The sequence below is a fragment of the Asparagus officinalis genome, chromosome 8 (assembly GCF_001876935.1).
Source record: "Asparagus officinalis chromosome 8, Aspof.V1, whole genome shotgun sequence".
Taxonomy (NCBI): Eukaryota; Viridiplantae; Streptophyta; class Magnoliopsida; order Asparagales; family Asparagaceae; genus Asparagus; species Asparagus officinalis.
In genome coordinates this window covers 37,903,323-37,958,686 of record NC_033801.1, presented here as the reverse complement: position 1 = coordinate 37,958,686, position 55,364 = coordinate 37,903,323, and the positions used below count along the sequence as shown (strand labels likewise).

General features: G+C 37.1%; 2 protein-coding genes across 2 annotated transcripts; both read right to left on the bottom strand.

The window, feature by feature from the left end:
• On the bottom strand, nucleotides 1,093-5,017 carry LOC109822940 (60S ribosomal protein L18-3). The gene is made up of 5 exons (XM_020389218.1): nucleotides 4,909-5,017; nucleotides 4,715-4,804; nucleotides 4,489-4,617; nucleotides 3,734-3,916; nucleotides 1,093-1,474 (listed from the first exon to the last, which is right to left on the bottom strand). The coding sequence occupies exons 1-5, from the start codon at nucleotides 4,909-4,911 to the stop codon at nucleotides 1,316-1,318; spliced, it is 564 nt and encodes a 187-aa protein (XP_020244807.1). The 5' UTR covers nucleotides 4,912-5,017; the 3' UTR covers nucleotides 1,093-1,315.
• On the bottom strand, nucleotides 7,813-20,140 carry LOC109822941 (malignant T-cell-amplified sequence 1 homolog). Its single transcript, XM_020389219.1, has 8 exons — nucleotides 20,009-20,140; nucleotides 19,052-19,133; nucleotides 18,907-18,974; nucleotides 18,136-18,233; nucleotides 17,871-18,007; nucleotides 9,308-9,375; nucleotides 8,974-9,037; nucleotides 7,813-8,074 (listed from the first exon to the last, which is right to left on the bottom strand). The coding sequence occupies exons 1-8, from the start codon at nucleotides 20,017-20,019 to the stop codon at nucleotides 8,057-8,059; spliced, it is 546 nt and encodes a 181-aa protein (XP_020244808.1). The 5' UTR covers nucleotides 20,020-20,140; the 3' UTR covers nucleotides 7,813-8,056.

Sequence of the window (55,364 nt, the reverse complement as noted above, 5' to 3'; positions counted from 1 at the left end):
TATAAAAAGGCTGTTTTCTTTGAATTTATTGTAATCAACCGAAGATATAATGAATTCGACAATAAATTCAACTTTTGCTGAAAACAATAATGTTAGTTCTATTCTGTCTACAGTTCTATTCTATCTACAATGTTAGTTCTATTCTGTCTACAATGTTAGTTCTATTCTGTCTACAGTGTTAGTTCTAATCTGCACAATGTTAGTTCTATTCTGTCCCCTTCATTTTTACTTTTCTTGAGCATCATGCACTCTTTTCTCTTGGTCATCCTCCTCCGGCCTACCATACTATGGGTTCAAAAGTGGCAGGCACAGCGACGAACTCCGGCGTAGTCGAGGGCGAGATGGGGAGCGACGGCGAGCTACCGCGACGAGGTCGGGCGGAGGAGAGGAGGGGAGGCGGCGAAGAACTCGGGGGAGGCTTGGGAGCCTGGGCGGAGGTGGCGACGGCGAGGAGGGCGAGGGCCAGAGCAACGAGCTTGATAAAACCCTTGTTTTTAAAGAGAGAGAGGGGAGAGAGAGGGGGGAGAGAGAGAGAAAGAGAACTGGGTTTGAAGGATTGAGGAAAGGGGGTAAGGTTATTTTGAGGATTTTAGCTTAGTTAGCATGTAATAATTGTTAAAAAGGAGCTGCAGCACAAAACGTCACACTTCAAGGGGCTGAACCACATGGGGGCATGTAATAATTGTTAAAAAGGAGCTGCAGCACAAAACGTCACACTTCAAGGGGCTGAACCACATGGGGGAAACTAGAAGGGGCTGCAGCACCAAGGGGCTGAACCACATGGGGGAAACTAGAAGGGGCTGCAGCACATGAAGTTTATGTTTTTGGGGCCTGAACACATTTTTCCCAAAAAAAAAACAACAGTTTACTATATATGCATTATACAGGCATTTTTGAGGGACCCTCCGTTGGCTTATCAACTAAGATTGTGGAATGTAAAGGTGCTTTTAGCAGTTTCACAGAACTTATTTTAGGTGGTAATTTTAGGCGGTGCGAATGGTTCTTTTATAGGCCAACATTTATGCGGTTTAACTTCGAAAAAAGAAGAAAACATGCATAGATTTCAATAATCCTATGAGAAAAAGCTGCAACAAACAAAAGAGAACTCTGATAGTCTTTTACTGAATCAACTGAAAAAACAAGCGGCCTAGCCACAGTGTCCCACGCAAAAGATTTCAAAATCCTATAAGCGAGCTGCAACAAACAAAAGAGAGCTCTGATATTCTCTCCTGAATTAACTGAAATAACGAAGATAAGCCTCGAATATTTCATAGTTCTCCACAAAACAAGCAATCGGCATAATAACAAACATAACTCAGTTCCTAAAGCCCCTGCTGTTCCTCCTACCCCTAGCCTTTTCAAACTTCCTCCCCTTTGAACGGACATAAGGCTTAGTATGGCTGTGTGGCACACCAGGAGCTGGACCAAAGTGCTTCACTGCCTCCCTAGAGTTCTTCGGTCCCCTGAGAAGAACCTGCAAAATTTCAAAAAAAAATACTGTCAATAAAAAAATGCATTTAGATGCTAAAGCTAGTACAAGAAGTTATACATATTAGAAAGTGATTTTTAATCAAAGATTAGGGCTAAAATGCTCTAAGATTCTGAGAAGGCTTTGGATGTAGAAGTAAAACAGATGAAAAACACGAATACCATCCTGCATTTATTTGAAAGGCAAAACCAAAAATTACTAGCATAAAAAACTTGTAAAGGATGGTGTTTATGAAGTTTGTGAGTAAGAATCTTAGTGTTATGCGCTCAGTGAATTGATGCCAGTTGGACAATAACAATCCAAAAAACAAAAACACTAGATAGATGAACATCCAACAATGGGAAAGTATTAGCAACCAAAGGAACCCTGAAGATAATTCAGCTCAGACATTGTTCGTGTATCTACTCCTTGATATTCCAAAATAATGGAAGATCTCATAGAGCTGGGATTATACAATATCATCATCACCCTTAATAAAGATTAAATAACTAATTTAATACAAATTAATCAATCAAAAACAAGCAGAACCATGAGGAAGAAGGTTTAAAATACAATGTGAAACTTTCTAGAATGCCATCAAGAAGTTTTGTCGAAACTAATATTCAGCTCAGACATTGTTCTTGTGTCTACTCCTTGATATTCCAAAGTAATGGGTAATCTCATAGAGCTGGGATTATACAATATCATCATCACCTTAGCAAGAATAAATCAAAAATATACAAATTAAGACAAGCAGAACCACATGAAAGAAACAAGGTATTAAAATAAAATGTGAAATTCTCAAGAATACCATCAAGTCATCAACTTAAAAATACAATATAAAAATTATTATATTTGGCTCAGACATTGTTATTGTATCTACTCCTTGATATTCCAAAATAATGGAAAATCTCATAGAGCTGGGATTATACAAGGTCATCATGGACTCAACAATGATAAACAGGAAAACCAATACAAATTAAGCACTCAAAAGTCAAGGAGAACCACATTAAAATACAATATTTGACATTCTTAAAAATGCCATAAACAACTCAAACTACAATATCAAAACCTATCACGATAGCCACTATACTCCATCCTCAATCAATCACAACTGTCCTAAGACCCTTCTGTAAAAGAGAAGGCCACAGACCTTTGTTCATACAGTATAATTAAAAAGAGTTTCTTAACAACAACGAATGTCCTTAATAAGATTCTGACCAAATACATCTACAAGTGTCATCAGATACCATGAAACAACTTGTATAGCTTACAAAATATTCAAATTGTTCCTCAATACTAAACTTACCAATATATATTAAAAGCCGTAATAATTAGTTCAAACATATAAATGATTCCCTCAGAAAGAGCATAACGATTAATCAGATTATCAGCATTAGCATGGTCTATAAGATCCTCATAGGGAATCAAGCCAACAGACATGTAACCATGAAAGGAAAAAAAGGAAAATAAAGTTCAATTAAAACCATGTTTGAAAAACTATCTTTGCAATCCTAACAAAACTAACCAAACTGCTAAAATGAAAAACAAAAAGCAGATGAAAAGAAATTTTCTATTAACCAAGATACAGTTACGAAACTAAATAAAGCAACTAGAAATGATAAGGTTCACTAAAATGTAATTATAAACCAAGAAATAAAAGAGGCTAAACGAGCAAACAAAAAGCTCAGACATTAAATAGTTCCATTCTCTGACCTTCCATTTGATGGAAGGTCTCATAATGAGCTGGGAAAATTTATCATCATTGCTGTACCAAAAAAACTCAAATGTCCAAAAACAAAGGAGCACAACAAAATAAATAGACCAAAAGTTAATAAACCCGTCACCTACAGGGTAGGTAACATCAAAGCTAATATTAACAATAACTCCTAACTACCTGACAATTTGAAATATTTCCAATGTAATTTTTACCTTTACAACTACTTTTTTCAACTTCTCAACAAAAAAACATATAAAACCTTCCAAATTACCTGTTCAATTTCATCATCAATAAAACAATCAACCATAAATGGTGAAGTCAGTAAAACATACCCATTAGTGCACACAAACAGCTACATTAAATAATTAATCAGCAGACAAGATTGTTGTATAGGAAAAAAGTTCAGAACTCTTTATCGCAGAACAGTGGCCCTTAAGAAACAGGTATTGTTACTAACAAATAACTTATATATATTACGAAGATGGATTCATGTGCTACATAAATGCTAAAAAAATATAGTAAGACCAAAAGGGTCAAATTCATACCGTGTTTTGACCAAGAGGAGCCCTAAGAGCAAGCTGATCAAAGGTTAAGCACTCCCCACCAGCCTTAAGAATCCTGGCCCTTGCAGTCTCCGTAAACCTCAAAGCCGCTACCTTTATTGCAGGAACCTCATAAAGCCTCTTATCATCAGTCACAGTACCCACAATTACTGCAATCTTGTCGTCCTGTCAAGATTAAAGATTAATTACATCATACTAGCAAACAGAAAATTAAATGACAATGACCTGAAATCTCAGTCAAGAACACCAAACTAGATTGTTATGAGATGAAAATTGATTACAATTAAACTTATTGTCAACAGATGAAAAAAATGTATTGAAAAAAATCAATTAATAGGAACCTCCAAGTGATCTAACTATTTTATATTAGGGAAGAAGGAACTAATCAGTAATAGGTAATATTTTGAAGGGTGATACAACATTTTCGATGTTAAATCAAAACTAAGTATAAAATGCTAAAATCCATATATTAATTATCAAATGAAAATCATAAAGATAAACTTAACAAAAGTTGACTTTTAAGGAATCTTATTTTCACCCTTTTTAAGCGTTTCAGTAATTCCATTTCATAAAGGAAAGCTGTCTTTGGATAAAAAGTAACTAAATGCAGCTACTATACTCTATCTAGAGCCGACATTCATCGCCCATTAATACTATTGACTTACACTTCTACAGAAGCAATACAAAAAGATTAGATCTTTACAAGAAAAATCACTAATTTTGTGCGTGATTTATACCTTTCCTTTCATGAAGCTAACGAGTCTCTTGAGCGAGATCGGGGGCTTGTTGGTCTTGCTCATGAACAACCTCTTCAAGATCACAGCATTGAAGCTGCTCTCAGTCCTTCTCACCAAAAACTTATACAGCTACGAAATGGCACAAAAATAAAGATCAAAACACAAACTAATCAGAAAAAAAATTCACGAAAACAGAGTAAAAACGACAAAACTGAGCAATTCGAACCTTGACGAGGAGCTTGAGGTACGGATCATCAGATTTGGGAGCGGTGCGCTTCGTCTTCTTGCTCCTGCCGCCGGCGACGAGATCGATACCCTGCAAATGAAAACAAATGGGAGTTAGGGTTTGGATGGAGAAATTTAGGGTTTCGTTTGGTTTTTTTTTTTTTTTCCCCTCAAGAAGGATGAGGAGATATTTACCATTGTGAGTTGATGCGGCTACCGCTCGCAAGGGCTTCGACGAAGATTATTTATAGAGGGAGTGAGGGAATAAGATGGGGGCTAGGGTTTGTTAGCCTGCTTCCGCTAATCGGGTCGGGTTTCATTTGGGTCCATATTTGACCCGGCGTGAGATTGATGCTGGCGTGTTCCTTTTTGGACCGACTCTTTGCCATTTTAGCCCATTAGACCAGCCACCCTTCTGATTAAGGATTATCGGAAGGAGGAACACCATGTAGGATGGGTGATGTGTTGCGTTCACGGATCCTTACGCCTCGTTTGGTACGCGAGAATGGACATAAGTGAGAATGGAATGGAAGAAGGAATGGAATGGATTGTATGTGAGAATGGAATGGTCATTCCCATTCTCATGTTTGGGTACTTTTGTAGAATGAGGCTAGAATGAAAATCTCGCTCTCATTCCCATGTTTGGTATCATTTGTCCACAAGTGAGAATGGAATCGCATTTTCTAATAATGTCCTTACAACAACATATATTTTTAATAAGCTAATAATGTCCTTACAACAACATATATTTTTAATAAGATAAAAATAAACATTAATGATAATAACTAAATAATTTTATTTATGTTATACTAATTTCTGTGCATGTTATACTATTGCGCATGTTATCTCTCAAGTGTATGTTCTATTTATATTTTTTAAACAATACTCACTATTTCTTAGTCTTAAAAAATTAAAGAAAAATAAATAAAAGATTATCGCATCTTTCATAGGTCCAAAAAAAATATAAAGAATGATATCCACAGTTGATGCATATTGCATATGAAAAGGATGTCAGAATTACTAATGTGGAAATCAGTTGATTAATAGGGGTATAATTAAAAAATAAATAACTGATTTGATTCTCTCTTGAATGGGAATGACCATTCCCTATCTTCTCACTTGGAATGCTCATTCCCACAAAAAGTGAGAATGGTCATTCCCTAGGAATGGTCATTCCAACATCTAAAAAGTGGTTTGTTTGGTATGAAGGAATGGGAAGTGAGAATGCCATTCCATTCCACCCCATTCCCGCCTACCAAACGAGGCCTTAGAGGATTAGTTTGGTAATTATGGCTATTAAATCAATAGTGTGAATTATATCACTCATATGGGAGCAGTTCTGATTAGGGGAGGAATGAACCAAATAATTGACAAATAGTTCGATAATTGTTTGAGTAATTATTCGGTCATATTCGATTCGGCGGTTCATTTACTGCTAAATAAATATTTTTTAGTATTCGAGTTTATTAACGCATAGAAATTAACCACGTGTATATTCGATTCGTTTGCCTATCAAATATTCATTTAAAATTTAATCACTCGTTATATGTATTATTGCACATTAGATATTATGTTTTTAATCCACTTACCATTTCTACTTTAGTTTTATATACTGGTTTTAAGGCTTAAATAATCTTAAATTTATTGTCTAATAAAAAAATTGATTTAAAAAATATATACATCATATAGTATAAACGAATAATTCTCATTTATGAATTTAAATACTATTTAAAAATCAAATTCTTTAGCGGAATAAATGTACTTGGATATTCGATAAGTATTCGTGAATATTCATGAATATTTATCAAATACCAAATATTCAAATTCAAATTCGTAAACCTCCAGATATGAATATTAGAGTTCGCATTCGAATTCAATAATTTTAAACAAATATAAATATGAACACCTTAGTATTTAATTTGATTCAACCATTTACCATCCCTAGTTCTGATGAGACCTCTATCGCCTTTTGTTACTGATTAATGTTGTTGTATAGTAACAATGAAAAAATGGACACGTAACTAGAAATGGTATTTCTTAGAAATTGTATAGAGTAAGGAGAAAATGATAAATTTTTTCATTATCAATCTTAAAGGTGGTCATGGTTCTAATTTCTGCAATGTTTTTCCTGAAAGGGATGTTCCTATAGGATTTTATTTTCCAAAGAGTCCAAAGTGAGTGTAATTCCTATCAGAACACCTCACCATGTGGAGTGTTCTGATAGGACAGGGGGCAGTGAAATATCACCTACGTGTGGCTTAAAACACCTCGCATGGTGCGGGGCATTCTGAGAAAACCCGTACTCGTCCACAGTAGAATACAACTATATGTCTCATGTGCCTGTCTTTATTTCTATAAAAAAAATGACATGCGCTAGTCCATAGTAGGATGCAACTATATGTATATAACGTCTGTATTTATTTACCATACTTTAATCCATCCATATAAACATGGAGAATACAAAACATGCTACCAATTTGATACATATTATGGTACGTAAAATACATAATGATTTGATATATTTAACATACATTCATCTATGATATCAACCCCCACAGTGTACTATTTCGATTATATAGACCATTGAAGTACAAGCCCTCTTAGGCATTCAGATGCCCTTGTATTAGGAGAACTTATTTTTGAAAAGGGTGATGTTACAGTGACCCAAAAACATGAGATCCTACATGGTACGAACAGTGCATCATGGGACAGGAAACCGACACACGTCATCTGTCCCATGTAGGGTCTCATGTTTTTAGGTCCCTAAATCATTTTTCTTTTGAAAATGATCTATTGAGCTATGATTTGTTAGAATTCTCCTCTTTATACACTGATTTTTTAATAATAAAAAAATTCAAATCCAACATTCATCGCTGCAACTCTATTTTCTGTCAACTAAACAGCCCTTCGATCGTCACGTAACAGATCTTTCGTTTACCAGTCGTTTTTGGGTAAAGAGCATGATCTGAGGAGTCATAACTGTACACCGCGACCAGTCTGAGCCTCTGGTTTCAGCGACTTCTCTTTTTCTTGAACTGACAGGCGAGACCAACAAGAAACTGGAAGAAATTGAAGCAGTGCGAAATCTAACACAGACGATCAATCCATAAACCAACTGCAGGTATATATTATGAAGCAACCAAATAGCAATATATCTTATCAATGACACCCTTTTCTCGCAAAGATACTACAAAATTTCACAAATGGTTTCTCAAGAGGTACGACAAAATCTATGCGAACTGCACTGAAGATTTCCCACCACCAGATGAGGTGCATTAGACAGTTGAAATGTTCACCGAAAAAGTCTTCTTGAAACATGGAGGTGCTCAACACTGTATCCTACTTATTCGAGTCGTTCCATCTGCATAAACAGAAGAAAATCTACTCATTTTCCTTGTACAAATAGATCAGGTGTGGATTTCACGAGATCTGTACAGTTAGGAAGAAATTCAAACATTTGCTATTGACGACAATCAATGAATTTAATATGTACAACTTAATATCCAGGAGAACGATGCAACAAAATTGACATCAAATATCCAGGAAACTAGACATATAAAGAGCCAACAAACATAGAAGAAATAAGGGGGTAAATGGTAATATACTTTTTTCACACAGAAACTCATCGTTATATCAACTTTTCTCAAAGTAGCCATAAAATTTTAATCCAACAAACTTAAAACACCCAAAAACACAAATTTCAACTAAATTAAGAAAACCAGTTATGTGTTTCTCCCTATATACCATGATTGGTTCTGATGAACTTGCTAAATAAACATAAGAACTCTAAAATAACAGCATAAGGTGTCATGGCCAGACTCTCAAACAACTTCACCTCAATAAACTTTGGCCTACCTAACAAAAAGGGTAGTTTACAACTTCCCTTCTTCGTTTTATGTCTGACATAATCCCTAATGCTCATCCAAGCAAAGTATTATGGAAAACGATGATGGTACACCCTAATAGATTTCATGTTCTTGCAATACTAGGCTGTAACATAACAAACGTCTAGTTGAAAGTAAACAATCAAAGACATCAAGGCATCTAGATATGAAAACAAGTGGAAAAATTATCAAACCAGAAAATATTGGCCTTGAAGTATGAAAAATTAACATAAATTAACATCTCAACCCACTGGACAATACAGAGTTTCTTAATTTCATTGAGATAAAAAAAGAAACTCCACTTGTCTAACAAAAAATTCAATGCACAAAACAAATTAATTTATGGTTGTACAAAAATAAACTCAAGACTATCTACCTTCCAAAGGCCATCATTTAGATAGTGCATGTTATCAACACCAATCCCCTTGTTGATAGCCCTTCTGTATAAATAAACCAAAAAGTACACACATATTTAGTGAAGTTAATTGTGTAACACATAAAATTCAAATTATGCAAAACAATTTGATGATGAAGGGCAGGGCCTGTAATCAAAGTCACACTATTCCATGGGAAAGCACTAACAATGTTTATTTTATTTTGAAGTGCGGGGTATAAGCCAAGTGGCAGTACAGCCAGTACTAGTCTCATGCAACAAGGAAATAATACTGCCAATATATCTTTGATAATTACAGGTAACAAGTAAAACCTACATGTCTTTTGCTGACATTTTCGTAAACCCGATTGCCAGAGCATGTTGCTTTCCTTCAGCCATTATTGCCTGAAATTCATTGGTTGCATAATCAGCCATTTGTCAAGCTTAAACTCAGAAAACAGACAACCATATGAAGCCCAAATTTCGTCAAAAAAATAAAAATAAATATGAAGCTCATAAAGCGCATATTTAGATTTGTTTTGGTATATTAGATTTTTCAAATAGAATTTTAATCAACCAGGTCCAATTTTAAAAGAAGCATAAAGTTTTTAACATATTAAATTTGTCGGCGCATGCGATGCACATGTCACGAACCGCTCCATTTTGGCTCAATTGGGTGCATTTGGACTCACTCATTAAAGGTTGGGTCCATGAAGTTTCTTGGGTTTTCTAGAATTTTCTTACATATGACAAATATCTTGTATCTAGAAGATTCAAGGAAAGTCTCATGTAAATATCTAGGGAGATATTTTAGGAGAAGAGTCTAGAGACTCAATCTTAACCGTTGGATGTAGGAACAATCTAGAAGGCTAATCATAGCCATTCATTGTAAACTAGCCTCACCTATAAATAGGGGCTAAGGCATTTCATTTGTACCAAGCAAGAGTTGCTAAGCAATAAAGCAATAAGAGCTTCCACTTCCACTCTTGAGTGTTCTCTTCCCTTCTCTTGAGTGAGTGTTTGAGGGATTAGGCTGACTTAGCCATTCTAGTGAGAGAAAGAGTGACTAAGTGCCGCACGGGTTCGAGTGAGGTTTGTGGTGAAAGAATCAGCCCGTGACATTTGGTATCAGAGCCAAGGTTCGGAAGTGATAATGTCGAGCTCCGACCTTCGTTCCGAAGTACTTGGTGTGGTGGATCCGAAGGATGTTCCAAGGCAACGTAGGGATAAATCTCGTGACATCATGACGACGTTGGAAGCACGGTTGGCTAAGGTAGAGCTTACCGTGGCGGATAAGATGGAGGCTTTCGACGAGCGCATCGAGAAGCTGGAGTCTGCGGGAGACGAGCTTCGGGAGGAGATGCAGTCGGCCTTGAATTCCGCCGTCGACATGCTACAACAAGGGATCGCCTCCGTACGTGAAGAGTGTGCATTCTTACGGAGCCAAGGAGAAATGTTTCTGAAGGAGATGGTTGAATTTAGAGAAAAGTTAGGCCAATATGATGCTATCTTGGCAACTCGAGGTATGACTCCACAACCCTTCATGGCTAAGGATACTCCTAAACCGAAGCCGTATAAAGGAGCTAGGGGTGCCCGAGAGATTGATAACTTCCTATGGAACATGGAAGTATACTTCAATGCTGTCGGATATAGGGATGATGCATCCAAGCTCCAAGCCATACCTCTGTATCTCGAAGACATCGCTACGTTGTGGTGGCGTAGACGATGTGAGGATATGAAAAAGGGTACGTGCTCCATCACTACTTGGGAAGAATTCAAGGCGGATCTGCAGCGGCAATTCTACCCGGAGAATGCTGAGGATGAGGCACGAGGTAAACTCCGTCGCCTTATTCAAAAAGGTTCAATTCGTGATTACGTGAAAGAATTTTCAGAGTTGCTGCTAGAGATCGCGGACATGGGCGAGAAGGACTCTATATTCTCGTTCATGGATGGCCTCGCGGGATGGGCCAAGATGGAGTTACAAAGGCGTGACGTCCAGAATCTTGCCCAAGCAATGCAAGTAGCCGAGTCGCTGATTGAGTTCAAGAAGGTGAACAACTCGTCCAAGCCAAAGGATAAAAAGGGTACGCTTATTAAAGGTGGGGGAGAGAAGGATAAGCCATCCAAAGAATTCCCACCTAAGTCAACGTCCGAGAAGGGTAAATCCTATGACCACTCTAAAGGAGGTGACCGTCCAAAAAAGTTAGCATGCTACTTCTGCAGCGGTCCACATAAGGCTATGGACTGTCCCAAGAGGGCCAATCTTGCGGCCCTATAAGGCTATGGACTGTCCCAAGAGGGCCAATCTTGCGGCCCTAGTTCAGAAGGAAGAGGAGAAGCAAAATGAGGAGACCCGAATCAACTCACTTCGTCTCCTCAATGCAATCAAGGCAAAAGTGGATGCAAGACCTCGAGGGGCGATGTTCATCGAGACAACCATTTCCGGCAAAACCTTTAAGGCCCTTCTGGATACAGGTGCTTCTCATCTCTTGGTTTCTCGCGATGTTGCTAGTAGGTTGAATCTTAAGATCACCAAGGGAGGGGATATCATCAAAGCTGTCAATTCAAATCCCACTCCTATCGCTGGCGTGGCTCAGAAGATGGATGTGAGCATCGGAGAATGGTGCGGCCAAGAAGACTTGACGGTCGTGACCATGGATGACTTTGACGTAGTGCTTGGCTTGGAATTTTTGGACAAGGTAAAGGCCGTGTTGGTTCCATACACCAACACAATGTGCATCCTAGAAGGCAAGGCGTGCACAGTTCCGATCAAGCGTGAGAGTGTGACTTCTAAAATGCTCTCGGCCTTACAAGTGTCCAAGGGCGTCCGTCGACATGAGCCAACTTTCATTACTACAGTCAAGGTGGAGGAAGACTTACGCCAGGGAGAAGACGTGCCCAAGGAAATCCAATGTGTCTTGGAGGAGTACCAAGACATCATGCCCGCTAAGCTGCCTAGTAAGCTTCCACCTAGAAGAGAGGTAGATCACAAGATCGAGCTTGAGTCTGGAGCTCATCCCCCAGCCATGGGTCCTTATCACATGGCGCCACCGGAGTTGGAGGAACTTCGGAAACAACTGAAGGAGTTACTGGATGCCGGATACATTCGCCCGTCCAAAGCTCCATATGGTGCCCCGGTATTGTTCCAGAAGAAGCATGATGGGTCATTACGGCTATGCATCGACTATCGGGCATTAAACAAGATCACGGTGAAGAACAAGTATCCTATTCCTCTGATTGAGGACTTATTCGAGGCAAGATACTTCACTAAGCTTGATTTGCGCTCAGGATACTACCAAGTGCGGATTGCTGAAGGAGATGAACCAAAGACGATATGTGTAACCAGGTACGACTCTTATGAATTCCTGGTTATGTCGTTTGGTCTCACCAATGCTCCAGCAACATTCTGCACCATGATGAACAAAGTGTTGGAGCCTTTCCTAGACCATTTCGTGGTGGTCTACTTGGACGACATTATGATTTATAACCAAACCATGGACGAGCATGTGGAACACTTGAGGCAGGTGTTCCAGACGCTTAGAAGTAATGAGCTCTATGTGAAGAGAGAAAAGTGCTCGTTCGCACAGGAGGAGGTGGTCTTCTTAGGCCACATCATTGGAGGAGGCAAAATCCGCATGGACCAAGCTAAGGTACGAGCCATACTAGAGTGGGAGCCTCCTACCAAGGTGACAGAGCTGCGATCATTTCTGGGCTTGGTGAACTACTACCGAAGATTCATCAAGAGCTACTCAGCATTGGCGGCTCCACTAACAGACTTGCTGAAGAAGAATCAGGCATGGGATTGGAGTTCAAAATGCCAGAGTGCATTCGAAGGTTTGAAGAGAGCTGTGACGGAGGAACCAGTTCTCGCCCTTCCTAATTTCAGCAAGCCCTATGAAGTGCACACTGATGCGAGTGACTTCGCAATTGGAGGGGTGTTGATGCAAGAGGGACACCCCGTGGCCTATGAGAGTCGAAAGTTAAATGACGCCGAGAGGCGGTACACCGTTCAAGAAAAGGAGATGACGGCCGTAATCCACTGCCTTAGAGTTTGGAGGCATTACCTACTGGGATCCAAATTTATAGTGAAGACGGACAATGTGACCACCAGCTATTTCCAGACTCAAAAGAAGTTATCTCCTAAGCAGGCACGATGGCAGGACTTCTTGGCAGAGTTTGACTATGTGCTCGAGTACAAACCGGGAAAAAATCAACTTAGTGGCAGATGCGTTAAGCCGGAAGGCGGAACTTGCTGCTATGGTGAGTCATCCTCAGAGCACCTTACTTGACCGAATTAAGGAGGGTTTGTCTCATGATCCTACAGCCAAGAACATGGTGGAGTACTCAAAAGAAGGCAAAACTCGAAGGTTCTGGCTAGATGGAGACATACTTTATACAAAAGGGAGACGGGTGTACGTGCCATTGTTCGCTCGAAGGTTCTGGCTAGATGGAGACATACTTTATACAAAAGGGAGACGGGTGTACGTGCCATTGTTCGAAAATTTAAGGCGGAAGATCCTTAAAGAATGCCATGACTCTCAATGGGCGGGACATCCAGGTGTGCACAGAACTCTAGCTCTTGCAGAAGAGACATATTATTGGCCTCGCATGAGGGATGATGTTGAGGCCTATGTGAAGACTTGTCTTGTGTGCCAACAAGACAAGACGGAGCAGAGAGCGCCAGCCGGACTGTTAGAGCCATTACCTATTCCGGAGCGACCTTGGGAGAGCATTTCTATGGACTTCATCATGGGTCTGCCAAAGTCAGATGGATGCAACATTATTATGGTGGTGGTTGACCGGTTCTCCAAATACGGTATTTTTATTCCAGCCCCAGCTAAATGTCCAGCCGAGGTAGCAGCACCACTATTTCTGAAGCACGTAGTGAAGTATTAGGGGCTACCAAAATCCATCGTAAGCGATCGGGATGGCCGCTTCACAGGGAGATTCTCGACAGAGCTCTTCAAGCTCATGGGGTCAGATCTAAACTTCTCCACTAGCTTTCACCCTCAGACAGATGGGCAGACGGAGCGGGTGAACGGCTTGTTGGAGGTATACTTGAGGCACTATGTGAGTGCCAACCAGCAAGATTGGGCGAAGCTACTAGACATAGCTCAGTTCTCCTACAATTTGCTAGGGCTGGGCATATTCGGTTCGGATCGGTTTTAAGCTCAATCCGCATCCAATCCGAATTTTTTGAATTCTCAAAACTCTCATCCAGATCCAGATTTTTTTCCCTTCATCCGAATATTCGGCCCAACCGAAATTCGGATCGGTTCGGATCGGTTTCGGTTTTGGACCGAATTAATACTATTTCATAAAAATCTGCCCACACCTGAGATCATTGCTTATTAATTTCTGATGAAGTATCATTATTTATCCATTTTGTCTACTTAACTTTTTCCCCCAAACAATGAAATGTGGAGCTTGTTTGAAGTAACATCATTGCCACAGCTAACAAAAAACCGAAATCAGTGAAATGAGCGCAAACCATATCAACAAGTACATATGGTTACGTAACATTCAAATATTAATTAACTATAATCAAAAGGTTATCTTTCATTTCTTGGAAAACAACTTAACATGCCTCTAGTAGAATTTGAAAGCTTATATGAGGTTTCACCGATTTTAATGCGGGCATATACGCTAGCAGGCCCAATGAAAAAGGAACTATACAATATAAACATGTATGTAAACATAACAATCAAATTACCGAGCAATTATATAGCTTAATGTTCAAGTGATGACTCACTAATAAGAAAGCTATTCCATCCGACTTCGTCCGAACCAAAAGTCCTTTCCATTTTGACCGAATTCCGAACGACGAAGTCCTTCCCATTTTGAGCAATATGAATATCCGACAAAGAACGAATTAGAAAATTCAGTTCGGTTTTTTTTTTGGGCGGTTCAGGGGTTCAAACCGGATCCAAACCGGTTTAATTCGGTTCGGGCGGTTTAGAGTCTTCTTCTCATCCATTTAATCCGGTTCGGTTAACCGACCCGCTTTTTCGGGCGGTTTTTTCGGTTGAACCGGTTTTTTTCGGTTTTTGCCCACCCCTACAATTTGCAAAGGAGTGAGTCTACCGGGAGGAGCCCATTTGAGATCGTCACAGGTCAACAACCACTCACTCCAAACTCTATTGCTACAGGCTATAAGGGAAATAGCCCAGCCGCGTACAAATTTGCCAAGGGGTGGCAAGATCAGAATGAATTGGCACGCTCGTGCTTGAACAAGGCGGCAAAGAAGATGAAGAAATGGGCCGACAAGAAGCGAAGGCATATGGAGTATCAAGTTGGAGACTTGGTCCTTGTCAGGCTTTCCACGTTAGATCGACATAAAGGGTTGCACAAGAGCTTGATACGCAAGTATGAAGACCCATTTCCGATCGAGAAGAAGGTGGGGAACGTAGCTTACAAGGTAAAGCTTCCCCCAACCGTGAAGTATCATCCGGTCTTTCATGTGAGCATGTTGAAGCCATATCATCAGGACACGGAAGATCCAGATAGAGGAAAGTCTAGTCGAGCGCCAGCCGGGATTCGCATGGAGTTCAACAAGGAGGCCGAAGAAATTCTTGCGGATAGGATGGTTCGTGAAGCCAACAACCACCCGAGGTTAGAGTATTTTGTGAAGTGGAAAGGCTTGCCCGACAATGAGAACAGCTGGGAACCGACGCGATCCTTGTGGCAGTTTGAAGACTTGATCGAGAAGTTCTGCCGGGAGAAGGCTAAGCGATGAGGGCATTGCTCGGATAGGTGGGGGAGAATGTCACGAACCGCCCCATTTTGGCTCAATTGGGTGCATTTGGACTCACTCATTAAAGGTTGGGTCCATGAAGTTTCTTGGGTTTTCTAGAGTTTTCTTACATATGACAAATATCTTGTATCTAGAAGATTCAAGGAAAGTCTCATGTAAATATCTAGGGAGATATTTTAGGAGAAGAGTCTAGAGACTCAATCCTAACCGTTGGATGTAGGAACAATCTAGAAGGCTAATCATAGTCATTCATTGTAAGCTAGCCTCACCTATAAATAGGGGCTAAGGCATTTCATTTGTACCAAGCAAGAGTTGCTAAGCAATAAAGCAATAAGAGCTTTCACTTCCACTCTTGAGTGTTCTCTTCCCTTCTCTTGAGTGAGTGTTTGAGGGATTAGGCTGACTTAGCCGTGACTAAGTACCGCACGGGTTCGAGTGAGGTTTGTGGTGGAAGAATCAGCCCGTGACACACACGATCATAAAATCTTAACATGGATCTTACTTGCCTAATCAAGTGGGTCAGTTATGAATATCTGCTTCTTATAGAAAACTTATAGGCTTTATGTTTATGATTATAAGACAAAGGCTAAGAGGCTATTGCTAATTTGATTCCTGATCTGGGGCTTCGTTCTCAAATTGACCCCCTACTTTCTTCTCAACTTAGTCTCCATACCCTTTGTTAGATGTAAACTTGTCCTATTTTAACTCTATGTCAAAAGTTTTGTTAAACATAAATTGAAAGGATGATACGACCCTAACTGTTATTGTGCATAAATCATATCATAAAAGGTTAATCAACTGGATCCCTTCCCTCTATAATTAATGCAACCTTCCCCCTTAATGTAGATTAAATCAATGGCTCAAAGAAACTTATAAACATTTTAAATCAATTGTTCAAAGAATACAAGCCATAAATCAATGGGCAGAGGCTATATGGCATTACCCGAACAACTGGATATTAAATGTTTTAATTGAAGACCAAATATGTGATGGTCAGCATTGGCTATGCAACAAGTTCAAACATCAATTAGGTGTCTTCTGCTACAATTTCCATTGAAGATTTATTTGATTGATATGCTAAATCTACAGATTTGACATAATTTATCATAATCATCATTCTGCTAGAACATCCTAGAGAACTATCATTGCAGACAAAATGCGGAGTTCTAAACCTTCACCTAACTGGTTATTAAACCTCTAAATTAAAGTAATATTTAAGCAAACAGTTTCTGTCAAACGCCGAAGAACAGAACACAAGATGCAAGAGAAGAAAGGAGATAAAAAACCAATACTCGTTGCTTTAAAAAAATTTAATAAGGAACATAACCATATGACAACACCCAGTATGCAAACTGAAATAACCATTTGCTTCTGTAATTGACAATAACTGAAACTTCAATCCTACATCATAGGTTTGTCATTCTTGACATAATTTAAAAAATACAAAACAGCTCAATCTTTATCAAAGAAGGCGGAAATGACCGCTGTTAGTCTGTACATTATGTTATCATATAAGTTGAATAGATATTACACATCAATGAGGATAATATAGTCCTAAACGAAAAATTAACAAGGATGTTAAAAAAGGACTTAATTTGTAACTATGGTGTGTTACAGGGACTGAGTAGAAAGAAAAAAAAGGAGGGGGAGCAATTTGAGAAGGAAGCTCTGTAGAGGGACCAAATTGGCCTTTTAGCCTAAGACAAATAATGAACTAGTCAATCGTATTCAATTAAGAAGTTTAAATATATTAAACATCATAATTAAAGAACCTTACTGGATTTGAAAACCTTAAAACTAAACAAAGTTGACCAATATATGTGATTCCAAAGATATTAAAACAGATTGACCGAAAAGGAAGTGCAAGGAAGCTGGAAAATTAAAGCCGGAAGCCAAACTCGCTCTTCTGTATTGTATAGCATAGATTTAGGAATAGCAAAATGTCATCTAGTCAAAAGTTTACAATGTAACAATTTGACAAAGAAACATAATGGATAGCATAATTAGGTTGTAGAATATAACACAAACAGATAAAAAAAATATTGAAAAGCATCAAGTCCGTAATGCATAATAGGATAATTCTACATATATTATAGGTTCTGTCAAATAGCAAGATGCTAATGTACTATCAAAAGTAACTTCGTACCACTGGGGATTCTGCAGGTACATCATCATCCAAAGAACCACCAGGGGATGTAAGGCCAGGGCACATTATGTTTGCACCAGAAAGGACAAATTTGATTGCACCCCTATCAACTTGTAACTTCTTCATTATATCTGGATCTGAAAAGAGAAGAGGCAAAAAGTCAGAATCAGATGTAAAAAGGAGAACTAAAACCTTGTGATGAAGATCAAATAAGAACCTAGAAAATTATACAAACAGAGAGGAGTTGGTTAAGAGTAAATTTTACATTGATGAAGAAGCCTTAGTGTTGGCATGTAGGGGCCATCACGAATATTGAAAAACAGTGGCACATTGTTCACCACAACAAGATTCAAGTGGTTTTGACTAGAAGAAAAAAACAGTTATTGCAAGGTTAGATTCTTGACCATTAGTTAGCTCTCAACAACAAAAACAGACAAATCAGAGAAATGTGCATACAAAATTCCTTTCTAAAGTTAATTTTTTTTGTGACACATCACATGTTGTTTAAGACTCAGATTCAGTATGTAAAGTTATAAATAGTAAAAAACAGAATAACTAAGACTGGCACATCAGCTGCTTAATATAAGAACATTCATAATAAGTAATAGGAAATACTTGGTAAGAGAAAACATAAGAGATAGTTGCAGTAAATACTGACATCATGAAGTGTAAAAGTTCTTATGAACAATAAGAAGGATAACTTCCCTAAAATAGGGGAAAATCCTCTGGACAAGCTTTAACGATCAGTCATATTGCATTATAACAGTTCATGAGAAATATGACACTACCCTTATCAAAGTAATTTAAGGGATTAAGAAACTCATCCATACACCAATAATCTCTATATTCATCAACAAAGTTTATAACAACAAATGACCGTGGGCAGCAAGAAACTTCATACCTACCTTTATTAAAATCTATGTCACAGTTCCTAGTTCCTACACGTACATGTTCATGCTTAATTATTGAATGAGAAAACGAGATAGGACTTAAACATTGGTATTGAGAGGTAAACAGTACATGATAAGGATCTGACCATTTTACGACAATGAGAGGTGATTTCTTGGGGAGTAGGTCATCCATCAGAGGCTCAAGGCCAGGATACTAACATGAAAGTGAAAAGCTCATTAGAAGCATATAATCTCAAATTCAAAACTATACATTTTAGACGTACTGAATACCTCATCTGTGATGCTTTGACGAATCTTTCTCTGTACAGATGCTTTCACTTGATTTTGCGCAGATATGTCTTCGAAGGTAAATCTTTAGAGCAAAGAGAAGTTTAGATAAGGAAAATTACAGAGCAAAACAATTAAATTCCACGGTCAATGTTTTTATTTGACCGCTTTTCCAGACACATGATTCTTGCAAAACTCCAAGAGAAAAATTGCAGCAAAGGATTTACATTCACTCCTAGCCTTGCTTTATTGTCTAAATTGGGTGATCAAGCCTAATTATACGTACATTCACAATGGATACGCACTGACACTGTAAAGACTAAGAAGATAATAAAATAAAATAAAAATCATATGATTGGGTAATTTCATTCTATGGTGCACGCAGCTGAAAGTAAACGGGTTTTTTAAGATCACCACATTCTATCTACTTTTAGCTCACGAGATGTGTAAACTAGAAATTTTCAATCCATGTAACTTTTGATTCTCATGAACTTTGGAATGTGTCGGTCATAATGAATGAATGGTCAATGTGCACCTAGTTTGCATCGCATACACATTTGTGAGTGTGAGATATTGCTTACACTTACTTATATCATGAAGAAGAAGAAACCACAAAATTTCTTACGCGTGTTCTTAAAAAAAATTTAGCAAACATTATCATTAAGCACGAGGTAGATATACGCCCACCAAAAAAAATTCAGGGGGGCAAAAAAACATTGCTTAAAGTTTTCAATCTTTTGATCAAAATGAAACCTTTTCTACATTCTACGGCTAATTGTATAGTGCCTCCGCTTCGGTAAAGATAAAAACAATCAAAACAAAGCACGGAACCAAGGATTTACACATTTGGGGTCAAAAAAAAAAGGGAAGCTCGGTGTTTGCTACTTCATAGAATCTGGAAAAAAAATGAAGTTCACAAATTTTGAGGGGGGAAAACGAAAATTTGAGAAAAAAGCTCACTTCTTGAACATCTTGATCGATATGGGATCGCCCAAAACCCCGATCTTCTTCCGCTTGTACGAAGGAGAGGGGATGAAAGATGAAGTCACCCGACCTTTTATTAATGGGCCAAGTTGGATCCGAAAATTTCACTTCCAGCCTGCAACTAAGCCCATAAAGGTTGACAATTTAGCCCAACGTCAAACAGCCTTATAATGGGCTTGCCCTACCTACTTGTGATGGCATGAATGGAGCGACGACAATGAAACGGATATGAGGATACCGCACTTAACCCAACTTATACAATATTTTATGTTAGGTTCTACATTTTAATGTGAAAAACAAATGGGTTTAGAGATTAATGGGTATACTTGTCATAGGAGGAGATTTCCCTCATTGTCGCCTATGTGACACAATCCCCATAATCCTCATGAAGTAAGCACAAATCTCCACCAACTCACACACATTATTTCTTACTTTATGAGGATTGTGCCACATGTGCGTCAAGAAGGGAATCCCCTACTATGACAAGGATACTCATTAATCTCATGGGTTTATTATAGATTTGGTTTTAGACCTGCATTGATTAATGGAATGCCAATATTTTTCTTTAGTTTTTTCTCCTTTTTTTTTTCTTTTTTTCATTGTTGGCGGGGGTACTTCCTCATGATCCGAACTAGGAAATTAATTTACTATTGGTGCTTCCCAATGGAGTGGAACCTGAGGCTTTGGAGTACTATGCATTGATTAATGGGATATCCATAATTTTCTTTAGTTTTTTCCTTTTTTAAATTGTTGGCGGGGGAACTTCCTCACGATCCGAACTAGGAAATTAATTTACTATTGGTGCTCCCGAAAGGAGTGGATGTTGGATTTAATCTAATAAATCTATTTGTGGGCACATATGATTAATCAATGTGTATTGCTATCTTTCAGGATAACCCACTAAAGTGATCAATTAAGTTGGGTTAATGGGTATTTAAATATAATCATGGGGTTATATGTGCAGATACCAGGTTGTAATTGTGATTTATTGAGGGGCTAAATTACAAAAGTACAACATCTATAAATAAGGGGTTATGGTCCCTAACCTAGGGTTACATTCTCTAATTCTCTTCACCCCCATCTAAGAGAGAAATTCGGCTAAAGGAGAAAACCCTAAGGTTAGAAGATCCAAAACACAAAATCAAGATCAATCTATGGATTCAGGTATAAGCTTCCGCTTTTTTTAGATTCTTGTTAATCTCTTTGAATTAATCATGGCTATATGGTTTTTTAGATCTCAAGTTTTGATTGAATTAATCATGGCTATATGGTTTTTTAGATCTCAAGTTTTGATTTAGATCTAACAAGTGGTATCAGAGCCACCTTGATTAATTCTTAGGGATTTAAGTTTTATTGGGTTTTTGATCTTAAATCTCTGGTTAAATATTCAATTTTGTTCTCGGATGAACAGTAATGTTCGGTGAACAGTAGCAAAAAAATTTTGTTTGGATGAACAGTAAATTATTTTCGGATGAACAGTGACTGAAAAATCGTCAGTGAACAGTACCTTTTTAGAATTTTTTGGATTTTTCTTTGATTTTTTCTTCAATTTTTCTTGGATCTGGATCAAGAAATTTTTTCCGGTTCTAGATCTAGTTTTGAAAATAAAAATCGAGGAATTTTTTTGGGTTTGGCGGCGGTGGTTTCAGTTTGAAACCCTAAGGGTTCATGGCGAAAATTAAGGAGGTGGTTACCTCAAACGAACTTCGCAAGGGTTCATGGCGAAAATTAAGGAGGTGGTTACCTCAAACGAACTTCGCGTTCGTTCAATTTTAACCGAGCTTCGCGCTCAACGAACCTCGCGTTCGTTCTAAGGTGAACCTCGCGTTCAACTCAGGTGAGCGTCAAGCTCAATTTTAACGAACCTCGCGTTCGTTCCAAGCTGAACCTCGCGTTCAACTCAGGTGAGCGTCAAGCTCAATTTTAACGAACCTCGCGTTCGTTCTTAAGGTGAGCCTCGTGCTCAGAATTAAGGTGAGCCTCGCGCTCAAGTTTAATGAACATCGCGTTCGTTCTTAAGGTGAGCCTCGCGCTCAAGTTTAACGAACCTCGCGTTCGTACTTCAGACGAACCTCGCGTTCGTACTTCAGACGAACCTCGCGTTCGAACTTCAGACGAACCTCGCGTTCGTACTTCAGACGAACCTCGCGTTCGAACTTCAAACGAACCTCGCGTTCGTACTTCAGCCGAACCTCGCGTTCGTACTTCAGACGAACCTCGTGTTCGTACTTCAGACGAACCTCGCGTTCGTACTTCAGTCGAACCTCGCATTCATTTTTTAAACGAACCTCGCGTTCGTTCCCAAGTTGAACCTCGCGTTCTTTTATCAAACGAACCTCGCGTTCGTTCATTTTCAGACGAACCTCGCGTTCGTGCTTAAGTGAGTCTCGTACTCAATACAGTCGAACCTCGCGTTCGAAGTCAAGCGAACTTCGTGTTCACTATAGTTAAGCCTCGGCTTTTCATGGGTCCACTTTGGTATACTTAATTTATTCAATTAAGTTATGGGCCCTAATTAAGCTGTGAGACCCCAATTAAATTTTTGGAAATTCAGTTGATTTAAATTAAAATTTTTTAATTTAAATCTAATTCGGTTTTTAATCAATTATTTAATTCAAATATTATGACACTAAGGTATTAAGGTTGTCTCTCACTCCAATTGATTAATTGAAACAAGAAGTTGCCAAAGTAACCTCTCTTGTGTAGATTGTTCATGAGGAATGTGAGATGTTTGTGTGTATGCTTTCGTGTAAATATTTAATCGGCCCAAAGGAAGGTTAATATTTATTTAGACTGTATACACATCTGCGATGATAAGCGTGTGACAATTATAAGGTTTACATGTGAATAATGAATCGATCCAAAGATAGTTTCATTATTTGACATGAGTTATTGTCAATGTTTGATCATTGCAACAAGGTATCACTTACAAGTTAATATTACTGTCCAAAGACTTGATATTAATGTTGTGCCGGTATCTTGGATGGGGATTGTCATTATTTGAATTTTATTGATTATGGTTATTGATGTGAGCATTTTTGTTTTATTTCAGCTAATGCATCTGCTGCAACAATTTCTGCTAACATCAACTCAATTCCCATGCTAAATGGGACAAACTTCAAGGTTTGGAAAGAGAACATATTAATTGTTCTTGGCTGCATGGATCTTGACTATGTATTAAGAACTGAATAACCCCAACCTCTCAATACGGATAGCACTCCTGATGCAAAGAAGGAGCATGAGAAGTGGGAGCGTTCAAATCGCATGAGTCTTATGATTATTAAGCGCGGCGTTCCGGAAGCCTTCAGGGGCATAGAATCCGAAGGGATTATTAAGACTAAAGATTTTCTTGCCGAAATTGAGAAGCGTTTTGTGAAAAACGATAAAGTAGAAACAAGCACGCTTTTAGCTCGCTTGATTTCAAAGAAGTATAAGAGCAAAGGAAATATCAGGGAGTACATTATGGAAATGTCTCATATTGCTTCAAAACTTAAGGTACTTAAACTCGATCTTTGTGATGAGTTATTAGTGCATCTGGTTCTGTTGTCTCTTCCTGCACAGTTTAATCAATTTAAGGTCAATTATAACTGTCAAAAGGAGAAATGGACTCTAAATGAGCTCATTTCATACTGTGTGCAAGAAGAAGACAGGTTGAAGCAAGATAAGACAGAAAGTGCTCATTTGGCCTATGCCTCTAAGGATAAGGGCAAGAAAAGGAAGAATGATAAGGAAGCTGCTAAGGGTCCAGTTGAGAAGAAACAACATAAGGATAATCAGGGTTGTTTCTTCTGTAAGAAGCCTGGACATGTAAAGAAGGACTGTACAAAATATCACGCCTGGCGTGATAATAAGGGTACGTTCCTTGCTTTGGTCTGTTCTGAGGTTAATTTAGCTTCAGTACCTAGAAACACTTGGTGGTTAGACTCTGGTGCTACTACTCACATAAGTGTTTCTATGCAGGGTTGCCTGAGCTACCGAAAGCCAAGTGATGTTGAAAGACACATCTTTGTGGGCGACGGACAATCGGTAGATGTGGAAGCAATTGGGCACTTTAGGTTGTTGTTAGGAACTGGTTATTATTTGGATTTAAAAGATACTTTTGTAGTACCGTCTTTTAGACGGAATTTGGTTTCTGTTTCTGTATTGGACAAATCAGGTTATTCTTGTTCATTTGGAAACAGTCAATTCAGTTTATCTTTTAATTCAAATGTTGTGGGAACCGGTTACTTGAGTATTTATGACAACCTATATTTGCTTGATACAATTGCTTCTTACAATGAATCCTTGCATGTGGAATCACGTGGTACTAAGCGTAAATTAAATAAGGAAAATTCGGCGACATTATGGCATAAGCGCTTAGGTCATATCTCAAAAGGTAGAGTTGAGCGTCTTGTGTCTGATGGCATTTTGGATTCCCTTGATTTTTCGGACTTCAACGTATGTGTTGAATGTATCAAGGGAAAACAGACCAAAGTGAAGAGATTAGGTGCCAACAGATCTTCGGATGTCTTAGAATTGATACATACGGATATTTGTGGGCCATTCCCTACGGAATCCTGGAATGGTCAACAATATTTTATATCATTCATAGACGATTACTCACGTTATGGGCACCTATATCTTATTCATGAAAAATCTGAGTCTCTAGACATGTTCAAAGCCTATAAAGCTGAAGTTGAGAATCAACTCAACAGAAGAATTAAAACCATCAGATCTGATCGTGGTGGTGAGTACTACGGTAGATATGATGGTTCAGGTGAACAACGTCCAGGACCATTTGCTAGATACCTAGAGGAATGCGGTATCGTTCTACAGTACACCATGCCGGGTTCACCTAGCATGAATGGTATAGATGAAAGACGAAACATGACTCTTAAGGATATGGTAAGAAGTATGATTGATCATTCTTCTTTACCAGAGTCTCTCTGGGGAGAAGCACTTAAGACAGCAGCTTACATTCTGAATAGAGTACCAAGTAAAGCAGTTGCTAAAACACCTTATGAGCTTTGGACTGGTCGAAAGCCCAGTTTAAAGCATTTACATATTTGGGGATGTCCAGCTGAGGCAAGGCCTTATAGGCCAAATGAAAAGAAATTGGACTCCAAAACAGTTAGCAGCTACTTTATTGGATACTCTGAACGCTCTAGGGGCTATAAGTTTTATGATCCCACTATAAGGAATATTTTTGAGACGGGAACAGCAACATTCTTTGAGGATGTTGAGTTTGGGGGGAGAAATAAGGTTAGAGACATTAGTTTTGAGGAGGAATTGGCTTCAGATCCAATCCATACAGTTACTTTTGACAATATTCAGGTTCCTATACCTGTTGTTGCTCAAGAAGTAAATCCGGAACCTCAAGATGATAATGTTGAACAACTCCCTGTTCCAGAAGAACAAACTCAACAACCTCAAGAACCAGTGCCATTAAGGAGATCCACGAGAGAAAGGAGAAATGCTATTTCGGATGATTATATTGTATTTCTCCAAGAACATGAGGAAAGTAATGGAATGTTGGAAGATGATCCAATCAACTTCTCTCAGGCCATGAAAAGTTCTAACTCTCAACAGTGGATTGATGCCATGAATGAAGAGTTGCCTTGAGAGCGTGATAGAGAGCTTGGCGATCAAAATGGTTCACCGGATCTATGTTGTAGATGGCAACATGAGCGTTATCGGTGTCGTAACTCTCAGAGATGTGATATCCTGCTTCATTTATGAACCCCCTGACCATTTCGATAACTATCTTGGGTTCGCGATTGAGGAGATGCTGAACTCAAGTTGACATTCTTTCAGTGTTCTAGAACTTTTGTTTTTGATCATAAACGTTGCTTATTTATGTTTGCATGTTTCAAGCTAAGGTATTTCTGATGTTTATTGAACCTGTCTATGAGGTTTTTGTAGATCTTAGTTGTCAAAATCAGTTGCTTTGCTTAGTTATTTTGAGTTGTGGATGAATGTAAGAAAGGGCATGAATGTCTGTACATCTTTCAGCATGCTGTTGATGCTTAATGATTTTGTTTTGTGTTCGCTTTCATCACACACAGTTATGCATCAACCAGTGGCTAACCAATGTAGGGGCCAGGGGGCCTTGGCCCCACCTTGAAAATAAATAAAAAAATCAAGGGCCTATTGGATAATAGTTCCATAAGTCTAAAATGTAAGCTCACTTTTCTGAAAATTCCTCTCTAATGAAGGAGAATCACCAACAGTGGACATTGAATCAAATGGATGAGGATTGAGAGTTGATTTGGGTTCTCTGGACTTGGGTTCAGTCTCAGAGAAACTAATAAAGAAAGGAAACACTGTTATTTTTGGGATTTTGATCCATTTTTCATCTTGTGAATAGTACGGCTGTTTGGTGCTTCGGCATAATAATGTTTGGTGTTTTGCGGATAGAAATGAGCACCAACCGCTCATGGGACATTTGAAAATCTTCGGTTTCTATATGGTTATTTAGATACTAGTCCCTCAGATATTCAATAGTTTCACATCAGCCCCTCATATTTTAGGAATTGCTCATTAGTCCCTCAAATAATAAGGGTGTTTGCAATTCGATCCCTCAATCTTTTATTACAATGAAAATCATAGTTATGTATAATAATAATGTACTCTTATCTATACTAAAACTTTAAAAATCCAAAACTAGGATTTAAAACCAAACCATTATCTAAACTTACTACAGTTCAAACTTCAAAATAACTCTATTTTAAATGATGCTGATAGCTCAATCTACTCAAATATCCTAACTAAAATCATAAAACTGTTTCAAGAAATGAAGTCAAGAAGAATATCATTGTAAGCACTATATTCGAATTTTTTTATTTTGAAAGTCTTGCTATGTAATAATGTTTAGAAACTCAAAAATATATATATGCTATAGCATTTAGATGTTAAGATTTTCGAATCCGCCGCTGGAATCAACTGAAGATTTTCTACCTCGTCATACTTATGCTTTTTAATGATTAATATGTTCTCTATTTCTGTTAGGGGGTGTTAGTCAATTGGGACATTTTCATGCAAAATGGGATAATTGTTAAAGTGGAATAATATTTCGCTAGTGGGATATTTTAGTGGGATAACTAGGAACAATTTTGTGAAGCAGGATATTTTGATAAAATAACGTGGGATAAATTTTTATAATCATGAAGTATATATTTATGCATTTTGAAGATATAAATACTATTTATGTATTTTAAACTTACTATTATTAATTGATAATTGCTTACAAGAATGTTCGTTACTATTAAATAACTTTTGGTTAGACTATAAGATATTGACAATTATTATGATGATGATGGTTTAATGATGGTGATAACCATAATAGGAAATAAGTAAAGAAAAAAATAAAAAATAACAAAATAAATACGAGTTCTAGTTTTTTACCACATAGTTCCAAGCTAAAACTTGGAATAATTTGAGAGACTAGAACTCTCATTTTTGTATAGAAAAATAAAAAAAGTGGGATAATTTTGTACAATTATCCCAATTCTAGTTTTGTTAAAGTTCAGCTTGACTAACACTGTAAAATTTTATTCTAGTTTTAGTTCTATGTGACTAACACCTTAAAATTTTGTTCTAGGTTTAGTTCTATGTGACTAACACCTTAAAATTTTATCCCACAGATTATCTCAGTTCTAATTTTAAGTTCTAGGTGACTAACCCCCCCTAATTCTCTTCACCCCCATCTAAGAGAGAAATTCGGCTAAAGGAGAAAACCCTAAGGTTAGAAGATCCAAAACCCAAAATCAAGATCAATCTATGGATTCAGGTATAAGCTTCCGCTCTTTTTAGATTCTTGTTAATCTCTTTGAATTAATCATGGCTATATGGTTTTTTAGATCTCAAGTTTTGATTTAGATCTAACAGTGGAACCTGAGACTTTGGAGTGCTACGCATAGCCAACTTATCAACTCGGCTGGACCCTCTTATATATGAAATTTCAATGTGTTTAGCATAGATTTAATTAGTAAGTGACGCGGCAAACATAGGCATGGTGCTGTGCGTCGGGACTATAAAGGTAAGCGGTGGTGTACTTAAATGTGTTTAGTTTCACATTGACTAATTGGAGAATAATTAGTGAATTTACTAAAGTTTTGAATTCCCTCCCACGCGGTAGCAAGCATAAACTTTCCAAACATCAAATTCCCAACTGAAAAGAATTATCATGGTATATCACATGACCCGCTCAAAAGACTAGGCTATTAACAAGGTCGCAACCTATTTTTCCGACAACAATAGCAATAATGCACAAACAAAAAAAAAAAAAAAAAACAATAGCCAGAATAACAACAAATTTAGAAATTGAAAAAGGTACCAAACTCTTCAAAATTTTCTTCCAATAAATCCATCAAACTTGACAAGCAATTGTACCGGTTCTTGGAATTAAGCTTTTATAGTTTGGACCCATGCCAGTTCCAATATTTAATTAAATTTATGATTACTAGTGTTGTTAAAATGAATTAACATGTAGTTGAGTTAGGGTTTTTAGAATTGAACTCGTTTATTTTTTTATCATAAATTAGGGTTTTTAAACTAAATTCAATAATAATTAATAATAAAATTAAAATTTCTAAAGCTCAGTAGAAAATTTATACCTTTTAAGTAGATGAAACAACAAACATGCCGATGTTCACGATTGGCCTGCCGGAAAGCTGGGGAGGAGGAAGGGGGGGAGGGGTGGTAGGCGGGAGGGGAAAGGGGTTGGGTGGGGTCCAGGAATGGGGAGAGGGGTCAGGAAGGGGGAGGGGGTTGGGTGAAGGGGGAGGGAAGGGGTAGGGGGTCAGGGGGCTTAAGGGGGGGAGGGGAGGGAGGGGTAGGGGTCAGGGGTTGGGGGCGGGAGGGGAGGGAGGCAGCGAGGAGGGGGGGTCAGGAGGGGAGAGGGGAGGGGGGCAGGGAGAGGAGGGAGGGGGTAGCGGGAGGGGGGAGGAGGGAGGGGGGATTGGGAAGTGTCGAGGAGGGGGCTGTCGGAAGAGGAGGAGGGGGCAGGAGCAGGGAGGGGGTTCAGGAGGGAGGAGGGCGGGAGACGGGGGCTCTGGAAGGGGGAGGAGGAGGGCATGAGGGGGAGAGGGGGAGGGAGTTTGGGGTCAGGAGGGAAGGTAGGGAGTCAGGAGGGGGGTCGGGAAGTGGGTCAGGAGGGAGGGGGTCAGGAGGGGGTCCGGGAGGGGACGCAGTCCGGAGAGGAGAGAGGGAGATTGAGAGAGTGGGGAGACCTGGCGACGGGTGAGGGGGATTAAAATGCCCTAGGCAACCTAGACGGAATCCGTCTAGGTTGATTGTCAACCTAGACGGAATTCTGCCTAGGTTGATTTTTCCGTCTAGTTTATCAAACTAGATGGAATTTTCCGTCTAGTTTGGCCCAAACTAGACGGATCAAGCTAGACGGAAAATTTCCACCTAGTTTGCTTCAACCTAGACAGAAATTTTTTCCTTCTAGGTTATTCCGTCTAGATTGATGGTTTTTCTACTAGTTGATGAGGCAGCGGTGATGGAGATGATGAGGTGGAGGTGATGGAGATGAAGTTCACATCTGTGCACGGTGATTAATTGGTAGAGATGACAAGTTTACTGAAGTTCGGTCAATACGATCACGAGCAGCTGTTATCTAGGTTGAGCTAGTATCATGATGGCAAAGTCTAAATTCCTTTTAGGTCGTATCAGCAATAAACCCTACAACTGTAGGGAATAACATTAGTGTCGATAGCATTGAAGGTGGGTAGAGCTACAAATATCAACGTCAAGCCCTTAAAAGAGCAAGGTTGTACCGAACATGTTTTGAATAAATATGATGATTAAATAACAATATTTAAGTATAATATGTGTGTTAGCTTGTGCATTGTACATATAATATGTACGTTGACTTGGACATTTCGCAACAACTAAATACCACTATCAACATGATAAAAATGTATGAGGGACTACTGTAAGATACAAGTCAGTGCCCCCTAACACTTCTCAAACAATAGCGATGACAATTCTAACATGCAATCAATGCTCTTTAATGGTCTTGCCACATGATTGCTTAATTGGACTGGATTCGGATCCTCTCCACTACAAATAAGTAGTGGAGAGACCACTACTTTTACTACAAATATGTAGTGGAGAGACCACTACTTTTAATTTCAATCGTTGATTACTTAGTATGTGGTTATGATAGAATCTAAATCTAACACTCACCATACCCTCGTGTATTGCACTCATTTCTAATTTGCACTCAAAGAAAAAATCATAACCACCAACTAGATAACCAATGGTTGTGATAAAGTAGTGGTCTCTCTACTACTTTTTTGTAGTGGAGAGGATCCGAATCCAATTGGACTACGTAATACAGAGCAAATACTTAATATGTATACCATAGACGCTGTAGCGTTTTCACGTGTCTACAAGTGCAACTTGTGAACAAGTTGTTAGCCCTCATGTTTTGATGATGTTCTTACAACCACCATTATCGGTACTAATGGCTTATTGAGTGTAAATGTAGTAAAATCATTTGTCAAGCTCGTTAGTGCCATTAACGGAGGATGGATGGAATATACGCTAAAACGAAGACATCTAAAGGAGGAGGAGGCCAAAAAGATGAAGCAACGTTATTTCAAGAACAACAAAGGCATATAAAAGCTTCATCCGATTCAAGCTATATCAAAGCTCAAGTATTGCTTTCAATATGAGGATATTAGTCTTCTTTTGTTCTTCTCTCTAGTGCTAGAATGTAGGCAAAGAGTTACTGAGTTTACTTGAAGCTATTGGGAATCACACACACGTTTTTAGACTTGTGTCTTTTAAGCGTTTTTTCACAAAACACTATTTTTCACAAGTATGAGTACCTATCTGCAAAATTCTTTTTCCAAACAGTTTGTTTTTAGTATTAAAAACATTTTACAAAGTTTCAGAATTTTCAGAGGTCAAATGAATATCTTGCAAATATTTCAAGTTGGTCAAAAACCTGTTTTCTGGAAAATATCAGAAATCGGTCGACCGGCCCTATGGCCATCCCTTAGTATCTTTCCAGATTGTCGTCGGTCGACCGATACGGTCGACCGAATTTTCAATCTTCAAATCGGTCGACCGTTCCGGTCGACCGAAGAGGCTCTGCTTGGTTTTCCAAATTTCTTTAGCTGTCAGCGGTCGACCGAATTTTTCGGTCGGTCGACCGACGGTATTTTCGGTCGACCGATTATTTCTTCGGTCAACCGATTTGGTCAGCCGCGATTTTTTAAAACGGTCGTTTTTCGCCTCGACTCCTGTGCTTTCACTTATTAGTGATTGGCACAGTCTGAGGTCACAACCTGCAAAGTAGATTATCTTCCTAAATAGGAAGATTGGGTTTTTGTTTTTATTGATTTAAACTCTTTTATAAAAACCCCCAAGCCTGCTTCTTCTTCTCTAAGCCTAACGTTTGAAAGAGAACCAGAGAGCTCTGTTTCTTCCTGAGAAAATTTTCAAATCAAACTTGTTCTTCTGAGTTCTTGTGTGTGTTTCACTTCCCAGCTTCAGTACTCTTCTCTTTGCTATAGGGGCTTGTGTAAAGAGAGTGTCTTGCATTTATCTTCTGCTGCTGTGAGTGAGATCTTGTGTAGATCGACTGTGAGGGAGTGTGATCTGTGAGATCAACTGTGTAGTGAGAGAGAGATCTTGTGGGATCATTGTGTAGACGAAGTTCCGGCTTCCAAACCGGATGTGTTAGTGGATTTCTCCTCGAGAGTGGGGAGCGGGGACGTAGGTCAGCGGGCCGAACCTCGTTAACACATCGCGCGTCAAGGATAACGATTCCTAACTTTATCTCTTTCTTTATTATTGCACTTCTGTTACTGTGGTTTGTTTGTACTGTTTTTTAATTGCATATTAGAGCCTCTTGACCCTAATCACCCCCCCTCTAGGGTCCTTCAATTGGTATCAGAGCTTGGTCTCTATATCAGTTTTTGGTTTAACAACCTTAGAGAAAAGATCTAATGGAGGCCTCTTTGAATATGCATATGTTAGAAGGACAATCCACAACTAGACCACCTCTCTTTACCGGGACAAATTTCGCCTATTGGAAGGCTAGAATGAGAATTTACCTTCGTTGCATAGACCTTGACATTCTAGAGCTCATAGAAGAGAAATATGAGGAAAAGTCCAAAGTCGGGAACATGACCGATGGAGAAAGACACCTAGCTAATCTCAACGCTAAGGCTATGAACGCCTTAATTTGTGGTCTTTCCCCTAATGAATATAATAGAGTTTCCACGTGTGCAACCGCATATGAAATTTGGGTAAAATTATGTGTCACACATGAAGGAACCCCCCAAGTTAAGGAATCTAAAATTAGTGGGCTTATGCATGATTATGAGCTATTTAAAATGCTTCCGCTTTTCATGGTAGTGTCATGTACCACAAATGAATAAAAATAATAATAATTGGTGTAGCAAAGCATTAAAAAATATATACTCCTAACCAAGCTATAACTTTATGCGTGTGATATGAAAGAATAATTATTGTTAAATATTTTTGTGTTTAAAGTTGCTTTTTGCTCCTTTTTTTTACAAGTCGGACAAAATATATTGATGTGGTCAAAACAAATGATTATTTATAAAAGAAAATAATTATTATATGTTTGCTTGCATTGAAGGGAACCTAAATCTAATGATGAAATTTTGACATGTTCTGTCCACTTAGAAAAATTCCCTAATGACCCAATACAGATGAGGTGTTCCCCTCCTATTGCATAATGAGCTGGTCTTCATTAATAATGATCAGCTCATTATGCAATAGGAGGGGGACATCTCACTTGTCCCTCATATTGGTCCTATATCTTGGGTCCCTGTAGCAAAGCACATCCACTTAAAAGCTTTTAGATTCCAACTCTAATGCAATCTTGAACTACTGTTCTTATGATTATTGAATACTTAATGAAATGCGTACATAATGCTACGTGCTGTTAAGGGGCTGTTTGGTTCCTTTTTTTTGGGTGGTAAAAGAGGAGAAAACTGTCAAAAATGTCTGCTTTTTGTCAGCTTTCCCCAAAATCACATTTTTAAGGGGTGATTTTGGGGGAAAGCTGCCAAAAATTGAAACTGACATTTTTGACAGCTTTCCCCACTTTTACCACAAAAAAAAAGGAACCAAACAGCCCCTAAGCTTAGTACATTGATTTGGATCTAGAAAATGGTGGGGGACCCATTTAGTGTTTTAAAAATATGAATCAGATTCGGTATTAGTGATAATTAATTGGGATCAAGTTACTAAATGTCAGCAAATGCTACGAGCCCACCTTAAAATTCCATGCACAAGGTATTAATGTCACGAGCTTATAATTCAGAGATGAGATAAGAATTTAGACCATTGATTGAAGATGAGATGGGACCAATTCTAGCCATTTTGACAAAAACCATTGGCCACTTTCATCAGTTCATTGCATCTCTACGACTCTATGGGCTCTTACCTTTGCATTCTATTGAAGAATCTAAAAATAAATATTATTGAGTTTAGTTCCCATGACATTTCTCATAAACAACTGCACTTTAATAATCAATTATAAATTATTTTACTGTTCTTGTTTCACTATATTATATTATATCACAACCCTTAAAAAGGGGAACAATATCCTTGTCATGAAAACTTCAAAATATCCTCGTAATGAAAACGATATGTGGCTCAAAGATTTTATAATGAAAACGATGTATGGCTCAAATATTTTATTTCCCTTTCACTTTACAAATAATAATAATATCAAGCTCTATTTCCCTCTATTTTCCTTTCGCTTTCCGAGCAACACTAATTTTTTTGGATTTAGATCCTCTCCACTATAAAAAAAATAGTGGAGAGACCATTACTTTTAATCTCAATCGTTGATTACTTAGTACGCGGTTATAATACAATCTAAATCTAACATCCACTATACCCCCGTGTATTGCGCTTATTCCTAATTTGCACTCAAAGAAAAAATCACAACCACAAACTAGATAATCAATGATTATGATTATGTAGTGGTCCCTCCACTATCTTTTAGATAGTACAAAGGATCTGAATCCAATTTGCTTTCCCTCTTCTCCGTGGACCGTGGTGACTTTTTGGCTTTTATTTAGAAAATGGGTCCTCAAGAAAATGACAGCAATTAATGGTAATATCTTTGCACGCTATTTTTTTTAACCGAATAAATAAATTACATTTTTTCCCATCAAAGGATCTTGCCACCATGCAGTGTTGCATTTTTTAAAGACCCGCTTCAAAACTATGGACAGTGAAATCAAACTTGGATTAATAGTGTGGTGTTATGTCTAAAATGTCTTGTTGTGGCATCAAAACTTTAAAGTTTTATTGAGAGTCTAATGCTATTGTTACAGGCTACAAAATAATCAAGTGTTAATCTCTGCTAGGGAGCCGATGCGTGTCCCGCTCCATGCTTAATCAGGATACTCCAGCAACCAACAACTCGAGTTATTCCAACGAGCGACTCAAAAGACGATACTTGTCAACCTACTCTCCATGTTGAGCCATTAAGACTTCACACCCGACCCGCTATTTTAGCCGAGAACTTGCGTAAACGACTAAATAAATGGTGTTTGTCGATATTTAGCTAGACTAGAGAAGCGGTGTGTCCTCGAACCTCCTGCTAACAACCAACTACTATCGCCTTAAATACGCTGTCAGAGTCATCGTTGCTCTAGTCCTCATAGTTTTTATGACTCATCGCACTCAACCATCGCTAAGCAATTGTTGTTACCCTCGAACTAATTGCTTGGATGACTCATCATCGCTTGCAACCGACATTTGTAAGACACCGACCGAGCTAACTACATGTCTGGACTAGACCATAGTTCCCTTTATGTCCTTCCGATCTACTATAGAAGGAAGTTGTACTGTATGAGGTAATTTTTTCTATTTTCATACAACTCTGAACAATTCATCTCACTATTTTTCTTATATTTTCTCACTCAAGTTAAAATGTTGATTTGATCGTCGGAGGAACAATCGAAGAACCTAACTCCGATCTCTCACGAATTCTTCATATGCAGAAAGAACAGCGAGCTCCAGAACAAGTTATGTGAAGGCTTTTTGATGACCCTAACTCTACTTTAATCCACAAATAAACCCTTATTTAATAGCTAGCATCAACAACTATATTTTTATATTCTAATAACATTATTGATTTTGAATGTAATAGCAGAGATAACTACTTGAAAATTGCGATGCAAACTATCTATTTACTGTTACTTATGCCTACTAGCTACTATTAACTTTTACCTATTATAAATTCCAACTGGCCCCTTATGGGCATAATTTATACTATGACTAAATCTGATGCGGATCCTACTAACTTCGAGACCTACTATTCGATATATTTTTTTAAATTCTTATAAGTTATTTTAAATGAAGAGCAGAAGTAACAATATATTGGAATTTCAGGAGCTAATAGGTAATATAATGATCTAATAGGCTAATTTCAAAATATTAAAGATGTAAGGGACTAATATTGAAAAAAAATTTAAACAATGATGTAAATTTTGAAATTGAAGCGTATGAAAGTTCACTTTCGTGGGAGGAAGATATTTAATCAAAGAAGGACGCGAGGACTGAAAAATTGCGGATAAACATGACACATAAGCACGGTACTGTAACAGCAGACAAGGAAACGGAGCACTGTTGTATCAGCGGGACCCACAGGCTATATTGACCGGTGGGTCCCATTTCATGAGATCCAGCACACAAAGTAGTCTTGTTTGTAGTCGACGCACACCACGAGAGCAAACCTGGGGGTAGTTTGAGCGAAGGACAAAAGCGGATTGTACTGAACGAGTGATGGATTGTACCCGACCGAAAACGGATCCGACATCCAACCAATTTTATATTTTTTTTTGATTTTTTTTACTTAAGGCCTGTTTGGTTATTTCCTAAAAAACAAAAAAATAGAAATGAAAACCAAGAAATCTCAAAAAGTACAATTTCACACATTTTTATCCCAAAAACTCACCCACAACATCTAATAAAATATTATTTTTATCCAACAACTCATCCACCTCATCTAATAAAATATTATTTTCATCCAACAACTCATCCATTACATCCACCATATCTAATAAAATATTATTTTCATCCATAGCATCACTCAACTCATCTCATCGCATATTTAAAAATCACTCACATCATCCAATAAGATTGTGACAACTCATCTCATCTCATTAACATTTAATTTCTTTGTTTTCCTCCTAAAAAGCTAGGAAAACAATTTCCTTAAGTGTGAGTCACATCATCCAATAATATAATGACAACTCATCTCATCTCATCTATTTTTTTTATTTTTAAGAAATAACCAAACAAAAGAAAACAACCTAATACAAGAAATAGGTTTCTTATAATTCATTTCCTTATTTTTTCCGCCAACCAAACAATATCAAAACAAGGTTTCTTAAAAAATCACTCACATCATCCTATAATAAGGTGACAACTCATCTCATTTCATCTCCATTTCTTTGATTTCCGTCTTTTTTTAGCCTACCAAACAATCCCAAAACCTATTTTTCTTAGAAATAGGTTTTCTTTTCTTTGATTTCCCTCTTTTTTTAGGCAAACAAACAGCCCCTTATATGCCTCCAGGTGCCTCGTCTCTCTAATTTAGGGAAAATTGCTTTAATGCCCCAAAATCAAAACTTTAATGTGCTGCAGCCCCTCCATTATTTTTTTATGTGATTTAGCCCCAAGAAATATTACATCATGTGTTGCAGTCCTTTTTCATATAATTACCAACTAAGCACAAAGAGAGAGAAATAAACATAAAAACCCAAAATACAATCATTTCCTCCTCCCTCTTCGTTCTCTTCAGATCTATCAAGTTAGGTCCAGTTTGATTCATGTTAAGTCTAATTTAAACCATTTTAAGTCTAATTCAAATTGTTTTAGGTCTAAAAATAAGTTGAATTAGAGTTAACATGAATCATGTTAAGTCTAATTTAACATGTTTTAAGTCTAGTTTTATGTTAAGTCTAATTTGATTCATATTAAGTCCAGTTGATTCATGTTAAGTCTAATTTAATTCTTTTTAAGTCTAATTTAAATTATTTTATGTCTAATTTAACTTATTTTAAGTCTAAAAATAAGTTGAATTAGACTTAACATGATTCAACATGAATCATGTTAAGTCTATTTTAACTTATTTTAAGTCTAATTTTATGTTAGGTCTAATTTTACTTTATGTTAAGGTTAATTTGATTCATGTTAAATCTAATTTAATTCTTTTTAAGTATAATTTTAATCCAGTTTAGTGTTAAGTCTAATTTAGTTCATATTAAGTCCAGTTTGGTTCATGTTAAGTCCGGTTTGACTCGTTTTAAATCCAGTTTGGTTCGTGTTAAGTTCAGTTTAAATTATTTTAAGTCTAATTTAAATCATTTTAAGTCTAATTTAAATATTGATAAGTCTAATATATATTATTTTAAGTCTAACTTAAATTGGACTTAACATGAAATTAGACTTAAAATAAAATGAAATCAACTTAACATGGATTATATGTTAAGTTCAATTTGGTTCATGTTAAGTCCAAGTCAGTTCATGTTAAGTCCAATTCGGTTCTTGTTAAGTCCAATTCAGTTCGTATTAAGTACAAATTTAAATCATGTTAAGTCCAATCTGGTTCATATTAAGTCCAATTCGATTTATATTAAGTTCAATTTAAATCATGTTAAGTCTAATTCAAATTGTTTTAAGTTTAATTTCATGTTAAATCCAAATTAGTTCATGTTAAGTCCAATTTAATTTCTTTTAAGTCTAATTTACATAATGTTACGTCTAATTTAACTTATTTTTAAACTTGAAATAAGTCCAATTTAAATCATGTTAAGTCTAATTCAACTTGTTTCAAGTTTAAAAATAAGTTGAATTAGACTTAACATGAATTATGTTAAGTCCAATTCAACTTGTTTTAAGTCTAATTTCATATTAAGTCTAATTTGATTCATGTTAAGTCCAATTTAGTTCATATTAAGTCTAATTCGGTTCATGTTAAGTCTAATTTAATTTCTTTTAAGTCTAATTTATATCATGTTATGTCTAATTCAACTTATTTTAAGTCTAAAAAACAAATTGAATTAGACTTAACATGAATCATGTTAAATCAATTTCAACTTATTTTAAGTCTAATTTTAATCATGTTAAATTTTTTTAAGTCTAATTTAAATCATGTTAAGTCTAATTCAACTTTTTTAAGTCAAATTTCATATTAAGTCCAACTAAATTAGACTTAAAAAATTGAATTAGACATAACATGATTTAAATTAGACTTAAAAGGAATTAAATTAGACTTAACGTGAATTAAATTGAACTTAACATAAAATTAGACTTAAAACAAGTTGAATTAGACTTAACATGAAAGTCTAATTTTATGTTAAGTTTAATTTAATTCACGTTAAGTCTAATTTAATTCCTTTACTTAAAACAAGTTGAATTAGACTTAACATGAAAGTTTAATTTCATGTTAAGTTCAATTTAATTCATGTTAAGTCTAATTTAATTCCTTTTAAGTCTAATTTAAATCATGTTATGTATATTCAACTTGTTTTAAGTCTAATTCAACTTGAAATTAGACATAACATGATTTAAATTAGACTTAAAAAGAATTAAATTAGACTTAACATGAATTAAATTGAACTTAACATGAAATTAGACTTTCATGTTAAGTCTAATTCAACTTACATTTAGACTTAACATGAAAGAATAGAGGAGATAATGGCATTTTAGGGTTTTTTTGTTTTTTATTCTCTCTTCATGCTTAGTTGATATGTAATAATTGCTAAAGGATGACTGCAGAACAAAGATCTCCAATTTAAGGGCTAAAACATATTGGAAAAAGTTAAAGGGGTTGCAGCACATGGAGTTTTTTGCTTTTGGGCATTGACACAAATTTTCACTAAATTTATCATTCAAATCTCCATACATAATAATTTTTTTAAAATATCTCTTCCTCCTTTTTTGTGCGAGCAGATTCAAAATTGACATGGATTAATAAATAGAGAGCAACGAAGCATGTTTTTATGTGAGAAAGGAGAGAGAAATGTTTTTCCTTCTTTTGGATTATCTCTCAATATGAAGAATCCGGACGTAAGAATTGAAATAATAATTACATTGACACAAAAATCTTATAAGTGAACGTCAAATACGAAACATTTTGGAGCTGTTTGTTTCACCACAACTTGGAGGATTATAGTAAGAATCTACTGATAAATGTATGATCCACTCAATTTTTTGTGGGATCCATTTTTCATCAATAAAATATCTTGTTTGTTTTTTTCGATTTGAGAGTGAAAGGATAGGGAAAATTTCCGGATGTCATGTTCAATTTTGAAATTGTCATAAAATGTTTGCAAAAGGAAGGATTTGAGCGAGATGTGAAAAACGTAGCTCCATCTCTTTTTTAAAACTAAATAAGAAATACAAGAATATCCCTAATGAAACTCAAAAACTCAGAGAGCGCTAAAAAACTTAAGAAAAAAGGTCTAAAGAACTTACCAAAAATATTAACATATCGTATTTCAAGTATAAAAAGAAGAAGAATTATTTGTGAGATTCATAAATACTTTCCAACTTTAAAACTTTATTCACATATAAACATGAATTTTGAGAATCATTTTCAAAAAATTAACTTTCATGCAATTATCAAATCCAAATAAAAACTCGAATTTGAAGAAATGTTACTCGGAGATATGACATTTGTTAGATATTCAAAAATATAAGTCTTCAATCCAAACCGTCTTTTAAAATTTTACGGCTTGTTTAGTAGAAAGGAATTATAATAAGTTAGAAATAGGTCAAATTTATTACTTCTAAAATTATAAAGCAAAGTGTAGAGGAAAGCACTAACTTTTTATTTGTTTTTTAGATTTTTAGAAGTGGTGAAAATAGCATTCCACACACTTCAATCGCTTTTTTCTTTGGATAACAATCATAAATATTGTCAGGATGAATGAAAGAGGATCTCTTGAAATTTTATTTAGAGATAAAGAATATCCGTGTAATGCAAAATTTAATATTATTTGTAAACTGACTTATATTTCAACTATTTCCGAGAGACTTCTAAGCATTAATGATGGGGGGGGGGGTTAAGAAGTATAAATCTCACATAGGCACCATACCAACGTTTAAGAAAGTATAAGAAATAGCTTTTCCATAAAAATAAATATAAAAATTTTAATCTTTTTGCTTAGGGGAAGTAGCAGCGAGTTTTATTTTGGTAAAAATACAAAATTTGGTATATTTTGCTTACCCTTAGTGACAGTTTAACACATATTTTTTTCAATGATATATTGGTATATTTTTCTTCTGGTGATAAATGGGCCTTAAGTTTGGCCGAATCCAAATTTACAATAGTTTTTCTCATGACGCCTCATGTAATGCGAACGTGGCTCCAACGTGACTGGAGTTAGCGGGAAAGAGGTGAAGGGTTTCTATAGAAAACCCTAGAAATTTTCCCCTCACATTCTCTTATTTCCCTCTCTTCCCCTTGGGTGTGAGAGCGTGATCATCCCCAAATTATAGATGATCTAAGTGAATATCTTCCATCTACATTGAGGCCGAAGAGGTTATTAGGGTTATTTCATCATCTTTGCCGTAGCGAAAAAGGTGAGTAAAAATTTTATATTTTTGAAACTAATTTCAGTAATTAGATGGTCATTTAGGATGACTAGGGTTAGTTGATGGGTTGAAATTTATAGTTTAGTGTAAATTAGGGTTTTTCATGGTAACAACGTGTCGATTACAAATTTTACGTGTTTTTTTGTTGTGAAATTCAATTATGATTACGGTTTGTTGTATAATTTAGTGGTTTGCTTGTCTATTTTGGGGGGTTTGATTGTGATATTTAGGTTGTTTGCTTGTCTAATTTAGGGGTCCCGAAGCAATTTATTTTAGTAGTTATTTTTTTGTATTTAATTCATAATAATTTTATTGCAGATAGGTGTCAATATCATGGTTAAAATCAGACATGGAGAAAAATTCCCACTTGGCTATATGGAAGATTATATTGGTGGTAGATTTGATGTAAGATTTATAAATAAAGATGAACTGAATATAGAAAGACTGAATGTTTAGGTTAAAGTGATTGGCTATAACAATGTCAACTGCTTGTTCTACTGTATACTTGGTGTAGGAGTTGGTAATGGTAGATTGAGGTCTCTAAATTCAAAAGATTCCTTAATTGATATAGTAGAATATGCGGAAAGGGTGAAGGAAATTGAAATCTTTGTTGATCATGCAGTAGATAAACCTGTAGAAGTTTTTGTGGATCCCTCTGATGTGTTGTTGTTAGATGGTGTGAGTCAACCAATTGATAAATCAATAACTCAACCAAGTCAAGCACAAACACAAGAAGCTACTACTATTTATGTCACTACTACTAATGCCTCTCTTATGGGTGATAAGGTAGATGTGCATGCGCAACAAGCGACCACCACAACTCCTAAAAAGAAGGTGACTAGTGAGACTGGGAGGAAGTGTGACGCCCCTGGGTTCACACAAGGCTGCAATCCAAGGTGAAACCAAGAATGTCAAACCTGCCATGCACCACACCGTGCAATAACATGTTTCACCATCACAATTCTATCACTCTAGTAGAGTCAATAACAGGTGTAGGTACAAAAGCAAGTAAAAGATAATATAAGAGATGACCGATGAAATGATAGAGATCAAAATAATATTTCATCATCCAACGTACAGAAATACAAAGTCAATGTCTGAAATGAATAAACTGGATTTCTGAACAAATTCCAAATACAGCAAGTCTGAGTAAAGGAAATAAGGCACACAGCCTTTATAACATCTAGAATAAAATCCTCAAAGGTCTAAACAAAGTCTACAGTGGAACTCCATAAAAAAATATAACTAAATAGACAGCTGAAGCTATAGTGCATCGCCATCGACCTGCGACTCTCCGGGCTTCTGGATCGTTACCTGAAAGGGGGAGGGACAACGAGCGTCAAAGCGCTAGCGAGCAACTTCACAACCAACTCCAAGGAAAAGGGCTCGTTGTATACAGAAAATACAATTATTTCATAATAGTTAAAATCTTTGATCCTAGCAAATAATGGGTTTTAGTATTTAGGAAATTACAACACGAGCGTAGGTACGTCGAGCGAAATAATCCAAACAAGGAAACCCTCATGTATATACCTTGTATCTCAAATTGTAAATCCCTAAACACCAAACCCAAGATCTAAAACAGAAACAATAATAAAGAGAAATACAACCTATTTCAGAACTTAAATACTGTATCATGTCATAACCAAATAAGTGTCAAAGGTCAAAATTTTCATAAGTGTCATGTCCAGCCTAGGTAGCTATCATGTCTAAATCTCATGTAATCATGTCATGTCCTGATTCAGATAAGTGTCATACTCATAGCTTAACAAATGTCCACATATGTTCTAATAGGTAAATGTCCAACACAAGGACTGAAATGGATTATAGTCCAACACGAGGACTTTAATGGATTATAGTCCAACACGAGGACTTTAATGGATTATAGTCCAACACAAGGACTGAAATGGATTATAGTCCAACACGAGGACTTTAATGGATTATAGTCCAACACGAGAACTTAATGGATTATAGTCCAACACGAGGACTTTAATGGATTATAGTCCAACACGAGGACTGAAATAATATAGTTTGCCCAACACATGGACCAATTAGTAAATATCAATGAGTATGTGAAAAGATACACTTATACAAATTTCACACGCGTCTCGGTGTATGATTCTAAATTGGTGTCCTCAGGTCATCTATCATGCCTGGATAGATAGTAAAACTGAAATCTAAATATCAAATAATCGAGGCAATCCCTCGAACACACGAAAATACACAACAAGAACAACTGTGCACCAAAACTGCGCGGCGGTCGACCGACCCGGTCGACTGCACTCGGAGTAGAAACTTACTATGCAGCAGAAAACCTCACGGTCGACCGTCGCGGCGTGCGGTCGACCGCCAAGACATCGCGGTCGACCGACCCGGTCGACCGCGCAGTGGGCAGACGAGTTCTGCCCCTTCTGCGCGCCCAGCGGTCGACCGGTGCGATCGACCGCAAGGCAGACAGAGGCCCAGATCTGGGTTTTTTCTGTCAGCTTCGAAACCTGTATATTCCATTCTCTCTTTGAGTTTACAGCAGCATAGCATTCTTAAAATGTCATATAATAGATAAAAATGAGATTTTTCACATTTAGAAAACATTACCAAGATCCCAAACATATTTCAACATGATCTATATATTATTAAAACAATAAAAGACAGAAGTTTACTCCTTTTAAAAACATATTCAGATCTAGATCTCTTTAATAGAATTCATTGGTAAGCTTTTAAAATATGAAACACCTGAATTTTATAATATATGCTATAATGATCTATTAGCTATTCATAAGATACGAATTTGGCCCAATAAAACCCAATAAAACTCAAACAAAGCATGAAAAACAAAAGGGGGAGAAGTTGGGCGAGATGTTACTCGCCTCTGATGTGGAGAATGCTCCTTGATCTGTAGGAAGATGATCCCCTGTTGAATCCCTCAGAAAATCTGCCGAGAATCCTTCGAAATTCCCCCAAAATGCCAAAATCCGAGCTAGGGTTTAGAGAGGAGAGAGAGAAGGGGGCTGAGGCTATTAGGGTTCAAAAGAGGGTTCTGAGAGCTTCAAAATGAGTATATATACCTAGGGTAACAAGCGGATTTGGTATAGACAAAACCCGACCCAAAACAGAACTGACAGTTCGACTGCGCAGAGATCTGGGTCATGCTCAGACTGGGGTTAGGTAAAATAACTGTAACTTTCTCATACAATCTCGGAATGAGGTGATCTAAGATTCATTGGAAAGATCTTGAAGAGACCTACAACTTTGATCTTATACACTTTTTCAGATTCTGACGGAAACAGTATGAAAAACATAAAAACTCTCAACTGGTCAAAATTCTCAGATTCTCACTCTTTGCCTTTGTGCATGTTTTGTGAATTTGAACTCATATATTCACAAATATACATTGAATTTACCTCAATTCAATTCTTATCATACTCAAACATCAAAGATATCTTATTTTCACCATATAACATATTTATAATTATTTATCACATTATATTCAAATTTTCAGGGTTTTACAGGAAGAAACGAACACCCAAGAGAAAGACAATCAACTTCCAGAAAGAAGCTAACACCCAAGAGGAAGGCAACCAATCCTTCAACTAATTTCAGTAAAACTCTGCCACAACAAACAAGTGCTTCAGCCTCTTTAGATGAAATATCAAGTGTACAACAACAATCAACTTCATCTAGTGATAGTGATGACTCTGTGGAGGATGAGAATTACAGAATTGACCCTAGGAAGGTAGTGAATGATGATGATAGTGATGAAGATGATATTTTTGATGAGTTTAGCAATATTGGCAAGGGAAAAAAAGAAGAATGTACAAGAGAAAGAAGATTGGTGGCTCTCAATTTGAAGTTCAGTTTAGAAATGATGATGTTTTGCCCAATGTGCCCAATGTGGAGGGCAATGATAGTGTGTTTGAACCAGATAATGAAGCTAGAGAGGCAGTAAATGATGATGACGGTGCTCATAGTGATGATTCCTTTCAAGCTGTCGATATTGAAGCTCAAAAAGCACAATGCAATGAAGACGAGGAATTGAATGAGATTAAGCAATGCAATAAGCAGATTTTAAGTTAAGAGATGGGGCAACATTGTTGTATGGTTTGGTGCAGTATTGAGAGAGGGTGTTGATGCAGACCCTTCCATGAGTTTTAACACTGTTATAACCCTCTAGAGTGGTTAATGCTAATGTATCTACATCAATTAAAGCTGAGGCTCCAACTTTATCAACAACACCTCATGAGAATTTGCATTCAATGGTTGACAACACAGATAATGTTCCAAGGCCATCAATCATTGTTCTTCCTGAATCATGGCCAGATTATTGGACAACCTATGATGGTGGATATGAATCAGATTCTAGAGCAAGTGATTGAAGGAAATTCTGTGCTTATTAAATGTAAGATACACAGCGGAATACTGTATGTATAATTATACTAAGCATGTAAAGAGTATGAAATACATAATAGGATCATCCTAATTAAATCTAATATGATCCCTATATTAAAGAGAGCATACAAGAGTTAGAAAGTCGTATTTTCGAAGCGTGATTCGATAGAATATCGAACAACCCCTAGCTCTTGCTCATTGTAGTAGTAAATCTCCTCGTAGTAGATCTCTAAGTCTTCAAGTGAACTTGATAAAATTGGAGTCTTCTTAAGAAACAAAACAAGATATCCATCTCGGGTACTAAAAATCATACTACTTCCTATTACTCAAAGATTGCTAGAGTTTAGTAAGAGGTAGATCTCTCTTTTTTTTTTATGGAAAACCATTTTTTTATTTTTTTTATTTTTTTATTTTCCATGAAAGAAGAAAAAGAGCTCATATTTATAGACAAAAAATATGTCATGACATGAATGACTCATCCTATGAGTCACACCATAAGTCATCAAAAAAATGATTCTCTCATGAGTCATGCAATGACTCATCTCATGAGTCATGCAAAGAGTCATGAAGAATCAAAACTATGTGCTAAAACCATGTTCCCAAACCATACTACCTTAATGATTCATCTCATAACTCATTAATCAAGGTATAATAAAGTGTGTATTTTATAAATAAAAATACCACATCAATATGGTATTTCATAACTACAGTATTTCATAATTTTTTAATCATTGACTAATAAGTCATCATATGACCAAAAAGTCAATGAGTTGACCAAAAGTTAGATGTTGACCTTTTAGCCAACTATTTGACTAAAAGGCAACTTTATGGGGGAAATACTAGAATTTATTTCCTAAGCACATAGCATTTCGATTTTACCGATATTAGGGGTGTGCAACGGTCGGTTCGGTTCGGTTTTTACCAAAATTTGAACAACCGAACCGAACCGCCTATAATTCAAAACCGAACCCAACTGTTGCAAGTCGGTTCGATGTGGTTCGATTCGGTTTGTTCGGTTCTAACTTCATCAAACTTCTTATCAAACAACAAACCGTGTTAAAGAAAAAAAAGATATCAACAAAGTAGGAGATTATGAAGCATTAAAAATTAATATAATGATATTGTTTTCAACTCATAACGATTCAGAAAATGAGTTTAGGGTTTGAGTCTTTGACTCTTTGGAGACGGGTCGGGTAGGGTTTGAGATCAGAATGAGTAGTATTGCACTATATTCGGTCGGTTCGGCTCGGTTCGGGTTGAAAAGTTTTCAAACCGACCCAAACCGCCCTACTCATAAAATCGATTTTTTCGGATCGGTTCGGGCCGGTTCGGTCGGTTTTTTTCGGTTTGGACCGAACCATGCTCAGCCCTAACCGATATACATAACCATTTATATGTATCTAGTAAAATCATATATGTGTATCAATCATACGCATTATTCTATAAATTGTGTTTTATATAATTCAAGTACGTGCTTGGTGTGACTCTAGGGCACAACCTAAGAACTCAGCAGTGGATGATATCCACAAGTACAACATAGATGCTAGCTGCACATGAAGACTACCCAAGTATAAGTTATGATAAATGTCTGTAAGATGCTAACATAATTTTATCAGGACCACTCAGTGATAATATTGTACAGTCTGGTCTTTTCGTCAAACCATGTCAAACTATTGACCCTAGGGTATGAAAAACTATCAAACGCTAATAGCTCGATTAGTGTTTGTTGATATTAAACTCATAACATATAAGATCAAACTGACACTTAGTTTATCTTATTTATTTCGGCCAATGATTTTCGGGTTATAGTTATATCAAACAATTTTATGACATCAACTCCTTATACTAGGAGTTACGAATCCCATCTTGACATCTTAATATCTATTTATGTCTCGGGATGCACCCAATAAGAACCGTTATACACAACTCAATAAGAACTGTGGTTAGGTAAAAGTCTAAGTACACATATACTGACATATAAGATATTACACACATGCCTCAGGTCAAGAGACTACTTTGTACTATATCACTTGAGCACTTCTATTTGATAGTTAAGTATAATTACCAACTAGATGTTGTCAGTGAGTCGTTCAGTCAACTCATTTACTAATGAGTCACCTGTATACTATATCTTGATGTCTCACATCAATGATCCAAGCAGTCAACTCATTTACTAATGAGTCACCTGTATACTATATCTTGATGTCTCACATCAATGATCCAAGAGATGGATCATCGTATACTATATCTTGATGTCTCACATCAATGATCCAAGAGATGGATCATCATCCTACCAAAGAAGAAATAAAGTATAAACTAGTCTTCCCAAAGTGATGATGCATATTTCAACATTGACTAGGAACATTTTAGAATATACGTTAGCGATAAATCAGATCTCTTTATTGCGATCATATCCGAAATGTCTGATAGTCTAGTATCATTCTAAGGACTTTATTTGTATTTAAAAGTACCAGATAAATCTGACCAAAATAACATACTATTATTTTGAACAATGATATTATATTCATATAGGTCCTGTTATAATATATAATTATTGCCTGTAGGGCACCTATATCTAACAGTGATGATGAAGGTCCAATAGTGGCAAGTGATGAGGAGGAAACTCTCAACCAAATATTCCCAAAAAAGTTAGAAAATATCAAGTATGTTTTTTTTAATGAAGAAGTTGATATGAAAAATGTTTAGTTATCAGCAGGATTGAAGTTCACGTCAAGGAAAATTTTAAAAGAAGCTATGTTGAATTACTCCATACAACAACACTATGACATGGTTTATGACAAGAATGATAAGAGGCAGCTGAATGTGACTTGTGCGCTCTGCCATTGGCAGCTAAATATAGGAGCAGATCCTGATGATTCCATTGCTTAGAAAATCAATAGCGTGCACCATTATCATACATGTAGTAGGACATTCAATAATAGGCTAATCATAGAAAGTTGGCTTGTTAGAAAATTTCTTGATAAAATTTTGAGAGATCCTAAGTTCAAGCCTAAAGTCATGAAAGCATATATGCTAAAAGAATATGAGATCATAGTGGATTTAAGGAAATGTATGAGGGCAAAGAATAAGGCTTTGAATGCAGTAGATGGATTATTGAAGAAGCAATATGGTTTGTTAAAGCCATACATGAGAGAGATTTTAAGGAGTAATGTCGACACTACATGCATTCTGAAGGTTACAGATCAAGAGGACTCATCACAACCAAGGGATATTCAAAGATTCTACGTATGATTTGCAGGTAAAGTTTTTAGTATATGTTAGAAAGTATTGATGTTTTATCAAAGATTTTATTTGCATGTTTTTAGCTCATATAAAATTCTTTTATGTGTACTCAGCCATGAAAAAGGGGTTTTCCAACAACTGTAGACATATATTTGGACTTGATGGGTGCTTTCTTAAACATGCATATTGTGAGTAATTGCTATGTGCCATGGGTAGAGACATCAATAATTAATGTAGCCAATTGTGTGAGCTGTTGACAATGGTTTATAAGAATCTTATCTAATGATCTCAATATAGGAGAGGGGGAAGGATGGACTGTACTTTCATACCAACAAAAGATATTACTAATTTCATGATATATTTAATTGAATCTCTAGTTGTTGTATTTCTAACTAGTGTGCATATTTTATGTGTTTAACTAGGGTTTAGTTCCAGCTATACATGAAGTTTGGCCTTAAGTGAAGCATAGGCAATGTGCAAGACATATTTATTCCAATTGGAGGAAAACACATACTGGAAGAACCCTTCAAAAAATTAGTTTTGGTATTGTGTGAAGACAACCTCAATGGGGGATTTTGCAAGAGAGGCTGCCAAATTGAATGATTACTATGAGAGGGCATATGAGGACTTTATGGCAAGGGATCCTCACATCTTCTGTAAGTCACATTTTAAATGTCATAGCCAATGTGACAATGTTGACAATAATATGACAGAAACATTCAACTTGCTCATCCTTCTTGCAAAATACAAACCAACAATTTCTATGCTAGAAGACATCATACTTGCTTTGATGGATAGGATGCAAGTAAAGAGAAAGTTGATAGATCAATTTGTGGGTGGGATTGCTCCTAGAATAAGCAAGAAAATCAAAAAGGTTTATCAAGAACAAGTACACTGTCAAACACGTTGGACTAGAACAAATGACCATAGTGGATTTGAGATACATTATAAGGGTTGGTCATAAGGTTAATTTGGATGAAAAAACTTGTTTTTGTAGGGTTTGAGACTTGACTGGAATTCCATGTCCCCATGCATTTAGTGCAATATTGTTCATGAGAAAGACTCCAGAAGATTTTGTTGCTCATTTGTACAAAAGTGAAGCTTACAAATATGCTTATGAGAGCTTGTTAAACCTTGTGCAATGTCGAGACAGTGTAGACTATCTCGCTGTGCGAGACAGTGTCTACTGTCTCGCAATGCGAGATAGTGTTAACTGTCTCACACGCGAGACACTGTAGAGCTCTGAAATGATCAAAAGCTGCTGAAATAACTGCATGACACGTGTTCATTAACTATCAAAGAACGTGGGAAACATCGTAGCCGAGAGTCACGTGGATAACTGTCAAAATAACGAATTTTAGAACGTGATAAAGCGATTATAGAAGAAACTGACAGACATTTGGAGATTTCCGAGACAGTCATGGCTGTCTCGGAAGCCAAGACAGTCATAACTGTCTCGGTCGCCGAGACAGACAACACTGTCTCGCAAGCCAAAATGTCCCGAGATGTTCTATTTTTCAGTTAAACTTTCCAGGGGCTATAAATACCCCCCTAGGATCATTTCTGAGGGGGATCGGGGATCTGAGAACAAAGAGCAAATAGAGCAGCAAACTTGAGTTATTTGTGTGATTCCTTAAGATTTGAGCTTTGACTTGATCTTAAGAAGAGTGTTCATCTTACTTTAATAAGATATTCACTGATTTTCATTCTTGCTTTTAAACAAAGGAAGAATACCAAAGACCTTCACGATCTGTGAATCGGTGGTCCACGAGCCAAAGCACTCCCGGCACAGGCAAAGTCCTGCAAAGCAGAAATCAGCAAACGATTTCTGTGTTATTTTCTAAAAAGTTATAATTTTTGTTTTGTTGTGTAAATGAAGTCTTAAAAAAGGCTATTTCTTTCGAATTTGTTGTAATCGACTGAAGATATGATGAATTCCACAACAAAATTAACTTTTGATGAAAACAAGCTCCAACAACTATAACTGAGGCAGGAAGAGCTAGAGGAGGAGAGAGAGGGAGAGGGAGAGGGAGAGGGGGTGCAAGTCAACTAAGGATACCAGAAGGGTTTGATTTGTGGTAAGGAGAACAAGATGAAATGGCATTAAGAGCTCCTAATGAAAGTCAAGTAAATGTGATACAGTTGACAACTGATGCACCATCCTCACAGAGTGCACCCTCTCAGAATTTAGACATGTAATAATGTTTTTAGCATTTTAATCAGTTTCTTTTTATCTAGAAAACTGGGTATTTTGTTATCTCTGGGCATGTAACATAGTTTGGTTGTTTACTATGTTACTGGTCAATTTATGTAAATTTTAATGTTGGGACAAAGTGGTGATAGTTTGGTTAACTCTGGGCATGTAACATCGTTTTAGGAACTTAATTTTATATATTTATTATATTGGCAGGATGAAAGTTTATATGTCTACTTAATGTTGTTATCTATATTGTTTGAATCAACCATGTCATGTGTATTTTGGGCCAAACGGGTACTAGTATTTTTGCCAAACAAAATATACATATTTGGTTATTAACACTAACAAAATTTACCAACTTATCAGTAGTCTCTTAAAAAAAATACCAATTTAGTATAAGAATTATAGGTAAATATGTCAACTTGGTTACACATTATGAACAAATACACCAATCTGTCAATTTTTCAGTTGTATATATCAACATAGAAACTACCTGTATTCATGCACAATTTTGTCTTTTATCATAAACAACATAATTTTGCTAAAATACATAATATAACACTTAAAATTTATAAATTGCATTACAACTTCAGATACATCAATTTCATAATCAACTCAACTCACAAATTACAGTGCTTTAATCACATTACAATCACTTTCACATTACAACCATTTTCACATTATGACATACAAAATTAAACAGAGTGTAAATATTCCTAATAACAAAATAAACTTATTTTTCCTTTTTTCTTCTGCAAGCTTTGCGTACAATTTCCAATCTTTCACTCATCAATTTCTCTACTTCTTTCAATCAAGTAGCAGCCTCATGTTGAGACAATTTAACATCTTCTTTGAGCTTGTAAATGTGCTTATTTGATCATCTTAGCTCATTTTCACACCTTTGAAGTAACTCATCCTTCAAAAGCAATGTATTCCTCAAACTATTGATCTCCTCTCTTAGAAACGAAAATAATTGACAGCCAACACTATGCATTAGCTTGTCGATCAACTCCCAAATGCCACAACCACCAGCCTATTATTACTCATAAATTAAAGAAAATTATAACAAAAAAGATGCCAAAAATAAAATAACTGCAATCAAGTAAAGATGGTTTCAATAATAACGGACAATTTATATTTTGTTATGAACAGAATTAAAAACTATAATAAATTCAAACCAAAAACTGAACAGTTATGTGTATAACTGTTCAGTTTGTAATTTCTTCTGAAGGGATGAGAACCGAAAATGTAGGAGTCTATACAACTGCCTTCTTAAGGCCTATAAATACAACATAAACTCTATAGTTTTACCAAAATTAATGCCCTCCATCTTTAAACAGTAGGAGGTAAGAGAAGAGATTTTCTTTCATTTGAAAGTTTTTTTAATTATTGATACTTTTGTTCAATGGGGGTTTAGATAAAAGCGCAATAATGGACATCGTCTCTACTCAGGAAAATAATGTAGATGACATCATTAACTCCCAATTTGAAGATAATGTCGAGATAAATATTCCAATAATTACCTATTCTTTTCCTTCATATTTTATTAAATGTTTATAATTAACTTCTTAGATGGAACAATTCCTCGACAATCAATATAACTATGTTAACTATAAATTTTTTTTGTTTGAACAATTACAAAACAACAACAAAAGAGTCATCACAGAAGTGAAATTACTATATCCCTATTGCAATGGAGAAAAGTGATGGACTTACGAAGAACTGCTAGAGCATGCTAAGGAAACCTGTGAATGGAAGTCAACAAAAACAAACAAAAACAGGGCAAAACATGAACCACTGATGAAGTTATTGCTTAATGATTTTGTAATCCCCAATAATATATAAATAATGTATTGGTCTAGGTTTGATTTGGATAATAGTAAGATTTAATAGCCACGAGAATTCACCTCGCCCGACCGATCCTATATTCAAATCCGCCAGCAAACCTCAAGGCCGCCGATATGGCCGGGTATCTGCTACACCACGTGCTGAGATGAGCTTTCCCACCCCTCTCGACTCGAAGGGAGAGGGCACAGTACTCCAAGACCGTCAGGCGGTCGCCCACAGTACGAATGATTGGCCAGGTGTCGAGTCGACCTGAACATTCATAAATGCAGCTCACCTCGGCTGTCCGAGTCAAGAGCTAGATCCGCCGGCATTCGGCGAGCTGTCCAAGCCCACTCGAGTACCAGGAACCCACTTTCCCACCTCTCTCGGCCTGAAGAGAGAAAACACGGTATTTCAGGCCCGCCGAATGGCCGCTCACAGTACAAGTGGTCAGACAAATGCCAAATCAACCTGCTCCCTCATAAATGCAGCTTACCTCACTCATCCAAGCAAGAGGCGAGAACCGTTGGCGCTCGATGAGTTGGCCAGGTCCACTCGAGTATCTGACAGCCGTTGTCACTTGTACGAGGAGGGGTTTTCCCATTCCTACGTGACGTGATGCAAAACACGGCTCCTCGAATGACCGCTCATGGTACAGATGGACAACAGGCTATACCTGAATAGTGTATGGTCACATCCCATAATTCAAGGAACAGCCAAACTGTCTCTCTCCCATCTAAAAGCCTCTCCCAGCAGCCTTAAAAAGAGGTCGGAAAACTGTGGGAAAGGGGATCGAATTGAGACCAAGCTCTTTGCATAACCTTTGCATTGCACCCCCACTTCCTAGTTCTGAGCCCCGATCGCCGGTGAACTAGAAGATCCGAACTCTATCGACTCGAGCTTCTACTGCGTACTGAAGCTCCCCAGCAACCTCGGTCAAACGGTCCAAGGGAAGCAGACTCGACACGAGCATCGAGCGAAGCATCCTGTAGATACCAAAAGTCCCCACACTAAACAAAGAGGGCAGACTCGACACGAGCATCGAGCGAAGCATCCTGTAGATACCAAAAGTCCCCACACTAAACAAAGAGGGTCTTCCCTATGCTTCTGTCGTAATTTCGATTTATTAGTTTGTAATAAGCCTTCTTATCAATACAAACGAAGTTTCCTGTTTTCGGGAGATCAAAATTTACACATACAATGTATAAAGTAAAATCTAAGAAATTTATCAATAATTCAAAACAAATCCAAAACTAACTTGTATGATGATTGCATCATTTGTAGAACCTCCTTCCTGGATTTTCAACGGTCATAGAAGTAAAATATTCGCACTCTAAACCACAACTACAAACATTCACCCCAGATTGCTTTGCTAGATCATTCCACCATCGTATAGCTTTTATCCCATTGAACCCTTGTTTGCTTCTTCCTATGCTCGAGCTTGACACTGATCTTGAGCGACAACTTGAAGATGAAGAATACATCGCTAATTTAAATTCCACTCAACTTAACCCTTTCCCTAGGAGGAAGATGAAGATGGAGGAAGAAGAAGGGAAGAAGAGGAGAAGCCTAACCCTAATATGAGAAAAAACCCTTTTCGAAGAGAGTAAAACATCCCAACTACCGCCACGCTGAAAGCCACGTTCGCGTCACGTGAGAGAAATCACGATAAAATTGGATCCGGTCAAATTAATGTTCATTTGTAGCCGGAGGAAAAATAATACCAATATATCGTCGGGGAAAAAAATATATACCAAACTGTCACTAAGGGTAATAAAATATACAAAATTGGTATTTTTGCCGTTTTATTTCTGCTCTGCAGCAAACAACATATGGTAATTGCTAACGGGTTACTGGGCATGAAATGGAAGATTCACATAGTAACACGCGCAAAAGATTCGACCCGTTTGGCTGATCGTACCCGGTGTGAGGGCCCACCACAGGGGAGCAGGAATCTTGTACTACCGGAAGAAGCATCCAGAGCGGCACACCTGTATCGGCGCTCTACACGCAAACCCATGCCCAGAGTCCGTACCGGAGCGCTACCCGACAAGCTGCCCCCAGAGTCCAGCTAGCACGGACACGTGGAGGGCAGGAGCCCCCAGCCATGCCACCATCGCCCTCTAGCGTAAATGAGGTCGCCAGAGCTTCTGTTCCTTTGCTTCGGACTCTGGGCCCCACGGAAGAAGAATCCCCTCGTAAAAATAATATTTTATTACTTTATTTTTGGGATTGTGCGGGTCGATTGATCCCCCTGGTCAACTCTACTACAAGTCCTTCCGCCTTAACCGGTTCCTGCGGGGTGCAACTTATAGCAGCTAACTATTTCCGGACATGATTATAAATGCATTAATTAAACGGGGAGGGATGGACCTTCTCCTAAAGGTGTTCATGCTGGTGCAAAGTAAAGTAGCGTGGCTGCCATGCTCGTTTAGAGCGTGAGAGACGTGATTCAAGCAACGGAACTTGGAATTAATTAACGGGGATTTAAGGTAAGCATATCGGGTGAATTCCTATATGTCATGTGGCTTACAGTGAGTAATATTTTCGATCTAAATACTTGGAGTGTAGTATGAATATGAACATGAATGATTAGAGTTGCCTTAAAGAGAGCGTTTTATATTAGACGGGAAAGATGCTTGCTTTGTCGAGTAAGATGGACTAGCTATGCATGACAGCTGTTAACTTGCCATTAGTAGTTTCCTGCCAACAGTTGCGCTTGAACACTAGCGGTTGGGAGTTGAGCACCTATGATACTAGGGGTGTCAATCCATCTGACAGAAAAATACGACAACTAATTTGATTTGAATTGTAATGTCATGTGGCAAAAAAAACGACAGTTTCCTGCCAACAGTTGCGCTTGAACACTAGCGGTTGGGAGTTGAGCACCTATGATACTAGGGGTGTCAATCCATCTGACAGAAAAATACGACAACTAATTTGATTTGAATTGTAATGTCATGTGGCAAAAAAAACGACGAGAGTTGAGCACCTATGATACTAGGGGTGTCAATCCATCTGACAGAAAAATACGACAACTAATTTGATTTGAATTGTAATGTCATGTGGCAAAAAAAACGACGA

Coding starts and splice junctions, on each gene's coding strand:
- LOC109822940 (XM_020389218.1), bottom strand. Junction 4,618..4,714: donor ACCTCAAGCTCCTCGTCAAG/GTTCGAATTGCT, acceptor GCCATTTCGTAG/CTGTATAAGTTTTTGGTGAG. Junction 1,475..3,733: donor CTCCTCTTGGTCAAAACACG/GTATGAATTTGA, acceptor GAAATTTTGCAG/GTTCTTCTCAGGGGACCGAA.
- LOC109822941 (XM_020389219.1), bottom strand. Junction 18,234..18,906: donor CCTCTCATTGTCGTAAAATG/GTCAGATCCTTA, acceptor TTTTTCTTCTAG/TCAAAACCACTTGAATCTTG. Junction 18,008..18,135: donor ACTAAGGCTTCTTCATCAAT/GTAAAATTTACT, acceptor TTCTCTTTTCAG/ATCCAGATATAATGAAGAAG.